We start from the raw sequence: 69,697 nt of genomic DNA on the forward strand, positions 1-69,697 counted from the left end.
CAAGGGGTGACTCTGCACCCCCCATGGGGCAGCGGCAGTGGGATTTTGGGTTGCGCGTGGCCCTGAGCTCCTTGGCATCGCTGGGAGCACTGGGATTCGTGCTCTGCATGTGCAGCCAGGGCGGGCAGGTTGCGACGTCCTGGGCTGTGCTGCCTCTCTGTGCATCGTCCCAGGCCGACCGCCCCATCCTGCCCGTCCAGTCGGCGAAGCGGCGACACGGGGCTCTGCCGGTAAAACCGCTCCAGGAGAAGATCTAGGAAAAGGCCAGCCTGGTTTCGCCACCATCTCCTCCTCCTCGCCTCGAAGTCACCATAGTTTCAGGTAAGTTTAACAGATGATTTATGTTCACAACCAAAGGCAGCGCTCGCTGCTCTGTCCCGCAGGCTGGCTGCCTCGCGAACCCGCGTGGATGACGGCACGCCGCAGGGAATTGCTTGTTGACCCCGACCTTTCCTCTACCAAATTATCCGGCTTAGCTTGCATGGAGGGGCTCGTCCTCCGCTCCCGCCTCCCCTCGCGCCGGGGCAGGGTCAGCTCCTGGCTGGCATCGGCTCGCGGCAGCCCCAAAGCCGGTAAGGAAGAAAAAGGCTCCCATCTCCTACCGCCCCTCCAGCACCGGGTTTGGTGTGCGGTAAGCACCGATTGGGTCAGGCGCTGGCCCACAGCACCCGGTGCGGAGCATCACCAGTGCGGTGTCCTCACGCCGACAGATGACTAGAAAGCTGGAACGAGCGCCTTGTGGTACGCGTGCCGACCAGCCGGCCGGAGCAAGCGGCTGGCCCTCGGGGTTTCCTTGGGAGGTGGCACCTCTTGGGTCTTTCCCCTCAAACCGTTTTCCCCAAACCTGCAGGAGCCTGACACCTTCAAGACCTCACCCACCTCCACCAAACCTGGAAACGGGCTAAAATTGCCCCATCACTCTGTGTTTCCCCTCCGGACGCCCCGAGATGGATGTGGGGATGAAACCTGGGAGAGCCACGAGCCGGCGGCGGGGCAGGGTGCTGCCACCGCGCAGCCCGCGAGCACGCGTGCCCTTGGCGGGAGCAGGGGAGGCAACATGGGAACGGCAGCGTTGCCCAATCCACGCGCATGGAAATGAACTGCTTTGTGCGCAAAAAAAGTTGTCGTTTTGCAGAGGCGCTGGGTGTGTGCGCGTGTGGGTGTTCAGACTCTGCAGAAGCAACCTTGGATGCCTGGAAAAATCTTCTTTGTGCATTTAATTAGTGGTAAATCCGATTTACATGCGAGATGCCTCTTGGTCTGAATCTGCTCGTTGATTAGCAATTGCAGCCAACTTATATTGTGTACTTTGTTTGCCTTAGACCACAACAGCACTACCTGAACGTAACAGATCTTTCTGCCTTTGCATTTCAAAGCCGGGCTGGTACCGGGGTGTTATTGCACAACGCGCTGGCACTGCCCCGGGACGGGAGCTTGGCCCCTGCTCCCCCGCCGGCTGCGGCTCTCGCCTCCCACTGTCCCGGCGAGATGGGGACGGTGCAGCCGCTCGGTGGCTCAGGTCAGGTCCCTGGTCTGGCGGGCGCTGGGTCCGGCCAAGGAAAGCCAGACCGCAGGGCCGAGCCGGGCTGCACAGCCAACGGCAGCGAGGGGGGGCGGACGGGGAACGGCTGGGGAGCACCCCGCTCCCCGGCCACCGGCTGACGCGTCAAGCAGACATGGTGCTGCGCCATGGCTCTCAAACCACGCTGGCTTTGCTGTGAAACAGCGGCGCTGGGAGGGGGTAGGGGCTTCTCCGAGTAGAAGGAAGCCCTGCTGCGTTTTGGTGCGTGCAGAGGGGATGCCAGAGCATCTCGGCAGCTCTGGTGCTGCGCTTTCGGAGCGAGGAGGGGAAGGGGGATGCTCCACAGCCAGGTGTACGCGGGCACCGCCACAGCGGTGGTGCTGGGGTCGCCGCATCCCTCCCGTCTTCCCGCTGCGCCTCTCCTCAACAGCGCCAATGGCGCCGCATCCTCGGCCGCGGGCTGGGCTGTGACCCCGGCGGCTCCTGCCCGTCTCGCCTGCCCGAGCGCTGCCTGCGCGGTGGTAACGGCCCTGCAGAGGCTGGCAGGGGAGGGCTGCCTGGACGTGTGTGTTATTTCCTGTGGTCAATGCAAACCATTCCCATAAACCAGCAGCGTGTGGTTGTTGGTTCAGGTTCCCTTTTGCTTTCTCTCTCCCCTCCAGTGCCGGTGCTAATAAGCCGGGTCCCCTGCCCAGGCTGTGGCGGGGCTCAGGGCGAGATGGCCTGCACTCTCCTCTCGTCCTGGCAAATCCCCGCAAGGTGTTGGGAAGAGCTGGATCCAGCCTGGCCACTCTCCACCTGGCCCATCCGTGTCTGGGTGGTGGGATGGGTCCCTGCGCTGTGAGATGGGGATGGGCAAAGCACGGGTGGTGCGGAGCGGGGTGCAAGTATCAGCCCCCAGGTGCGAGCCCCTGGGGTTTAGGGCCCAAAGGGAACCGCTCCTGCCCTCGGTTCCTTGTCCTGCTCCCTGACGCGACTGCAGGGGCTCTGCAACTGCTTCTCCATCCCTTGGAGATGGAGCGAGGAGGGGCTGATGATTGGCAAAGGAGAAAAGGAGCTCCCCTCTGATGCCCAGATTTCCTCCCCCCCCCCGCTGAAAAGCCAGGGTGAGAATCACTTCTGTATTCCTGCCTTCTCTTAGAGGAAATAGGGGTTTTTAGGATGTTCCCAGAGCTGTGCAGTGAGTGGATGTGGTGCATTGGGATGCCCGAGCCCAGTGGCTACTGGGTCAAATGGGACCTGGAGCGGCTCAGCCTTGGCACCGGCCCTACGAGGACCTGGGCAACAGCCCGTGCTCCAGCCTGCTCCCCGTCTAAACAAACAAGGAGGAAAGAGGGGAGCGTTTAACCCAGTTTTGCAGAGACGGAGCGAGATGAAAGCAGTTGCCCCAGGTCATTCCACGAATCTGGGGCAGAGCTCGGATCCGAGCGCGCGCCTTCCCCGTCCTCACCCCAGCCCCAGCGCAGCCGATCTGGGGCAGGTTTGTGTTTGCTCATCCTCTCCCTTTGTCTTGTCCATCGCTCCGAAACGCTCGCGGGCGCTTTCATCTGCCCCGTGCCGGCTCTCGTCGCTTGGGGCCAGCAGCTCCTCCGCTCCCAGGAGCCAGGCAGGCGGGTGCGAGCCCTGTGCATCCCAGGAAGGTCCCACCAGCTTCTTCCAGCTGCGGGACGGGTCAGCCCTCACCCGAGCCGAGTCCTGCCATGCTCTTTTGGAGCGGGTGGGAAAGCCGAGCCCTTGTCACCTCGGTTAAAGACGTGCCCGAGGTGGGTGGGATGCAGCCGTGGTCCTTTTGCTGAGCTGCGGAGCAATGGGGCTTTCTCTGGCCCCCTGCCTGAGCACTTCAGAGCCTTCTTGGGGAACCAGGGCTGAGTCAGGAGCCTCGTTTGGCTCCTGGAAACTGCCCCTGCCAGGCTGGAGCGGGGCAGGGGTTCACTGGCAGCGTGTGCCCCCTCCCTGCCCCGTGTCCTTGGCCCTTGCGGGGAGGGGATGGGCGTGCACCCATGGGGAGCCATCAGGCTCCCTGCAGCACCCCGAGGGTGGCGATGCTCAGGGTGGGCTCTGCGTCCCCAACTTCAGCGCAGCAACCCCAGCCGAGCAGCTTGTCCAGCCTCCCATCGCCGTCCTGCAGTGCGACGGCACGTCCCGCCGGCATCTTCACCCCGGTGCAGGGAGGGCAGCTGCTCCACACCTAAAACGTCTGGGCAGTTCCCTCTGTGACCCAGGGGATGCCTCTGAGGCCGGGGGCCATGGGTTCGCCCCTCCCTGCCTGCACGGGGGCGAGGAGGGATGTCAGGAGACGCTGCAGGACCCGATAAGAGGGTGAGGCGGTGCCATTGGGGGAGCAGTGCCTGGGTCATCTCCCATCCTTCATCTTGACTCAGGTGTTTGCTTTGATCAGGGGAGTGTTGCCACCATGTTGGGCCTTTGATGAGCTCTCGTCTTCCTTCCTGGGAGCCACTGAGGGTTGGGAGATTGTGCTGCAGCTGAGAGAGGCTCTGGGAGCAGATGCGTGGGTCATTGGCGCGCTGGGAACCGGAGCCTTTCGGATGCTCCGGTGCCATAGCAGAGCAGCAGGAACGCTTGCAAATTTTTTATGAGTGCTTCCATGGGTGTTATGGTTTTTCCATGCTAACCTTGGCTGCGCTGCTAGAAGAGGCTGCTGATACGGGGTATTTGCGTTGGTGGGCTTGGACTGAACCTATGCCTGTGAGTCAGTAACCATGCTCAAAGCACAGGGGGTCCAGGTGAATTGGGAAGGATGAACTGTGCGAAGGTGAACGCTTTCATTTTCTTTAATTCTCACTAGACGTGGATATTCCCATCGGTTTGGAGCTGCTGTCTCCCTTGCTCAGTGACGCTGGTGCTGCCGTGCAGGGAAAGACCCAGCCCAGGCTCGTGCACGTTGCAAACGCTGCTGCGCTGGCAGCGGGGTCCCCTTGGCCGCCCCAGTGAAGCTCTGCTCGACAGCCACACTCCGCCAGCTCCCTCCATGCCAAAGCCATGGGAACTGCCTGACTCAGTGAGGTCCCAGCTGGCCTCCGCAAGGCAAAAATCCGTCTCTGGTGGGAGGGGAGGCTGGGGCAGGGGAGGGAAACCAGCCTTCCTCCTCCAGGAGCCACAAACCCTGCGGAGATGAGTAATCTCCTCCCTCACCAGCTGTCCCGGGTCTCTGTGCGCCGGGAAATGGCTTCTCTGCGAGGCTGGTGGCCCTGGAGTCAAGGGGCAAAGCCATGGTGGTCCGGAGAGGGTCCCTGCTCCTGACTCTGCATCCCTGCCGGCTTTGCTCACACTCCCATGGGAGGTTTGGCTGCTCCTGCTCCTGCTGGAAGGTGGTTTGGACCTCCATGACATGCATCCATCCCCCAGCAACGTCCTGGCTGGCAGACGCAGTTGTCCAGGTCCTGCCGGTGTTTCTGTCCATGTGTCCAAGCGAGGCTGAGGCTGCTGTCTGGGCTTGCAGGGGAAAAAAAAGACAGAAAGGCCGGGGCCAGCCCCGCCAGCGTGCCGCAGATGCGCCCTTCCCAGTCAGCCGAGCCTCTGCACAGCACATTTCTTACCAGGGTCTTTCTGGGCACCTGCAGCATCGCCCTGCGGGGGTAAACAGCATGGAGGGGCTGAAGTTCCCTCCTCCTGCTCGGGCTGGACCCGAGGCCAGCTCCTGGCGCAGGGATGACACCGCCTTGGATTTGGCCCCCACCAAAGGAACAGTGCTGCGACTTTTATTTTTTTGTTTGTTTCCCCGCTTTTTCTTTTTTTAAACAGATGTTTGTTTTCCTTGTGGTTTTGGCAACCCGAGCATTATTGTACCGAGCTCACCAAAGCCCGGCCCCCACGGGAAGGAGAGGCAGAGCCAAGCGAGCCAGCATCTCATGGGCATCAGATGGTGGCTTGGTCCATCACCCGCACGCCGTGGACGTCCCCGAGCACGGCTTGCAGCTGAATACATCCCAATGTGGGACGTGGAAAGCAGACGCAGCTCTCCAGGAGAGACCTTGAATTGACTGAAAAGACTCTGATTTCAGCTAACGGCAGCAAGGTGGGAACAGGAGTTTTGACTCTTGCAAAGCCCCTTGTGCCCACGCGAGGTTAAAAAGGCCCGTCTTTACGTGCGCCCGAGCCGGGCTGTTGCACAGCAAAAAGCTCATCCTAAAAACCTGCAGCCTAAGCAGATAGGAAAGAGGGCTGCGCGCTGCCTTGGCACAGCCGGGGAGGGAGAGCCTTGTCCAAGCCCTCGGGGAGGTGGGTGCAGAGCCAGAGCTGGCTCCTGCCTTTGCTGAGGAGCCAAGGAGCACGTCCATCCCCTGCCTGCCCCTGCCCGCCCTGCCTGCACTGCAGGACGCGGGCAGCCACGCACCTAAATCGCAGGGATGTGGCGCAGAAGAAAACCGGGGACCCCACGTCTTTGCGGTTCCCTGGATCCCCTTTAAGCAAAAAGCTTGGCTGGCATTTTTAGGGGTTTTTTTTAGTTATTATTATTTTATTTGTGTTTATTTTACTTTCCAGACAAGCATTGGTCGGCAGGGTCGCTGGCGTTTGTAGGCTGCTCCGGTGGAAATGAAACTGGACTTGCAGTGCCCGGCTTTTCCCCGCCGAAGTGCCAGCCCCAGGCAGCACGGGTTCCCCCGCCGCCTCACCTGGGGCTTCGGGCTGTGTTTCCTTCCAGCCGCTCATTTTTCATCTGCAGAGCTGAACCTCTTAATACTTTCGTTGGCAAATGCAAAAAAAAAGAAAGAAAAAATTAATCCTCTCCTGTAAAAACAGCTGATTCAGATCCGTAGTATCTTGATGTGGCAGAAAGAAATTAGTTCTTGCATGTGGGCTGAGAAAGGCTGTTTGTCCAGGGGGACGGGGGCAGGGAACGGCTTCCTTGATTCCTTTCTTTTTTTTTTATTTAAATGATTGAAGTCTCCCTGCTCGCTGGGCGGGCAGGGGTTGTTTCCTTTAGCAGCGAGACGGTGCTGGGGAAACGTGCCGGCACAACCACGCCGGCAGCGCCCGCTTCCCCAGAGCATCGCCCGCCCTGGCCCCCGCTCCATCCCCGGGCACCCTTGGGTGGGCTGGGGACCCCCAGCCCCTTCGGTCCGAGCGCGGAGAGGAGCCAACGCCAACAGCCCCAGTGGTTTTGGAAGAGCCCCGGCAGCGTCCGAGCAGTGGAGGGAGAGGAAATAACCGGGCAATAATAGGATTAGGTCCAAGCCTTGCTCTCCGCCAAGGATGCCGACGCCGGCAGAAGGCGGGAGGTTCCCCGGGGCTGGCACCTCGCTGGGCACGGCCCCGCCAGGCCGCTTGTGTCTGCCAAAGGGGGGGACAAGCACCTTGAACGCCAGCATCTCACCGAGAGCAAAGCTCTGCCCCAAGGAGAAGGGGTTGGGATGGCTCCCGGGGGAGTTAATCCTGGTCCAGAAGCTGGGCCTGCTTTGGTGCAGCTCCGTGGGCAGGTTGGTCCTGTGGCCCCTCCTGTGCCGTGGCGCTCGGTGGGGACGGGACAGGCTGGAGCTCTGCCCATGGAGGACCACTGGCACTGGCGGATGCCTCCCCATCCCTGGGCTTGGGTGAGGTTCAAGCCCAGCATCCTATAAATCAGTATTATTATTACCCTTTTTTAAAAAAAAAAGAAAAAGATAATAAAAATTCCTTTATAATTGTGAAGCGAGCGCCTCGCAGGGCTTCTGCAAATGTGCGTTACGCTGACTCTGGCTGCCACCGGCGGTGAGAGGCCATTTCATGGACAGGCAAACCACGTCCCCGAGAGAGGCGAGGCGTCTCTGTCCCGCTGGTCCTCAGGTTTTCTGCAGCGCAGGCAGCGGGAGGCTGGGGTTGAGCCTCATTTCCAGCCCTTTCCTTTAGGCCCAATTCCCATTTTCCTCTAAGCCTGTCCTGAGCATCTCCCCGTGCCGCCGGAGTGGAGATTCGGTCCCCAGCCGGGAATGTTGGTCCTTTCTGGAGCAGCCCTGAGCTCTGCATTAGACCGGCAGCTTTCCAACTCGGAGGGTGAGGTTGGGGAGCAAAGAGTTAAAATTTATTCCATCCACCTGTATATTTTCACAAGCCTTCAGATAGCAATCAAGAATGCAGGAAACGGTGTATTTAAGGGGTCTGAATTTGCCAAAACTGTGTCACAAGTCAAACTTTTAAAGCAAAGTTTATTTGTAAAGTTACAGAAGGCCGAAGTATCTCCTGTGAAGGGGTAAGTCTCTTTAAAGCTATCCTAATTTTTTTTTCCACCTCTGCCTTTTAAAGTGATTGGGCTCGGGAAGAGGGAGAGGATTCATGAAGAGGGGCTTGGTTTTAATCTAATAAGCATTTTTTTCCCTGTAGGCAAGTGCTAGAGCTCATCAAGGCACAGATCGGCCCTGCGCCGGGTTATAGAGGGGCCTTTGACGTTTGCCTTGAATAATTTCAGCTTGTTTGGAGCCCTGTGAGGGACCCGATGGGGCTCCGCGATGCCCCAGCCGCGGCTCCCCAGCGCCGGGGGGCTCAGTGCTGCCCAAGCCAGCCCCCGCCCCCGCCGGCTGGTGGGACGCTGTGGCGGTGCACGGCCAGCACGCGTGCGAGGGCTTGGGCGATTAACCCTGCCCACCCCTGCGTGCTAATTAACGGGGATCCTTGAATCCGTAAAGGCTCCGTGAGGGTGTTTTATAACCCCTTTACACGCGGTGTTGAAGTGACAACCGCAGAGGCGGTAACTGTACTCCTAGCGCAAGGGTAACGTTTATTAAAAGTTCCTTATATATAAAAATATTAATTACGTTTGTATTTCTTGCAGTAGGTAGGAGCTGGGTAGCTTTTATTTGGCCACTTGTTGCTCATGGGCTCTCAGGGGGCAGGGAGGGGGCTGTTGGCATTCACCGCTCGAAACGAGGACCAGCCACGTCTCCTTTCGACGATGCCTTTGGCTCCCGGTCGCTGCCCGTCGTGCGAGGGGAACGGGACGGAGAGGAGGCAGCCGAGGTCGGCGGCACCTCCTGCCTACGTGAGCTCCGGCAGGCAGGCGCGCCCGCACCCGGCGCTCCCCCACCTCCTGCGGCCTCGGCACCCGGGGCAGGGCGCTGGGATGGGCAGGGGCCATCGGCCCCTGGGCAGGGGCTGGGGGAGCCCAGGGACACCCCGGGGGGGCGAAGGTGAAGCCTTAGCTCCATGACGCTTCCCACCCCTTTGATACGCTGCAGCCCGGCAGCTGCCTGCAGGCAGAGCGGGCTTGTCCCTGCCTGCAGAAGAGCAGGCAGGCGAAGCCCCGTGGCCAGGCGTGGAGCCCACGTCGCCAGTCTGCCCGGCTGCTGCTGCTCGGCCGGACCCCGCCGTGGTGCAGGGATGCCGGCGCAGGGAGCAGCTACCAAACCATCCGGCGGCTGCTTTTCCAAGGGCGTCGGGTCAGCATGGAGCGACGGCATCCTCGGGGTTTGGCACCCATCGCCTCCGCGGCGGTGTGTGCGCGGCTGTCTTGGGTTTATTCAAATCCCTCGGCTCCCTCTAATCCCTCTGGAAAGAGTCACTGATAAACACGGGCCGGGAGCGCTGCAGGTGATCCCGCGGCACGGGGCAGCGGGGCTGGGCACCCGCGGTGGCACCCTGCCACCACAGACTGGGTGGCCCTTTCTTGGGTGGTGACTAATGACTCTTGTAATTGAGATGAGGCTTTAACACACACCGGCAGGTGAGCTGACATAAGGGGGGGGGGGGGAAGAAGCAGAGATAGGGGTGAACGCGGCGTGTCTGGGTGAAACGGGTGCTGCTCAGCCAGCCCGACCGGTTGAACCAGCCCGTGCCGGGGTGCCGCATTTCGGCACAAGCCACCCAGGGCTGGGCTCGCACCTCCTCCCCGCTGCCGCGTGCCCTAACGCGACACCGAGATGCCAAAGTGCGTGAAGGGTTTGGGTTTTTATCCCGCGAGAGAAAGCACGAAGTCACCCAAAATGCCAGCTCGGTTGGGGTTTGCATGGGGAAGGCGAGGTCTGGAGGGCGACGCCGGGGTTGCGACATGGCCTGGTGTGGCCGCAGCCAGCGCCGTGGCACGGCCCCGAGGAGCCGGCCGGCTGCGCAGCTGGAAAACAGCCCTTTGCAGAGAACAGTGCGGGCGGCTGGGCCCTGGGGACGCCCGGCACAATGGGGCCGTGCTCGGCGGGGACGGGCCCCGGGACACGCGGCCGTGCCAGCCCCGCGCGGGGGCACAGCGTCTCGGCCAGAGGTGCAGCATGGCGGGGCTCCCCAGGCGTCGCTGGTGTCGGCTGGGAGCGGGGTGGGTGCGATGGAAGGGGCGTTTTCCCCCAGCTCCCTCCACCCGAGTCCGTTTAAAATTCACCTTCAAAAATGCTGAAGACCAGAAACCTACTTTACAATCACTAAAAAAATTAAAATAAAATAAGAGGCTGATGCCATGCAAAGGGGCACTTTATAAAAGCCCCCAGCTGGTGCGGCCAAGGAGCAGTGATGTAACACAGCAATAAAATAACCTCTTAGGCCAAGACAGTGATCTCCACGAAGCCAGCGATGACTTAGAGGGTTGGAAATGCCTCTCTGCTCCCTGACGATGGTGCTCAGGGAGGTACGTGGGTGCCCGCAAGCGCTGAGTGCCCCTGCTTTCTCTCAATGAAAAAAAAATCCCCCTTTAAGAAAATTCCTGCAGCGTTTTCCGCACATTTCTTTCCCCCCCAGATTATCTCCTCGGGTTCCAAAGCCACAAGAAAATAGCATCGTATTTTTAAAATGAAACCTCAAGGTAAATAAAGGCAAGGGTTTGCATCTGCACGCAACGCTCGCCACTTCTGTCGCCCGGGCGGGGGGAAACGCCAGCGCAGCTCTCTGCCGATATAAGATAGAAAGGTAGAGAACATTTTTTAAATGTTCTGAAAACATTCCATCACCTATAGGAATCAAAGCCCCATTGAAAGCTACAGAACCCCTCACATTCGAGGTTTTTAATGAAAACCAAATTTTTTTCATGCCCTGTGTTTTTCTTTGCGAGGATTTCCAGGGGAATACAACTGAAGCGGGGGGCGGACTTGGGGAACTTGGCTGGAGTTGCTTCTGGCCCAATAGGGCTTTCACTGTGGTTTTTTTTTTTTTTTAATGGTTTAAAGATAATATGGCCCTCGTATTTTTGGACTTGTCAAAGTGCTCGCTCTTGCCCTGGATCAGCGCTGGGTTATTTTTCAATGGAAAATAAATGATGGAGCTGGGGCAGGAGGGGAGATGGGGGTCTCGGTCGCTTGCTGGGAGAGGAGGGCTGCCACGCTCGGGCTGCCAGGCTGTGGGCAGGAAAGCAAAGACCAAATTTTGGGCTTAAAGGTGTGGAGCCAGGTGAATCCTGCTCCGGCGAGAGGGGCCGGGCGCCAGCGCCTGCCTCCCGTGCCTGGGGAGAACTGCCCACGTGCTGCAAGCTGCCCAGCCCCGGGAGCGGAAACCCCTGCGCACCCTCCCTGCGCACAGGGCTTTTATGTCCCCCCCCCCAAAATTCTGGGTAGAAAACCAGTTGCTTTGGGTCAGCTGAAAGGCTATTGTTAAGAAACATTGTTTGTTTGGTTTTTTTCCCCCACTTTTAGTCTAACTCCAGGTGGAAGCGAGCCATTGTCGTGATGAGGATGCTGGTGAAGAGGGGCCGGCAGAGCCGCTGCAATGGCCCCGGCCCGCAGCAAGCACCTTCCCTTGGGTCTCTCCCTTGGCCGCCAGCTCCCCGAAAACCCTCCGGAGCCACTCTCTGCCCGGCGGGGTCCCCGGCAGGACGTGGGGAAGGTGAGTGGGTGAAGTGCGGCTGCCCACCCAGGCGGGGACAGCGGTGGCTTGGCCGGGGGCACTGGACCACACAGCTCCGAGGCGGCGCAAGGGAGGGGTGTGGGGAGCCCTAAAAGCACCCGGCGGGCAGGCAGGGGCGGCCGGGGACCCCCAGGTTTTGCAGGAACATTTAATCCCCTCGTTAACATCCCCCATTAGAACAATTCATTCTTTCACTCTGGCTTAAACACCCAACTTTACTTTACAGCTCATTTCATTTATGACTGAGAAATGAAATTACTGTATCGATTCCATGGCAGACAGCGAAAAAACCTGGGTGTTCCCCGTCGTAATAAACCCGCCGGCTGCAAAGACAAACAGCAAAACCTGCCACGGGGGGGGACCGGGCTGCAGCCACCCCGGGGACGGCACCGGGGACGGAACCTCCAGGTCCCCTCTCTGCAGCCAAACCCAGCTCTGCTATGGTTATTTTCCTCCCCATCTTAAAAAATGAGCTGTATATGTTTGCAGGGACCCAGGGGGCTTTGCAAGTTGCTAGAATGGAAAGGAAATACGCTGCCTGGTAGCACCGGTGTGAAATATCCCTCCTGGAGCTGAGCCAGAGCCCAGGCGGGGGCTGGAGAAGGGGTTCACCGCATCACCGGAGGGGGATCACCGGAGCTCTGCGCGGTGATGCAGAGCCCGGCCTGGTCCTTGGCCACTCAGCTCTTGCCATCGCAGTGCGGACAGAGCCAGGCTTTGGGCAATCTGGCCCAAAAAGGTCGCTGGTGTTTTCCTGTCCCTGCTGCTTTGCTGCGTGGTGGGGCTGCAGGCAGCACTGTGCCGTGGGCAGGAGTTTCGGGCAGCACCCTGGTGCTTTCAGCGCTCTCCGCCTGACCGCTTTGCTCTCCCCGCTGCCATCTCAGGGTCGGTTTGGTTGCTCACCCAAGAGACCGGTGGGATTTCCAGCCCCGTGCTCCCTGGAGCGCAGTGTCGGGCTGGAGGCGAGCAGCACGCTGGCTGCCAGGAGCCCGGGGTACATTAAAAATGTTTAAAAGCAGCACCTGTTTAAGCGCCCTGCCTGAACCGCAGCGGGACGCGGGGCTGGGGCAGCAGTGGGGTGATGCTCCTGACCCGCTCCCAAGGCCGGATCCTGCCCCCAGGGGCAGAGCATCCCCGGGGCAGCGGCACATCCCCGTGGGGATCCGGCCGGCTGGAGGTGCCCGAGCGGGGCTGGCGGGAGGTGGCGGGTGCCGCTGGGTGCTGCTGGGTGCCGCCGGGCGCCGCCGGGCACGCGTCCCCCCGCCACGCGGACATGCCCCGTCACGCGTGTGCGCTCTGCCCACGCAGGCAGGTGCACGCCCGGGGGTGCTCACCTGGGGGGTGCGCCGAAACGGCACCGCGCGCGCGCACACACACACACACGCTCCCGCCGGGACACAGCCTTGTCTCCCCTGCCCGCCTCGGCTGCCCTAATTAAAGCCCGCTATCGCTCCATCTAACGCGATTCCAAGGTTAATGAGTCCTCACTCTCCATCCTCCCCTGCCCCGGCCCTTTCAAGTCGAGCTGCTTTCATTGCCCGGTGTCTGACGGCAGCAGGAGGTGCTCGGTGGAGCGAGCCGGGATCCCAGCACCATGTCCCTAACATCATTTTTAGCCTCTGTGGGTTAAGCCAAGAATAAAAGCTCACAGGGCATGAGCCTATTTTAATTTAAACTCTTCTGATCTCCTGGCCCAGCCCAGCCTCTGCACAAGAAAACACCTTCCCTCATCTCAGCCTGCCGCTGTCAGGGAATTAACAGTTATACAGGTGACAGTTTGCATGGCTTAGATGAAAAATAGTATATGTTATTAACTTACAGCCCTCGTGCAGAATGGCACATAAGGTGCTTCGGGGGCATTTCGAGGTGTGGCTGCTGTTCTTGGTGCAGCCAGCACCGGTGGGTGGGTTCGGGTGCCATCAGGATGCGTGCCCTGGTGACATGGCCCCGCGGGGCGGGAGGGATTCGAGGAGGCTGATGGGGATCCAGGGAACTGGGTTTAAATCTGGCACTGGGAAAGACTCCTGAGCTGGGCAAAAGTATTTGGGTGCTTAATTCCCACTGGCTTTTTTGCTTTTGGCTTTGCTTTTTTGCCTCAAGTGCAGCCTCAATCCTGAACTGGCTTTAGGGAGAGATTTCCATGGTGGAAATTTAGGGAGAGCTTTCCAAGGGATGGTGTTGTAGAAGTGCCCCAGACCCGCTAAAAATGAACCCAGACTGTTCCAGCTGGCCCATTCCCTACCCGGGAGAGCCACGGTGCACCCCGGGGGGGCAGATTAGCCCTCGGAGCCCCGGCTGCCCCGCGACCCGGTGTCCAAAGCCCCGCCGTGCCGCGGGGACGGCGCTTGCACGCAGCCGTGCCTCAGCCTGATTCCCTGCAGGTGGCTGGGCTGCTCCGGCCGGGAGCAAGCAGGCGCCGGGGCAAACGGGCGTCCTGGCACGGGCTGAGCAGTGAGGATCTGTTGTTGGAGTCCTATTTGTGGGCAAACAAAGACTGCCTTTTTTTTTTTTGGAATCGGAGAGTCTCCTCTGCAATACATGGAAAGATTTGGGGGTGATTTGGGGGTGGTTCAGGGCTGGACGGTGGCGTTGGGACTGGCTGAAGCTGGGGAGAAAGAGCTCAGCAGAGGAGCTATAGCAGACCTGAAAAATGAAACATCCTGACTGCAGCTGAACAAAACGGCTCTTGGGACCCCAGAACAATGTTTTTATTGGGTGGTTTTTGTATTGCACCAAACTTGAGAAATCGGAGTGATCAGGAATGAAGGATTGGGTTTTTTGGGTTTTACAGTTTGGGCACTGACCCAGCCCTCCAGCCCCCTCGCTCTTCTCCCAGCTCCCGTCCTCACCAAGCCTCTTGCCAGCCAGCACCGAAGAAAGAGCCAGCCGGGGCTCCTTGCCAGCGGGTCCTGGCGTGGCTGCGGATTTGCCCTTTACGGGCCCTGGTTTAACAGCTCCTGCCTTCTCCAAGCGGGTGGGAACGGCACCGGCCGCCTCCCAGGGATGCTGAGCACTGGGGCTGGCCCGGCGCGGTGGGAAGGGGCAGAGCCCCGGCAAGGCCGGGCGAAGGGGGTGAGTTTGGAAGGGCCTGTGAGAAGCGAAAGGGCTCATTTTTGTGCCTGTCTGGGAACTGAATGGAGAGGAAAAAAAATCCCACCAACCCATATATAAAAATATATATATATAAATATATATCTCCCCCAAGGCACGAGGTCCCGCTGAGTAAGTAGATGTGAATGACGTGTAACCTAACACTTTCCCAGACACCCTAATGAATTTTCCATGTTTTCCACCATTTAGCTTCTAAATAGGCAGTATTCAAAAAAAAAAACAACCCCCAACCTCAACGAACCACCCATCCTTTCCAGCAGGACGGCCCTGCAGCAGGATTAACCCCCCGTGGATGGCCACGGAGGTGACGCCGAAGCGGGAGGCGGTGGCTCCGTCTGACGCTGGTCCGGGCGACGGGCATCGGCAGGGGTTGTTGTTTGCAGGTTCGGGGGTCCCGGGGGGTGCGGGAAGGGTGCTGGGCACCTCACGGGGCCATTTGGCCCCCCTGTTTCAGAGGAACAGGATTGTGCCTTAATGCTGCCGATTGCTCATTTGGGCAGGGTTCGTTCAGGGCTTGCCGAGGGAAAGGGATGGCGTGGGCAAGGCGGGACCCCGCGGCAGCAAGGCAGGCTCCTTCCCCATGTCCTGCGAAGCCTCGAAACTTTTTTGCAAGTTAAAAGTTTATTTACTAAAAGACAGGCAGTTTGGAGACAACATAGTCATTAAAACAGAGGCTGGGGTTGAGAGTTTGGTCTGGAAAGAGAATATAATAGGATTTTTGCTGAGACTTTTGTTAGCTTTGTTCTCAAAGGAAATATTCTTCATTTTTCCTAGGAGATTTTTTAGCCCAAACTCCGCTCAATTTAATATCTGAATGATCAAAAAAAGTCATCCAAGCTCCAGTGATTTTTTTTTTTTTTTTCCCCTTTCAGTTTTCTTTTGCAAAAGAAAAAGCAACCGTTTCTGCTCTGGCTGCCCCACCGTATTGCTTGCTGCCCTGTTTTTCAGAGTCCCCCAGAGCAGCCGGAGCCCTCGGGTGCCCGGCTCTGCTCTCCGGCAGCCTGGGCCGGCATCTGCAGCCGCTCTCGGCTCTCAAAGGGCCCTTGGGAGAGGCCGATGCACCCCACGGCCCACGCTGCCGTACTGGGCTCCAGCTTTCCCATTTAATTCATTAAATTAGTGCAAAACCTGTGCATAAGCAAGATGCAGCCCCAGCAGCCGCAGCACGCTGCGCCCTGTGCTTGGTAGGTGGCCTGTATAAAAATAACGCCCATATAAAAATAACGCCCGTATAAAAACAACTCCCATACAAAAATAATGCCCATCTGGCCCCGAGGTGTCGGGGACATTTACCACCATCGGCTCGCTGAGCCGCCTGGGCCTCCCAGCTCTATTTAGCTGCTGCCGTGTCCTCCCCGCACCGGCCTGGTCCAGCATCGCCTCGAACGGCAGCGCCTGAGTCAGCCACAGCCTCACCCCCAACGGCATCGCCCCGTCGGCACCAGCACCAAAACCACTTTGCAGAGGGGCTGCACCCCTCGAAAGCTCCTTTCTGCGGGTGACCCAGTGCACATCGGTACAACAAAGCCCTTTTTATTTGTCCTCTTTTTCTTTTCCCTTTCCTCCTTCTCTCTTTTCATTGCAGCTTTAAACGAGGCTGCGAGTAAAGTGTGGATCAGTTTGGGATGGGAAGATCCTGGAAATAATAGCTACACCTCGGGGTGTTTCCTCTCCCAGTGGCTGTGAAGAAAAGGCGGGTATGTCTAGGGTTTGACTTGAAACATGTTTCCGCTGGCCAGGGCTGCGGAGCCGGGTTCTCACCCATATTAGCATTTATTGTGGTTTTGTTCGGGCTTTTCCTTTTTTTTTTTTCTCTTTCTTTTTTTCTCTTTCTGTGCAAATGCCACTATGGGTTACGCTTACAGAGATGCTGCAAAGGAGAGGCAGAACATCGGCTCCAGCACGTCCACCCCGAGCCCCGCTCGATGGGGAAGGCGCTGGCATTGCCCCGGCACGCCGCGGCCGTTGCCTTTGCCGGGCTCATGAATAACGCTTGCGTTGAGTGGCTTGGCTCCTTGGGAGCCCCCAGCCTACAGCGCATTGGCATCAGATGCTATTGTAGGCTGGGATTTTTTTTATTTTTGCTTTTCAGCTGTCATTTGGGTTCTGGAGGCGAGTGGTGAGTGCTAAGGGGTTTGGGCTCGGACCGCCTGGGAATTCGGGTCCTGTTTAGGATTTGTGCCGGAGCTTTTGTGTCTCGGGAAGCGGTGTGGCGATGACAGGCGGCGGTCGGGGCGCGGGATGCCTGGCCGGGGACGCAGGCATCACCTGCCAGGTCCAGCTTGGTTCAGCGTGAGTGGCCCAGCCCCACCTCGGGGAAACCCAGAGGGGTTTTCTCAGGGCTCGCAGCCCGGGGTCATCCCCCCGCCATCGCCTCCACGCACCCCCGGGAAGGCACCTGCCCGCCCTCCTCCCCGGACACCCTCGCTGCGCCTGCTCAGGCCAAAGTGCGGTCAAGGGCAGCCGCGACCCCCCCCGACACCGGATCCAGGCACCGGGGTGCTTGGGGAGGTGCCAAAATTGGACCCCGGAGAAGGAGCAGCACGAAGAACCTTCCTCCGTGCCGGGGCACCGATCTGCTCCCCCGGCGAGAAGTGAGCAGGCAGAAGGCACCGGGGAGACTTGTAACCGTACATTTATTATTCCACATGGGAAGTCATCACAATGCTTACAGGGAGGCCTGACGATATAATCACGTACATTGGACAAGAACATCGGCGCCGATAACAGAAAAGCAGAGCTGACCGCTTTGCTACGGCTTCGTACCAAGGTGGTTTCCACCCGCTCACGAAGGATTTCCACCCGACTCCGTTCTCAGCGAAGCCAGCGCAGCAGCGACGTCTCCAGCGAGAGCTTCTTCCAATGACTTCGACAGGAGCAGACCCTCCTCTTCCTCTCCCTCCCTCCCCGCCTCCCCCCTCCCCGGTGCCAAGTGCTACAGGTTAAAAAGACGGGCTACATATTAAATATAGGGCATTACCTTCAAGTAGGGCCGGTATATTACACAAACCACCACATCATTTGGTATCGCTAGCATTTTTTTTAATGTCCATCGTAAGACACCATTAAAAAAACCAACAACTTTCGCCTTCTTTATCTGCAAAGATCTTCGTTCTCATCTCCTTAGTTGTTTTTTGTTATTTTACCCTGCACATACAAGTATTAGAAGCATTATTAAGAATTGGATCCTTCAACACATTTAAGAATTATATTATTATAACAAATAAGACCAAAAATTAGATTTTATAGTTAAATATTCTGTGAGCCAGACAAAGGGGTTTTACTGTACAAGCGATTGTGCATTTTTTTAAAAAAGCAAATTATAGTGCAAAGCAAAAAACATTGGCCTGTCTTGTGACCATTTGCATACAATAGAGGTGCATATATTTACACCTTCACATGACAATATGTCATAAAAATTACATTGTTGCCATTCTTTTTATTATTTTCTTTTTTAAATTCACTACGAACAGTCTTAAATTAACCTATTACTACGAATGCCTTGTCATCTTTGTGCTTTCAATCAGTGGCGCGATTGGATGATTAACATAAATGCATCAAAACACAGGCTGCCGTGGTCCAGTTTCTACAGCTGGCAAGCACCGGAGAGGTGCTCGCCGTCGCTGAGGCAAGTAAAGGTTGCAGTTTTGCTGGGGTAGAGCTTTTTTTAACCATTGTTTAAAAGAGTTGTTCTTTTCGTTGCTTATTTAACTCGTGAGTGGTCATCGCAGCTTTCCAAGGAAGCCAGGATGGCTTGCTCCAGTCTTGACGTGGTAGTGCAATTACAGCGCTCCGTACCTCAACCGAGTGCTGACAAGCTGCCAACTGAGATTTGGGGATAGGCGCGCGGCCGTCACGGTGTCACTCAGATGGGGGGCTGGGAGGGCAGCTGTGGGGTTTCAATTTTCTTATGCTCATGCAAAAAAAAAAGTTTGGTTACTGGTGGCACTGGGGGCTGGAGACGGTCCCCGTCCCCTTGCCAGAGGGCAGGCTCCGAAGGGCAGCGGGTACCGCAGTTACGTGCTCCCCGGAGCCTGCCCTCGCACCCTCAGCCCTGTCAGCGTGAGGAATCCCAAATCCAGCCCAAACGCCCACGCCAGCAGAAAGCACGGCCGGCTTGCAGGAGGCGGCGTAACCCTGCAGCGTGCGTCCGAGCCAGCCCACTAACCCGGCCCTGGGGGAGCCCCTGCCACCTCTCTGGCTGCCTGCCACCTCCCGTCGCTGTCCCGTTCGGGTTTCAAATCCTTTGGTATCAGCTACGAGGGTGTGTGGTGCCCAGGAGAGCTGGTGCCTCCAAATGCCACGTGATGCCACCAGCTACCGACAGGCCGGCGGCACCTTTAGTGCCCCTTCTTCACCTTATTCATCTACAGCAAGACACCCGTGCTCTGGGTCACTGGGGGGAAGGGACGGAGGGTGAGGGGATGGAAAATGCTAATAACATTGCTTCGCAATTTTCCCACCACCAAGGGACTGGGTAGAAATTGCTCCTTTCTCCAAATCTCAGTTAGAGCTTTCAGTATGAACTGACAAGTGTAAGTCATTTCCTAATAAAAAAAGTCATCATGTGTCGATCCGCTCTGGGTGAAAACATGGGAAAGAATCATAAGAGAAATATGATGCTTTGCCACCAGCTGCATGTCTTGCCACTCAGAGAGGAGGAAAGGAAGACCCAGAGCCCGGTGGCAGGGTCACGCCAAAGGCTCCCGAGTCCCTTTTGCAGCTAAGGCGCTTGGAAGTGCATCTCATACATCTTGGATTGTCCTGAACGCCGCCTTCGCTTCAGCCACCATCACTGAGATTTGCTAAGAGGAGCAAAGAATTGAATGGTGAGGTCAGGACAAAAGAGCTAACAAAACAAAACACGTCTTGTAAAAAGTACATCTCATATGTAAACATACAGGAAAGAGGGGTCTGTCAGGCGCGGGATCAACCACGTTACTGTTTTAAAAATGACGACAATGATAAAAATGAACAATACAGCCTCTGCCGTCACCAACAAATAATAATAATCACATCACAGCTCTCGTTCACATGGCTGATGCCGGCCAGTCCGCGAGGAGCGCGCAGCCCCCACGCGTGCCCAAGTCCCCGCGGTGGTGCTGTAAACCAGACTCTCACGTGCCGCGTGTGGCTCCGGCGTCGTCCCGGAGCTCTTTGGTCGTCAGGGGCCCTACACTGGCGGGGAGGGAAGGAGAGGAGACAACGGGGGGTTTTCCTTTTTTTTTTCCTTTTTTTTTTTTTCAGTTCAGTCTTCCTGCACTGGCAGGGAGATGGCTTGGACGGCTCCCTGGTCTTTTCTCTTCTCTGAAACATTTTGCAGAAGAAGGGTGAGCTTTTTGTAACTTTTGAATGCTTTGTGTGGGGAAGAGGGTGCGAGTGAGATGACTGAGAAGTGTTCTGCAAGAAACAAACATCTGATGCCACACGTCCTGTTTTTTTTTTTCCTATGTACAATCCACATACTTAAAACATACGAAAGGAACCACTTCGAGTGACAAATTCAAGCCTCATGGACGTTCATCTTGAAATGTAACGTAGGTCGTGGTCCATCTTCGCTTGATGTTTGCCCATGCTTGCATGCAGAGGATCCTGGTTTGCTTTTGGTTTGGGAGACTTTGGTTTGCCTTTTCCCTAGGCATCATTTTGCTCTATTCACTACCAAAAGGAGTAACGTACCGGTGGCTGATTAAGTCAAAGCTATCGGTGCCCAGTTGAGTTCCTCCTAGTAGGGTCTCCAGACCGACTCATCCATCCTGCCAGTAGTTGTCATGGTCGTCGGCGAGTTACTGTGGCTCCCGTCTGCATCCACCCCGTCGTTCTGATTGCCCAGGTTGGGATTCATTAAGTTGTTCCCCGCTGAGGCACTTGTACAAGAAGAGAGCATCCGGGTGGGGGAGCGCTCGCCACCCGCCACCATGGAGAACTGGTAGGAGCCCGAGGACGTGCCGTAGTACAAATGGTAGGGAGAGGGGTTGGCCTGGAAGGGTCCACTTTGGTTTTGCGTGGAGCCGGGGTAGGGGGGCGGCAGGTAAGTGTGGTGGAAACGCGTCGTGGTGGGCATGCTGGTCATGCTGATGCCCCCGATGCCCGTGGCGGAGGGCGTCGCGGTGTAAGGGAAGGCAGCGGACATGGCGCCGGGGTAATGCATCCGCGGGTCGGAGAACCTGGTCTCGGTGAGAGCTGGCAGCGTTGGGAAGGAGCGATCGAACTGCCGGGGGTCAGAAAAGGGGCTCAGATCGGACGTGCCTGTTGGGGCGCAGGAAGAAAGTGGGCGGTTAGAGCACTATCCTTGAGGCTTGGAGAGTCTGTCCTATAGCCCGGGCCATCCCCTGCCCAAGGAATTAAAGTCAGAGGGAAAAGCATCGCTTGGATCTGCCAGGGAAGAGAGCTGGGGAACCTAAATACAAAAATCCTAAACCCATTTGTTTAAGTTGTTCTCATTTCCTGTCCTAAAATTTGTTGTTTCCTATCCAAGAAGGGACACAACCAAGCTGACTTCTCTAGGGGTCTATTCATCTCTGGCAGATTAAAAAAACCCACCCCATAAACACAGAAAAAAAATGTTTAGCCATTACATCAGCCCTGTAGTAAATAAATGGATGCAGGCCCCAGACGGCCGGTCCCTGAGATAGTTGGTGGTGTATACACAGACCCAGGGAGACAGAGAGGAAAAGCTGGAGCCCAGAGCAGCCTGCTAAGCCTTCTTGTGGGTGGCCTGTTTGTGCTGATACCATCAGGGGATGGAGCTGATAAACACACAGCTGAAAACTCCCAAGCTAGGAGCCACAATATCCCTCTGCTTGATTTCTCTGTGTATTTTTCTCCTTCCAAGAGGATAAAGAGAGTGAGAAATTTAGGCTTTCTGCTGCTGGGGGAAGGGAGACTTGAGTCAGCATGGTGGGGACATTACCCAGCTCCCTCGGGTGCCGGAGCCCCCCACGCCTTTTCTTGGGGGGTATAAACCCAAAGGGGGTCGTAGCCAGCCAGCCGGGAGAGGGACCTCTGCCCGGTGCTGCCAGGTCCCGTCCTCCTGAGGGAAGCCCATGTTGGAGAGGGGAATCCAGGCCAGCAGATCCTTTGAGGACCTCAAGGCTTTTCTGTGGCTATCTATCTCAGCTGTCCGGAGGCTGGTGGCATTTCCTTACGGAGCCCAGCACACCTCTGGCCTTGGCGCACCTGCGACAGGGAGAAATGAGGTTTGCTCGCCAAGGAGAGATGCGAAACCCCTGTCCTCGAGACCACAGCGGCTCACGCTGAGCTGCGACACTGGTTATGCAGGAGGACATGGCTAGAAACGCTGCAATTGTGCCTTTCTCAGCCTTTTGACACCCCTCATGAGATGACAATCTCTAGAAAGAGCAGTTCTAGCCCAAAGTGCTTGGCTGGTGCACCGAGCTCAAAGCCTTGGCCAGCTGGAGGTGGCTCTTCATCCCTGCCGTTTGCTCCCAAGGCCCCTATTCCTCCCTTGTTAAAAGCCGGGGCACCGCGCCTTTCTGCTTTGGTACTGGGTGTCACCTGGCCTCAGTGACTTTTTTGTCACATCGGCTGGATTTTGGATCGACTCAGAGCAAGCAAATGCGCGAAATGAGCGTGATAAACATGCTTGTTGGTTTTAGATAGGCACATGTATACAGACACACACAGTCATATGATTGTATATTTGCTATGCATGCATAGGGATGCGTGCCTTGTACATATTTATTACGATGAAGCATTTTTAACTTCTCAGGGCTGGTGTTCCAGGCCCGGCAGCATTTCCCCAGGAAAAAAACACTCGAGCTAATCCCTTCCAGCTAACGAGTGGCAAGGGCATGCTCTGGAGGAGCACATAGGGAGGGGGTTTGAGCTGAACCCTCGTTCTCATCCCAGGTGAGTCCTTCAGCCATCGGCTGGAAGGAGAAGGGGAGCAGAGGTTCCTCCCTCCCCTCCAGCCATTTTGCGGGCGATCGGCAGTGCCTGCCTTCCCACGCAGGCTCCACGAAGGAGAAAGGCGGGGGAGCACCTGGTTTGTGAACGTGGCTGCGGCTTTGGTGTGAGATAAGAGAGGAGCAGCTCAAAGCTGTCACGAACCGCACCGCTCTGCACACACCCGGGGCTGGATGCAGCCGAGCCGAGCATGGCAGCGGCTGCCCGGCCGCAGGGCCGACCCTCTCGCATGCTATGTGGAGGGGTAGCGTGCTTGGGCTGGCTGGAAAAGCACAATGCTGCGAAAAATGCTCACAACTGGCCAAACCAACCTGATTTCACATCTCAGCCTGCCAGCAGGATGCTCTGTCCCATCCCAAAGCCGTGCTACTGCAAAAGCAGCACCAAAACCGCTGCCAGGCGCTGTGAGCTGAGGTTTGGAGACCAGCTCTGCAAGAAGCAGCTTGACCAGAGCCCGTAGCTTTAGCAATCCAGCAGCATCACAGGATAAGGTAGGACCATGGGACAAAAATCCTGGCTGAACTTGGACTGGAGAGAAAAAGTGCTGTTTTCTGAATGCTTCCTCCTTACACGCACACGGCCCTGCCACTGCGGTCCAAGTAGCGGGGCTGCTTTGCCATACACCGAGAGAAAGGGGTCTCTAAATCCCCCCCCAGCCCCCCGAAAACCCAGACTGTTGCTCGCTACCTTCCCCAGAGCAGATGACAATCTCCAGCAATCAGACCACGCTCCTTCGTTAGCTTTCACATGCCCATAAATAATATTCCATAAAATGCAAATCGAAATAAAACCTAAGTGCTCAGGGCACATTTCCCTCTTCCTCTATAACACACTCAAAGGGTTTTTTTTTAAAAGGCTATGGTTTATTGGCCTGAACTTGCAACGTTTGGCAATGGGTCCTTGCTACTAATTTAGACGCAAGCATGTCAGCGTGTTAATTACAGGCTGTGCGTGCGACGAGCAAAGCACAGCGATACCGCCGGCTCGAGAGACACTCCAGCTACTGCCTGCAAAACACCGGGCGAGCTCTCCAGGCGCCAGGCTTTGAACCCCCGGGTCTCCGACAGCGCTCCGCAGGGCTGGGCGCCCGCAGTCTGAGCGTGTGGGGCTGCGAATCCCTTACAACGCGAACCCCAAACACCACGAACCCCTCGGCGGTGCCGGCCCTGGCCAGCGAAATCCGCAGCCCCGCGGAGCCAGTGGGGCATCCGAGCGACCATGACCGACGCGCTTTCATCTTCGCTGGGCCTTGGGCTTAAAGTCTAGCCTAGAATAAAGCCCCAGCTTTCCCCGACCAGTCTGAGGCTACAGAAGAAAAAAAAAAAAAAACCCCGACAGAACCCCAAAAAACAAAACCCACTTGTGTATTCTGTCTCTGTGTTATCGGGGGGTGGTTCGGCCTCCCCAGGCTGTGGCAACCAGACACCGGGCTGCTCCGCTGTATAATGTCGGCCTCTGTTTTCCCGTGGCCCCCAGCAGCCCCCGGGGAGACGAAGCCCGTCCATCCCCGCTCCCCGCCGCCCCGGCCGCACGGGGCTGAGGCGGCCGCCGCCGGGCCGAGGCGCGGCGCTGCCTGCCGGAGAGCGGTTCCCCCCGGGGCCTCCTCCTTAACCACCGCCGCGTTGTCCACGGCCCGGCCCGGCCCGGCCCGGCCCGGCCCGCCGCGGGGCTCGGCGGCGACCTCGGCTCCCCGCAGGGCCCAGGGCGCGGGGAAGCGGCCCCGGACGCGCCTCCGCGGCCGCCGGCTGAGGGGAAGCCCGGGCCGGGGCCCGTCCCGCCCCCGGCAGCGGGCAAGGGCCGGCGGGCCCGCGGCGGGAGGAGGCCGCTAGAGGGAGCCGCGGCCTCGCTGCCGCCCGCGCTCGGCGGGGGGAGCCGCCAGGCGGGGACCGGCTCCCGGCGCGGCGGGAGGGGGCCCGGGCCGCCGACGCGGCGGGGAGCCCTGCGCCGTCCCAGCGCCCTCACGGCGGGGTCCCTCCTCAGCGCCATCACCGCAGGGCTGCCCCTCCATCTCGGTCCTCGCCTCAGGGCTGCCCTTCCATCTCGGTCCTCGCCTCAGGGCTGCCCCTCCATCTCACCTTCACCTCAGGGTTGCCCCTCCATCTCGTCTCCCTCATCTCACGACTTCCCCTCCATCTCAGCTTCACCTCAGGGCTGCCCCTCCACCTCAGGGATCCATGCGAGTTGGAGCCACACAGCCCCATGGCTGCCACCCCGTCCGGGGGCATCGCCCTCCTGCCCTGCGTCTGAGGAGATCCCCGCTGAAATAGCCCCAGCAAGGTCCAAATAAAACATTGCCGTTAATACCCTCCATAACCACCTAACTCAGCAGCAAAGCAGCCCTCCGTCACGCTCAGCCAGCCATCAAACGGCAACCCGGAGCAAGCAACGTGCTAAGCAAATGCCAGGGAAATCGGAGCAGGTGAAGCTGCACCCTCAGGCCCCGTGCTGCCTTCGCAATCACAGCCGACAGCGGGCTTTAAAAATCCCATCATCTCGTGTCCCCCAGCACAGAGCCCAGCGCATCTCACACACATCTGCCTGGGAGGATTTACTACGGTTTGCCTCGCTTACTCGCCGTCCAGCCCCCATTCGCTTTTTTGGACCCTGGCAATCTGAGCTTGAGTATTTCAGTTGTCCAGTTGCCAATCAAAATATTTGAAGGAAATGTTTATTTTCTTCTCGAAATCACACCAGCTGCTGCACTAACTGAATAAGCCCATTTAGCTGTAAGAATTTAACCATTGTAAGAGTGAATTGAGTCCCCCAACTACTCCAAAATCTGACCCAATCTATCAGCGGAAATGTCAATGTTTTGGATGGGAGTTTGGGGAAGTGTGGAATGTGTATTAAATAAAAGCCATGTAAAGGTCAAAGCCCTGATTAGTAATGCCACTGTCTCCTCATTAGGGCTGTGCTGCCCAGGGGACCGCGGAGGCCGGGACACACCCTGTTATTTAATTGTGCAGCTGCAATTTGCACCTTTTGAGGACCCCCAAGTCCCCCCGCACGCGGAGCCGGATAGAAACAGGCTTTCAAAGCCGCTCAGCCCCTTTCCAGATAAAACAACCGCGCTCAAGTGACACAGCAGCTTTCTTTTCGCCTCAGAGACAACATGGGTCTTTTCTTGAGTGGATGGCAAGGAGATAAATGCAAAGAGCTGCCTTTGAGCGCCTGCGCGGCGGTGGGTGCTAAACCTCGGCTGGTTCGCGGCAGAGCCGGGCAGGGCGGCGAGGGCTGGTCGCAAGCATGGAGGTGGGGAGGCTGGTTTGTGAGGCTGCCGGCCACAGAGGTTTCTCTGGGTGTGTTCAGCCGCCTCCCTTGAGACCATGCTGGGTTTGGGAGCTGCCTTGGATGGAGTGAAACTGGTCCCTGCGCCCTTGCTGGGTCAGGACTGGTGGATCTGCTCCGAGTTCCCTGGAAGCCTTCGTGGAGCCGAAGCAATGGATCCTGCAAGAGGTTTTCAAGGACTAACGGCACTGACGTGCAGCCATCCCAGTGAAGCAGTGGGGGCTTCCACTGCCTCCTAACCCAGGAAAATATCTGTTCCGCCTGGAGAGAGGAAAGGGCAGCAAAAGCAACGTCAGGCCCTCTGCAGTGCTGCAGCATGGAAAGAGCTCCGAGGGCCAGCTAAACAACAAGCTCACCCAGGGCATGTGCGCAGAGCACTGGGGCTCGATGTACAGCAGCAGGAGGAGATTATCAGATCATCCGGGGCCGCGCAGTGACGTACGGAACCGGAGCGATTCCACAGCACCCAGGGTATCCCTCTCTGGTCCCCCTTTTAGAGATGTGGGGAACATGCAGAGGCTTACTGAATAAAGTCAGCAATAAACCTGAGCCTGCGTGTACATTGCACAACACACACAAATACACCAAGTGTGTGGTACACACGGCGACAATAAGGGAAATTTAAAGGGAACTTGATAGCGTGGAACTCTCCAAGTGTATAGAGTGTATAAATATCTTCAGCTTGGCCATATATCACCGTTTTATTTATATGCATATACGTGCCTTGCAAAATTGTCATGAAAAATCTAGCCCGGGGAAAAAAAAAAAACTCCTTTCCTGTCTTATGCTATGACGATTGACGACAACGTAAACACTAATGATACTTTATGCTTATGTATATAATACGCATGCATGTGCGAGCTGGAGCGTGGACAGAAATTCTCTCTCTGTATGTACCTTTGGCTAGTTTTTCTCCACTGGTTTCTGCGATGCTTGGACCTCCAAGTTGTCTTTCAGCATTTTCCTGACCTCTCTTCCTCTCTGCTTCCTTCCCCTGATCATGACGGCTCCATCTGGGAGCACGGAGAGGCAGGTGGCCAAAGATGGAGAGAATCTGCTCGGTACGGGAAGGTGCACGAGATGCATGTGATCTCTGAAGACCCAGCTCATCTCTAGAGAAGGCGCCGTTCTCCTCCCCACCCACGCCTGCAGGCACGCTCTCACACCTCTGTCACATATGTGAACAAGTTCACTTGTTTCCAAGTCAGAGCCAACTAAAAAAGAAAACGGCCCTTTCCTCCCACCCCACGAAAAATAGAGCAAAATTTATTTTGGGGGAGGAGGGGAGGTGTTGAAAAAAAATGAGGGTGTGAACAGCATCCGTTGTTACACGCCCATGGAGCAATTGTTCTGTATCTGATATAACCAGCTCACGAACTGGGTGCAAGTACTTCCTCTGCAGAGTTTGAAAAAAAAAACCCAAACCCCAAACCAAAACACAACAACACACACATCGCTTATCACAGTATCACCAGGCACCACCTCAAGGCTGCCGAGCACGTCTGCTGCTCACTTTTCTAATTCTCTCCAAATACCGTGTGCTGCCGCGCAGGCACGCACTCAGCCCCCAAACCTACCCCGGTGAGCATCGCAAACCTTAACTCCGCTCTCCTGGGTCCTCTCCCAGCGCTTTCAGCCCCCAAACATGCCGGGCGATGGCCTCCCGGTCTATGCAGGCGGGCAGGGCAGGCAGGCAGGGAAATTCCCAGGTATTCCCACCTCAGTGAACCACGCACCACATCTTACCCTCCTCTGCAAACCCTTCAAGGTCCATCGGGATGCTCCCAGCCATTCGTTGCACCCGTCCTGCCCTTCTGGGGAAGACCCTGCTTCTAACCTCCAGCCCGGATGTATTCAGGGCCGGTTCAGCCCCATCGCCTGTGCCAGCACTGTCCTTCATAGCTTACATTAGCTCCTCTCCCTCCCTATGTTTACCCCCTGGATGTATTTATACAGCGCAATCAGCTCGCTCCCAGCCTGCCTTTTGCTAGACTAAACACGCCGGGCTCTCCCAGCTTCTCCTCCCGCACAGCCTCCCTCTTCCCTCGCCATCCCCAGCGCCCTCCGCTGCCCGCAGCCCCTGCCCGGCACCGCATCAGGCTCAATCCCCGCCGCTCCATCCCGCAGCGCTAACGACCGAGCTAACGGTGCTAACTGGAGCGGGTGGGTGGGCTGGAAGGGAAATGCTGCCTTGATTGCAGGCACTCCCTCTGGCCTGCCTGCGCTTTGCTCTTTACCTGTATTCAAAGGGTATTAAAAAAAATTAACAAGCCCTGACTACATAAAAGGAAGTTGCTGAATTTACAACCCAGCCTGCAGCTAGACCACCTTGCCTGCCGAGCAGGTTTGGACCAGGCCAAGTCTGCCATGGGAAACCCACTGCGGAGCGGCAGGCTGATCGGGGAGGCTGATGGGGCGACAGGAGATGGGGCTCCAGCCCTGCTCTGCCGCTCCTGGGCTGCGCCGCGGCCACGCAGCCCGGCAATGTGGGCAGTGCCCTCCTGCAGTGGGACCCCGGGCTGGAGCCTCCCCGTCGGCGCTCTGAATCTGGCATTGAGAATCCCAGCATAGTGAGAATCCCGCGTCAAAGGCAGGCTGGCATCCCTGGAGCCTGAGGGAAATTCAGCCAGGCTCATTGCAAGCTCGTCTGCTATTTCGCTCATTTGCTCTCTGGTAGGAACTGCAGCGCTTCGGCACCCTGAGCTGTGGCTGGGAGACGGAGGCGGCTGCACGTCAGCGGCAAAAGCAGCGGTCGCGGGTGCTTGGACTCTCTCTCGGGGGATGCTCCCGGCCAGCACTGGCCTGCGGTTCAGCTTTGACTGTCACACGCCAAATTCATTTAAGGGACATCCACCGCGCAGCGGGCAGATGTAATTGAGGGGAGCAGCAAAGCAGTTTAAAGATAGGCACAGAAGCCTGCGGAGCCTGAAAGCAGGCAGGAAACCCATCTTAAGCGTGTTCCTTCCTTTGAGGCTGAAGCTGAATCCCACAATATGTTTTCTTCCCACTAATGCTTGCCTAGCTTCCTTTGGAAACAATTTCGTCTCTGCCCATGGTAGAATGTTTTTATCCATTAAGAAACGGATATTTTAAAGAAACCATAAGTCGATCTGGACAGGGATTAGGAAGCAGCAATTCAGTGTATTTGCTGGGCCCATAATTCAGGACTTAACCTCAGAGCAGCCACGTTGCATTTCGGAAACAATAGGGCACTCGCTGCCTATGCCAAGAGGCTTCTTAAAAGTAATGTAATACTTTAAAAATGTATATTTAAAAAGAAAAAGAGAGAGAGATTTTACTTTAAATGCATATGGTGAAGCATTCTGCTGATGGCTGGCCTGTGTTAAAAACATTGCACTGGCTTTAAGTAATGAATTGGAAATCGAGCTGGTTAAAGCTGAGCAGTTTCCCCATCAGGAGATCTGAAAGCTCTTCACCAGCAAAGACAACGTCTCCCAGACCGTTGAGCAGACACTGAGGCTGGGAGAGGCCAGGATGGAGTTTGCAAAAGGATCCAGTGTTTACTGCTCTCCCTGTGAAGTCAAGGGGATTTGATTTCGCTGGAGCAATATGAAGAGTGTGCAAGGGGATGTTAAGTGCATTCATCAGAACAGCTTGCTCTGTTGCTGAGTAGATCAAATTTAAAATCACTTTGCAATTGTCCTCGTGTACACAAGGCCCCTACATGTTGCCGGACAATGCACACAATTGCTTTTGAGTGGTTGAAGATGTTTCCACCACAAAGCTAGAACACAGGAGCCGGCTGCGTGGGCGGTCCTCCTCTGTTGCAATGGGAATAAAATGGTTCAGCATGAACCACTGCTGAAACACGGGCAAGGGCAAAGCGTCACGCGGAGAACTGGGGGCTGCTAGGACCATCCCCGTTCTCCCCAGGAGGACGTGTGTCTGTCACCATCCCACCTCCCCAGAGCAAGGGGGCCCCGAGAAGCAGCCGAAGGCGGGCAGAGGCAAGCTCCTTTAACATCTTGCTTCACTTTTGAGAGCTACTTCATTTTTTTTAAGCTAGAAGACAAAACTCGAAATGAAGCAAGCACGCAAGGCTCTGGCTTCGCGTGCCCCGTAATAAGGAACCATTTCAAGCCATCCTAATGACAGCTTGGTGTCTCGCTGTGGAGACGGGAGAGCCGGGATTTCAAAACCTCAGATTTTCCAGACCTCACTGGAGAAGTATTGGGCCAAATCCTCAACGGAGGCAAATGGCTCTGCTCTGCTGAGGCCAGGAAAGCAGCACTGGCTGACGCTAGATGAAGGTCTGCCTGTCCTACCTGCCTGGCTACCGGGTCAGATTCTCATCACAGCTACACTGGGGTGAACCCAGAATTACTCTATTTTCCCCCCAAAGTAGTGGAAATGGGAATGAAATCTGGTGTGTGAAGGGCTGCAAAAGTCTGTCCCGTTGGCAGACAGGCATGGGAAGGGATTGATTCTCTGCCCATCTGCACGGGGTAAGGCAAGACTGAAGCCACTGAAATACGCTGACACCGGGCAGTGGGAAACCAGCACGAGAGCAGGATCTGACCCGCTCGGCCACGGTGCTGAGCACGCTCTCCTCCCATGTTTCCTGGCATGCCCTTCAGAAACGATCGGTTTTCTCTTACCGGGAGGTTTTTGGTTTGAGACCATTTAACCTCAGGATGATCGTTTTACGTGGGGGCTATTTATAACCTCCAGGGGCTGCTTTACTGAAAGTCTTCTGCAAATGGCTGGGGGCCAGATTCCTCCCCCGTTTACACCAGCGTCCTTGCTGTGATCTCCACCGCGGCCGCAGCCTTCGCTCCCAAGGAGGAAAGACTGGAGTGGGCCAGAGCAAACACACCTCCAAAGGACCTCCATTCCTCTCAAAGATAACCGCTGTCTCCTACGTGCCCGCCTGCGTCAAAGCCCAAACTCCACGTGCTGCGTTCGGGGATTTGAGGTGCCTGAATCCCCCCTCGGTGGCCGAGGCTGTTTCTGAGCATCTCGGCTCCCCAGCCTGGTTTTGCCAGAAGCGGATTAGGAAGCGCTTGTGCAAACTGCTTGGTCAGCAGAACCGGGAGGCCAACCACCTCCGGCACACGAGCGGAGGGCTGCCGGGCGTAGGTGCTCGCAGAGGGAAAACCTGCCTCCCCCTGGCCCCCTTTTAATCCCTGCACAGAGACGCAAAGATGCTAAAAACATGAAGGCTGGGCAGCACCCAGGTAAAGGCCAGCAGGGGCCGGATGAACTCCAGCCTGCCCCCTTCGTCCCGCCTAACCAGTATCTCGTTATGCTTTTTGCTAATCGGCTTCTCGTGTGTGTTACCTAAGAACGTGCCAAGTCGCGAGAATTACAGGCCTGTTAACTCCTGTATTATTCTTGGCACAGGCCAGGCTCCACTTGCTTGGGTAAAAATTATGATCTTTGTGAATAAGCTGTGTGTGTGAGAGAGAAAGAGGGTTTTTTTTTTACTATTATTATTATTATGATTGGTTATACTCAGCGTTGTGTCAAAAGGACAGGGCTGAGATTAAAATTACTGAGCTGATTCTGCTCCCAGTTACGCGGGTAAGAACCCACAGTAATTTCAAGACAGTTCCTCCAACTTGGGAACAAGGGAGCCAAGAGCAGAGCGTGCACGAACTGCCTTTTGCAGCATTCCTGGTACTTTGGATTCACTCCGCAGGAATGATTTTAGATGGCTAATTTTGTGTGTCTCCACTCCTGCTGTCACTTGACATTTGGGAATTTGGCACGGACGGTAGCTTGTGGCCAGTTTCATTTTTCTCTTGTTGAATTTATGTCATCACCTGATTCTTTGCTCCAAACGACGCTCTTTGGGTTTCTGGCACTACAGGGGACTGTGCTAATTTAAAATACGCATCTTTTTTTCTTCCCCCAAGAATCTCTTTCTTTATTAAGCAGCCAATGGGACGAGCCTATAAAACTCTTTCTCTCTCTCCCTCTTGCTTTTTTTAACAAAAATCAAATGATAATCCTACACAAAATGCCCGGGTTCTTCTCATAAACCGTGCTAATATCAATGAAAATTCCAAGCATAAAGATTTGCATTTCAATGAGAAATAAATTAAATTTTCACTGTAATTTTGGGTTGGGAGGAGCGGGGCAGCTTTTACAGTTCGGGTAACGTTTTCAAACATGTTTTTGCGCCCGAGACACCCGCTTTGCCAATGACACTGAGGTTTTCAAACGCCTGCGTCACTTCTGAAAATGCAACACAAAGGCTTTTGGAACTTTTCATATGAAACCTTCCAAGAAGGGCCACTTTTCACCAAAACTCAAAATGCAAACAGCTTAAGTACTATCCCTTAAATGCTCATTAGCATTTCTGCTGATTTTCAAAGGAAAATACCACCGAGATTAAAAATGCATGGAAAAGGAGCACGTCTCCGGTGTGGACAGGAGAACGGTCCCTCTCCATACGTCCTGGTGGCATCTGGCTGCGCTGAGAAGCGCAGAAAGCCGGGAGCAGCAAAGCGGCTGGGTATTTTCCAATGCAATGCTTAGTCTGGGGCTGAAATTCAGGTGCACGGGAATGAGCAGACTGACCTCTCTTGGGTAACTCCGGTGGCAATCCCTACCTCTTTCCTGGCAAGAAGCTACGATGCAGATTCACAGGGAACGCCCCAGGGCTCAGCTACGCCGATGGCAAATATGGGAAGAGCAAAGCCTCTGTGTGTGTGTGTGTGTGTGTGCGCACGCGTGCGCCCATGCAGGTGTGCATACGTGTGGGGAATTATGCTGGAGCTGGGTGATGGATCACCAGACTTGGCATAAACACAACGCAACAAGATAAGAAACCATTTGGATTAGCATGTAAAGTATAATACACCCTTTCTAGTTGATGCTTAACCGTCTACGCGGGTGCCTTCATGTCAAAGAAGCTACTGGAATGAAAGTATGTTGCTCTGATCTCTCTCGCATTCCTGCTGAAACTCAGTTTTTCCTAACACCCCGTATCTAATGGTGCACAGAGTGAAATCGCCTGGGTTTATGACTCAGCAGCCGTCTGCTGATTTAATGGGCACAAAAAGGCTTCCAGGGTCAAGAACCCAACCAAACCCCTCCCTGGCTTGTCCCCCCGGCAGGGCTCCGTACACAGGGGAGAGCTGGACTCCAGCCCTAAGACCCCATCCAGAGGGAGGCTCGCTCAGCCGGGACGGCTCCGCTCCCTGCCCAGCCGTGTCAGGAGCACGAGGGTTGGGGGTGCGACGCCAGGCTGGGGCACCCAGCCAGTTACCTTGTATTGGAGTCTGAGCCTGGGACCCAAAGTGGCTTGGGGTGCTGAGGGATCCGCGGGGGTTGGGTGTTGTTGGGGTGACTCTCATGGACTGGCGCAGCCGTTCCAGCTCCCCGTAGCGGTCGGTGAAGGGTTTGGCTTGGTCTTCTAGCTTTTGTCTGTGCCCTGGAACATGATAAGAGAGTCTGATATCTAATCAGTTACCCTTTGGCTAGAGCGCCCTGGTTAAACACAAAGTCAGCGCAGCCTCCATCTTCGCGGTTTGCTATTATTCGCACGGGGAGTGCGTGGCGGCCCCGGCGGAGATCGGCTCCCCGGGGGCTTTGCATGGCACACGCACGCGGGAAGAGCTCGCGGTTCAGACAGACGAAGCCTGCTGAAGAGGGGACACAGACTGACCCATGCGGGAGGCCCCAGATCGCCCGGCAAGTCAGCGTTCATCAAGAAGCGGGACGTGGGCGCCAGGGTCAGGATGCCCTGTGCCGTGCCCGAGCGACCAGCCCTCACTCGCTCCGAACAAGGAGGGGAGACGCGTGCAAGGCAGGAGAAACCCCATCTCCTGGCAGGGTGGTGATTGAGGAACCAGCAAAGGAAACATTGAATTTTAGGTATTTTCTACAGAGTTTGCTCGGTGCACAAAGAATAAACTCTGGTCTTACTCCAGCCGCCTCCCCAGCTCTGCCCACCCAGCGGGGCCAGAGCCAAGCAGGGCTGGAGAGGGTGCAGGAGGAGAGAAGGGAGCAGCCTGCCCACGGCACCGCACCTTGGCCATCTCACTTTGCTGCTTTCTGTTCCTCTTTTCCTACCCGTAAAATGGGGAGACTATTCACCTACCTCCCCCAGGCAGGGCAGCAACTAATGAGCGTTTGTAAAGCACTCCCAGCTCCTTAGGTAGCAGCTGCTGGAACAGGGCAATAATTATTAAATTTATGCTAATTGTCCCGAGGCAAGAGGCGCATGAAATACACTTGATACATAACTTTCGCATTTTACTATATTAATCATCGCCGAACAGCTTCACTCTCTCTGGGCCGGATTCCAGTCTCAGTTACACCCGCACAAAGCTGGAGGGACTCCAGAGAAGCTGAAGCTACTTCAGTTTTACATCAGTGCCGGGTTCAGACCTCGGATTCTCCTCGCTCTTTACCTGCCGCAGCAGACGGCCATGCAGCACCCCCAGCTCTCTGCACCTGTCAGGCAAGGACCTTCCCAAGGTGGCAAACGCCTTACCCCAGCGTAATCGGGAGCAGAGCTCGGGGGCACTGGAGGTGTGCAGGCACGCCGGGGAGCTAGGAGAGGAGCTGGGAAGAAACCCTTCTGCAGCTCTTCTGAGAGCTGAGCCTTATCAGATCCAGCCCTATGGCCAACATCCACCAAGCCAAGCTCAGTTCTCGGTGGCTTGTAAGAAAAGCGATGCACTTGCAACGTGAAAAACGCAGCCACCTCTTGTTCGCACCCCCCTTCCCTCCCCCCTTCACATCTGCGTGGCGTGAGCTCGGTGTCAATTTATAGCCAAGTCACAGAAAGTCCCCAGACTTCCCCCTCTTTAAATCTGATGTCTGATATCTTCTGATCTTGCATTTGCTTGGCTCGCCGCGCTCAGGCTGCGCTTGCCAGGCTGTCTGCAGAGACGCCGGACAGCTTGGACGGGAGGGGAGAGCACCGACTCCGGAGGGGACCTCGTGCTCCCAGCTGAGCTCCCTGCCACGGCAGCGCTCCACAGGGGTCCCGACAGCAAACCGCCCCAGCCGCAGTTTTTGAGGGGCTTTCACCCTCCTCTGGGAGCTCCGCATCCAGGCCAGCCCCACCATCCCACCCCCCGCTATAATCCCAGGCTCCCGCGTGTGTAAAAGTCCGAACTGCACAAAAACGTGCTGATGCCAGAGAGCGAAACTCAGTAAGGACGAACTCCCAGCAGAAAGCAAAACCCAGCGGTATTTTGAAAATGTATTTTCCCTGCTGCGTGAAGTAAACCAAGGAAACCTCAAATCAACACCATAAACGATCTCTTCTAATCTCTGTGCGTCCCTAGACCTCGGGCATCTCTGCGTTATCTGAGGGCCTTCGGAGACGTGAGCAGCATCCGTCACACGGTATTGGTGCTTTCCCCAAGGGGCAAAGTGTGCGCAGTGAGGTGTCTTGTTTTGGTCCACATTTTATTATTTCAGTATACATTTGAGCACAGAAGAAGAAAAATAGGTTTACGTTTTTCCTTTCAGCAGTTTTCTCAGGCAGAGCCTAGCAGAGAAGCCAAAAGAACTTCAAAGATCAAAAGTTCCACAGAAATTTAATGGAAATTAAATTCTCTGCCTCTATCTCAGCTGAAACCCTATCCTGCGGTAGTATCTGGCATGTGACGGAGAAAATCCTGAAAAATAAATCAAGTGACCTCTATGCTGATATTGTGTTTGAAGATTATTCAGCCGTACAACTTAACTGAGGGCTTCATGTGGCTGCATCATGCTGCGCTGTGGTCGCCCCGGTCCCCATGCTGTCTGAGCGCGGGCACAGCCCCGTGGGGTTTTTAAGCCTCAAGTAAATAGCAGTGCTGTACTTACACCCTCTAAAAGGGGCTGGTTTGTGGGGAGACCCAGCAATTACCAGCACAACCCCCAAAAGCCTAAAACTGTCCCGATAAAAAGAAAGTAGAAAACTTGAGGCAAATATAAGGCAAGGCAAACACAGGGGCTCATTTAGGAGTGAAATCCCAGAGCTGCGGTGGGATCAGGACCCTTCCCGGCTCTCCTAGACCCTCTCCGGTTCGTATGCCACCCCATCGATACGGGTGGGACCGGGCAGCACTAAACTGTAGGAAACAAGGCAGTGCATGAGTTAAACCCCGCAGCGCGGGCCGCCAGCCCTGCTGGGTGCAGGCTGTCTCCCCAGGACTTCCTGCCACTTGTCACTTAGAGCTGGGGACGTCAGACTTTGTCACGCAAGAGAGAATCGCTATTAATGGGTTTCTTTCATCAGAACAACCTGAGCTTTTTAATTTCTGCAGCGGTTGGCTTCATTAAAAGCCCTTCCCCATCTGCCCACAGCTGTCATGGAGAGGAAACCAATGCCGTCAAGCGAACAATAGCTCATACCTTAGAGAAGAGGAAGGTGGTTTCTAGCTTAACCCAAGGACTGACTCAAAGCCTCCTGAAGCCAGTGGGCGGATTTTCAATTGACTTCAAACAGCTCCAGACCTCATCCCAAGAAATCTGTCTGAGAAGTCTTCATCACCCCGACCTGTGAATTTTTGGGGCATGAAACCTGCTGTTGGGTTGGAGGTTTTGCACAGCGTTTCCAGCTGTGCTAGCACTGGCTTGCAGGTCAATATTTATGGAAACAACAGTCCTTAGCACTAGAAAATGATGGCAGCTACTGACCTTAGGCACTTCTTGTCAACAGCGCGAGGGTTTTAACGCTGGATCGGGTTTCCGAATCAGTTAACTCCAATATTGAACATGACATGATGTAAACATTGACAGATCACCTACGATCCTGATGTAATAACAAGATCTGTATCAGCATATCAAACAAACGATCCCATTGAACACCTCCCAGCTGGAAGAGCCGACGTGAATTTGACACTTTAGGCCAGTAATAAGAAGCATACTGGAAGTTTTGGGTGTTTTCTTGGAATGCAGACAGCGAAACAGTGTGTGCCGCACTGGAGCTCAGGCCCTCAAAGCTATGATTTAACGACATGCTTTCTGCATTAAAACATTTCAAAGACCAAACAGACCCTGCTCTTCCTTCTAGGAGTGTGCAACCTGACGTGGCTTCCAAGCTGGGACCTGGATGGGGTTTCCAGGCTGGGGGGGTGGCCATGGTGTTCACCAAAAGCAGCTTATTTCCACAGATTACTGAGATGCAGAATATAAAGTTGATCAAAGGTAGAAAGGGGCTCCAGGAATTTCATGGCTTGAGTGATACCAAAATCTCAGAGCTGGCAGATTTGATTTGAAAAAACACCCTCCGGGGTGCCTGGGGGTCGCGGTCCCCTGATTTAGCTGTGTTTAGATGCATATGGGGTTGCTGTCGGGAGAGGCAAGGAGCTGCACAGCCTGCTCTCTGCCCTCGGCGGGCTGGAGTGTGGGTGTCACGTCCATCCCCGTCCCCTGCCGTAGCCTCATGCTACCAACGGACGGGAGAGCAGATGGTGGGAAGTGGCTTGGCCCTCCCCAGGCGCCTTGCTGCGAAACACTGGCGGCAAGCTGGAGCGAAGGAAACGCGGAGCGTTTCAGCTCGGAGCGGGGATGTTCATTAACACACACATTTGCAGATCATTTCCTTAGCTCCACTGAGGAGGAGACAAGAACCAGGAGACGGTAGTGTGGGCTGGGGCAGCAGCTCGAGCCGAGCCATCAGTGGCCGCAGAGGCCCCCGCTCGTCCACCACAAAAGCAAGGCTCCAAGCACCCCACCGGCAAGCTCCCCCCCTCCTTCACCCAAGGCTCTGCTCAAATACGACCAGCCAAACTCCACGGCTTAGCCGAGAAGGAGCTCACCAGGAGCAGCCTGTGCAGCCATGCCGCACACAGCCCAGTGGCTTAGTCTCTACACGTCTGTGAGAATGGACCACAAGAAAGCGATCAGCAGTGGATAAAACTCCGGCTCAATGCGCAAAACACCTTTCAAATCCCTCTTGTAGCCCTCAAAATAGGTACTTCAGAGAGACACGCCAATCCTCTACAGAGGGTTGAATTTTTTCCCAGTCTGAGTCTCGGCTAGACTATCAAGTCCCAGCATGTGCTCCAGAAACAAGCCACATGTGAAACGCCTGTGTTATGGGAACAGCAGGCCTGTCCCTTACAGCAGATGTTGGGGTGGTTTCATCTTTGCACACCTATAACAGAAGACATGAACATCCCTCAGGTCTTCCCTGGAAACCCACCTCCGGCTCGAGATCCGCCATGGGAAATTCCTGGCCAAGAAGAATTTGGTGGAGCCCCATGGCCAGCGAAAGAGGGAGGGGAGGACAGCGTGGAGACGGGAACCAGGCTGCCCGCGGTGCCGGCAGCTGGACGGGACTCAAACATGACGTCTCCACGGAGGAGGATGGAGATCTCCGCTGAGCTCCGGTGAGCAGCAGCAGCCGGCAAGTGCCAGCGCTACTTCAGCCCACTTCTAAAGCTGAAGCCCAGAAGTTCACAGGAGGGAGCGGGAGGAAAATGTTAGAAGGAACTGTCTCTTCTGCTGCCGAACAAAGTCAAGCACAGATAACTCATTATTCACATGTTTGAAGTTGGCCTGCTTACGCCATTTGGAAAGAGAATCAGTCACGGCGAGGCTTTGCTTTGGTTTCCTCTGGCTTTCGTGAGACACTACCGCTACTGTCTTTCTCCAGCTTGGAGAGAAAGGGGAGTGTGTCGCAATGCGCCTCGGCTCGCATGTCCTGGCAGAGGATTTACACCGACTTGAACAACGAAAGGAAAATAATATTTAAGGGGGTGGGGGAGAGAATTAAAAAAAAAAAAAAAAAAAAAAAAAAAAAGGCTGCTAATTTATAAAGCTTTTTTAGCTGGTGGTGGTCTGAGATGAATTGGCTGCCTCTAAAAGGATGAAAATAAATATCCCTCTTTTTGAAGGAAATAGGCTGGCTCCCGGCCAGCTGGCAGGAGGCACAGAGATATGTTGCATTTACAGTAGGTTTTTTACTGTCTGAAGCTCCAGCAGCGGGAGAGATGCTCGTTTTAGGCAGCCTGGTATTGATTAGCTGGCTTCGCAAGCCCCTCATCTCCTCTCACTTACGGGTTAGTCCCTCGGCTTTGCCTCTGCCTCCCTCCCTGCCCACCCTGCGACGGGAGGCCTTCCAAGCAGGGCAGCTTCTGATAAATCCCGTCGTGGCCTTTTATTACACTGGGAGACCCCAAAACTGGAAGGAAAACAAAGCAGGGCATTAATTCAGATATTCAAAGAGAAATCTAGGGTAGCACTTCCAAAAGCTCCCGAGATGCAAGAGCCGTGGCCCACGTTCAAATCAAAAGGAACATCACACCCAAATTTCCAGGCAACTTCAGCACAAATCCCTGAAGGACACGGGCTCCCCGTTCCCAGGGTTTCAGCAGGGAGACTGAGCCTTTCTGGATTTGCGAAAGTATTTAAAGCACTTTACAGCGCAGGTAAAGCTGGGGGCATTCTCAGCAGCAGACTGGGTAAAATCCCTCGGGTTTAAGCATTTAGCCCACTCGTGCCTTGCTGAAAATGCCTGCAAGTGCTTGCCTGCATCCTCCATTCTTAAAGACCTCTGAAAATCTGGCTCTGAGACTGCAGAGTGAATTAGGTGGTTTTTAAAAGTTTTGATTTGCAGATCTGAAATTTTCACCCTGTGTGTCACAAACTATCAGATCGGTGCACATCCGCGGGAAATACAGCACCTTTCGTAACAGGGTGCAAACCCACCGGCCTCGCTGACTTCTCTGCAGTTGCTCCCACTTCCAGGAAGGCAAAATTCATTTATGGGCTGCGATCCAGTTCTCAGGGAATTAGGCAAAACCCCCGATTCAAAACTTTCAAAGCTGGGCACTTGGGAGGAAGCAGACAGATCTCAAGTACATCCAGCTGGTATTGCCTCAGCCACGTCTGAGATCAGATTTTCAACTGCATATATTAGCTGTCACTACGTAGATCAGTGGAATGATGCCAGTTTACAGTGAGTTAATGCCTGCTATCTAGCAACTTGAAATGGGACCTGCGTGGTACCAGTATAGCTGGTTTTTCCCAGTTAATAACCTGTTCCATTAGGGCAAGCACATCAAATTCCTTTGGGTGACACTGGTTAAGGATTCTCTGCCCAGGATGGGGAGGACCATCTGCTGGGTTCAGACCTGTGCAAGGAATGTGCCGTGGTACAGCTAATGGATACGAGATGCATCTGGCGCTGCGGGGCCGCGCGGCAGCCGACTGCACGCAGCAGCTTTTTGCCAGCCGGTCCCGTGCTCCCGGTAACACGGCGCAACCCAGATCAGACCCAAACTTTCCCAAGGTTTGAGGATGCTGAGTGCTGGGTTTCCCCTTTGCCCTAGGACAGAGCTGGAGCCGAGCCCTGACATTTGAATGTTAATATCCCCCGATCCCAGCACTGAGCTCCAAGCTCCGTCTCCAGAGACCGGCTGGTATGTCGGGTAATTACAGCTCGCGCCGCGCTTTGCCAGCACGCACAGCGCAACGCTGTAAAGCAAGAGCCCCAGAGCAACGCTACCTGCATGGCACCCTTAATCCTCTCTGCAACGCTGCTCCTCCGAAGCCGAGAAAGCCGAGCTGCGCATGGGCTGTGTGCAGGCAGGGGAGCTGCACCGGGCCCGTGGCTGCCTGCTCCCGCGTGTGGTTTTGGGATGTGCTCGGCTGGGAAGCCCCACGCGGGGAGGCACGGCAGCACGGGGCTTGGCCGCTCAGCGTTTCCCGCTGCCGTCATCCTCGGTGCAGGGGCTCGGAGGCTGAGACGGGCACCAGGGCCGCTCTCCACTTGCTGGGTCCCTCTTCTTCCCTCCCCTCTCTCCCCCTCTCCCACTACAGTGCGTAAATTCACTGGAAAGAGTAAGATAAAATAATGCAAAATCATGTCTAAGCACCTTCCGCTGCAGGATATGATTTATCTCTGGCTGATTGCAGAACAGGTGACTGGTCGCCAGCAGCGGAAGAGAAGGGTCTTAGGAACTAAATTTCATCTCGCTCTGAGTCAAATCCCCTTCCTCCCTCCGCCACATCATTAAAGCGATTGGTTGCGCTGATAAGCCCTTTCGAGAGGGAGAAACGAGACGTGTCCTGCCCTGACATCTGATGTGATCTTGCGGTTTTGTTTGATAGTTCTGGTCCTTTAGCTGTTGTCTTCCCTGAAACAAAACTTGCCTTTTAGCATTGACTTTTTTTTTTTTCCTCTTTTCCAGTCCCTGACCCTTCGCACTGTCCTCCTGAGCTCGCAATCCCGCCCGAGGGAAGCGGGGCTGCGTTGCATTAATAACCCTGCAACACGCAGTCCCAGCTACAGCTCAATAAATCCTCACCGACGACAACCTCCACAGACGTGCAGTGCTCCCGCGTCACCTGCTGCCCAGCGGGGCATTAGATCCACTTTACAAATGGGTAAACTGAGGCACGGGGCAAAGCACTGCCCCTTTGCGAAGGAGCGAAGCTCACCAACAGCCTCGCTGCAATGCTCCCGAATACTCCGTTTTAGTGCCGACGTGGCCGTCACCTGCACCCTGCCCCAGCCCGCTCGTCCCTTTGCACAGCTCCCTCCGGGCCGTGCCGCTGGACCCCGCAGGAATTTCTTTGGCTCTGTACAGCACCTGGCACAACTCGCCCCCGCGCACGGCCTCGGAACACCGCCGACATCCTTCTGCGAGAGGCCGTCAATGAAACGTAATTCTCCAAACATCCCCATCCACCAGAGGATCCTTCTGCTCCGGTTTAATCTCCTCCAAACGCGCTATCAATGCCCACTTCTCCAAATGCCCGCTTCTCCAGTTACGATTTATTTTCCAAGCAAGAGCAGGTATGCCTCTTCTACCCCAGCTGAGAATCGTGCCCTGGGGTTTTCAAAAGCAGGAGGCGTTGCAACCAATTTCAACAAAGATTTCTTTGTACAATGTGCATAAAAATAATTTCCCTGTTCCGACTCCCAATACTGCTTTGCTTAGAAAACATTGGTCATTTTTAAGTGAAATGATTTTGAAGTTATTATGCGCCAGGTGATTATAAAAGGAGAAGTGGAATTTACTGTATGTGGCAAATAAAATAATTAGAGGAGTGAATTTACTGGAGCCCACGTAATTTTGGTTGCTCGATTAATACTTCTTTTGAGGCCGGGATTACAGCCTCGAGCTGTAGCACCAAAGGCCCAGGCGATGCAAACCCATTGCTTTGAGTGCGGCTGGGCAACCCTTGTCCCCGCTCGGCTCTGCCGGGGGAAGGCTCTGCAAGCCCCCGGGCGTCCCTCGGGATGTCCCCGTGCCCTGCCGAGGGCTGAGCGGGTCCCACGTGGGGCTGGGGGTCTCGCACAGCCTGACCCACAGAAACCCAGTGCCGGGCTGCTCCTCTCCCCCAGGGATTTTTATCCAGCCCGCCCAGAGCTGAGCCCTGACTCCCCCTCGCCTCGTCTCTATAGGATCAGACCCCGAAGGGGTTAACTGGATAGCAATGCCTATAAGAAATTAAAGGAGGAGGTAGTTTAACATAATTGCTTGCGATGCATGTATCAACAGCGGTCCCGAACTGCCTCTGCAAGAAAACAATGCCCTGGACGGTCTCGGCAGATACCAAAGGGTGCAAATCTCCCCTCTGGGATCAAAACACATTAGTGATGGGAATACAAACAGAGAAACCCTCCTGCGCAGCAAGTACCGATCTGCAAGGGCTCCTGCGTGAACTCGGGAGCCCGGAGCCGGCGTCTCCTCATCCCTCCCCAAGCTGGGGGCCGGCTGCTGCCCCACTGCCTGCGGGCCTCCTCCGTGCTCCCAGAGATGCGGGTTCAACCGCATCCTTTGCCTCCCGCCCGGCTGCTCGCTGCCAAGGCCCCAGGTAACGGGGCCTTAGGGAGATCTTTAAGGGCTCTGGCAGCGGGAGGGTGAGAGCCGGCGGCACATAGTGCCCCACGCGAGCTGCTGGTGGGGTGAGCAGTGATGGCACCCGTGCCACGCCGTCCTCCCAGCCCCTCGCCCCAGCTGGCGTTTGCTTTTCATTTGCGTCCATCCAAAGAGCAAACGGGACAGGGAAGGGTGGGATGGAGCTGGATGGTCTCCATGCAGGAGGCATGGGGTGGTCTGGGCTCTCGGGCACCCTCCACGGAAGCGTCCCATCCGAGGCAGCAGCCCCAACAGCAGCCAGGGGACAGCAGAGAAAACACCAATAAAACTAGCAGATTGAAATACGTTTCATTCCCACCGAGGATTTCTCATGCCTGCCTTGTTTCAGGACACCCCAAAAAGCCTACACCCCATCCAAAGCCCTTTCGCTCCTCCGGGTAGGACCCTCTGCGGGGCTGGAGAGGTGCGGGGAGAAGCAGAGACCAGAGACCCGCCAGCTCTGCACAGGCTCCGTCCTCCAAAACCAGAGGCGGGAGCCCGGCCGGGATTAGCCTGATGCCCCCGGGCAGCATCACCCGCTCCGTGCCCAAGGGCCACCGCAGGGAGCACCGTGGCGGGTCCCCTGCCAGCGACAGCAATGCTGGAGCTCCCGGGCGGCCGTACGGAGCCCGCAGCGTTGCTTCAAATGTCCTTCTCAGACAGCTGCAGCATGTCCAGAGCTGCGAGTTCATAGGGAAGCGGGAAAGTGTCACTCAGGATTTCCTCCTCTTCCTCCCCAGGGAAGGGGACAGGTCTCAAGAAGTGGGAAATCCGCATATTTTAAGCGCCGCATTTTAAATTAGAACAGATTATAGGAGCTTTACATTGACAAATAACTGTCCAGGAAGTGGTGAGGTCATTTATTTATTTAAATGATCTTGTTGGTTTGATTGATTTAGTAGTCTTTTTTTTTTTTTTTTTTCTTATTTTTCCTTTTTCTTCACCGTTTTTCTCCCCCCCCCCCCCCATTCCCGGACGAACTGGGAAATGTCTGTGTATTTATATCTAGCTAAGGACAAGTAGGGGAATAAAACAAAAGACCCTAATAATACCCAAAACTATCACCCCACGGGAGCACATCAGCAATGAGCCTGCTTTTAATTATGGAAACATCTCAAGTTCAAGTTCTGCGCATCCCCACAAGGAAGCCTTTTTGCCAAGATAAAGATCTGAAATCGTACAATACTGGCACGACGCAGCCCCCGTCCTGGGTCTCCATTCGAGCTTCTGAGAAGCACAAGACCCTGTAATAGTTTATTATCTCTTCTCCAAGCACTTGCCAAGCCCGTATCGAATCTCCGAGGGTAAAAGGCGCGGCAAACACGGGGCGTCACCGCCCTGGGCACACTGCAGACCGTGGGGTCCCAAAATTGCCCGTAGCAATACGGGATCATTTTGCCCTCGCTCCTCTTTGGCTCCCATCCCGTAACCCCGTCCAACTGCCCCTCTTCCTCATCGGCAGCTATTTCAGGCTGTCCCTCGCTGACCCTCCTCCGTGTCTGCCGCTCGGTAGATCCCAGTTTCCCTGGGTCCCAGGAATGGGAAAGCTACAGATTTTATTTCACCATCCAGAGTCATGAAGCTGGCATCCCGGCGGGCCACGCTGCATCACCCCAAGCCTCCCCGCAGCGCGCCCGACCCTGCCAGGTCCCTGTCTCTTCTCAAAGTTGCTTTGAATCATAACAAAACCTTTTTTTCCCCGTGTGGAGGAAGGACGGTGTGGATTTACACAAATCCCCCCACTCCAAGTGACAAAGCATCCCGAGACTGGCTGGCCAAAATCCCCACGGGGCTGGGGGGCAAGCGACAGCTTTGCCGTGGGGTTCCCGGCATCGGCCCCGCTCCCTGAGAGCGGCTCTGCCTTCCCCAACGTGCCGGCAATGTCTCCTCCACGAAGCACGGTGTTCGGCGGGGCCGGGATGGGATGGGTGAATTTATGGACCATTGAAGTTAATTATGCAAGCCCCGTGCAGCCACTTTTCTCGAAGGTAATGGGAACATTTCTGCTTTGTCTCTCTCTCCTGTTTTCCCCCAAAATGGTGTGAATGAGGGAAGCCCTAAAGAGATGCTCGTTGTTACAAGCAATTACCAAGGAGCCCAAAATCCTGCCAGAAACCATCAATGCTTTTAAAGACATTACAACCCAAAAGTTAGCAAGGAAATAACCAACTCTGCAATACATTAAACACATCATTTTGTACTTTTGATGGCATTTAAGCCATTAAGGCATGAAAATACGATACTGCTAAAGGAATCAAGTTTGCACAGGGCTGCTGTACCCCAGGAAAAACAAACAGGAGCCTGGAAGCGCCACGGGGAAGCTCCCACCGCCGAAACCCCCCAAATCCGAGCCCTGCTGCCAGCGAGCGCGGAGGGGCTGACTCAGCTCTTTGGCCTCACCCAGCCACGGCACAGCCCCGGCTCTGGGCAGGCTGCCTTCGCCTCCGAACAACACATCCCCGCCGCGCTCGGGGGCTGCGGGGCAGCGGCGCTGGTCTGGGGGTCGAGCCCAGCGCCGAGCAGAGAGGGCGGCGGGGAGGGACCGGCTCCATGCATGCAACCGTCCGAATTAAAGCACTGAAGCTCCCTAACGCAGCCCAAGGCGAATGTAAATCCCAAGGTGAATGCAAATCCTGGGTACTTGGCCTCCCACCCCCCTGCCCAAAATCTGCGGGTCAAACTGGGCAGGATGGGAGGCTCGAATGAGAGCAGCACCATCTCATAGGGGATGCCTAGCGATTTCTAGTTGTTAGCATCACGTTGGGGCCTCTACAGAGGTTATTCTGATTAACGGGGGGAATATTGCACCTCTTTTCCCTTCCCTGAGTAAAACAGGTTTCAGTTTTGCTATTTCTGGCCGCAAATCTCAGACTCATCTGCAGCCACGAGGGATGGGAAAAGTGGCAGGGGGATCGCTTGCCTTGCTAGCACGGTCCTGCGCATCCTTTGTCTCCCTAGCCTCAAACTGGAGCATCCCCTAGGAATAAAAGGAAAAAAAAAAAAACCCACAGCACAGACTCCTCTGAACTCAAGAAAAATGGATTCAGATGCACCTTAAATTAAAAAAAAAAAAAAAAAGTGAGAAAGGCTTTTTCAGGGTGGTTTGCGGACACGCCGGGGCTGGGGGAGCCGGGCCGGCGAGGTGCTGGGCGTGGGATGAGAACCTAGATGGAGGCGGCGAGATAGGGGGTGCGGGCAGCGGTGCCGAGGTGTGTCCAGGCTGGCGGGTCCGACCAGCACGGGGTGGTTCAGGGCGCTGCTTTTATCAGCGCGGCTTCGAGATGGAGAGAGAAGCCACGGCGAGGTGTGTGTCATCCCGGTAAGTGCTGATACAACCCTTTCTCCTCCCCGGCTGCCACCTGGGCAGCACAAGTGCTTGCTGGAAGAAATGCCCTTCCAGCGGGGCTGGGGGCACCCGGGGCACGGGCCCCCTCCTCCCGCAGCCCCCCCAGCACCCCGCTGTTAACAGTGGCAAAGCCCTCTTCAGGCTAGATTTACAGACAGGATTTTTCCCCCTTTACAGTCAATCTTTCTCCCAGTTTTTTTGCTTTTCTGCCCCATATTGAAGCCAAGGGCCCCCAATGCACGGGGTGCTCAAGGGCAAGCAGCACCCAAGCCGCAGCCTTGCACCCACTGGCCGCCAGCACCCCAGGGACACAGATGCCACTAACACCTTGCACAGGCACGGGCAAGGGGGTTTCCACTCTCTGCAGATCCCAAACTCTTCATTTCCCATCTGAGAGCGTGGGGCTGGGCTGCGGCTGTGGCTGATGTCGTGCACGGGGGGCAGGTGGGGAGGGAAACCCTCACCCAGCTGAGGCTCTCGAAAATATGAAAGCAAAAAGCAGCGGTTCTTGGAAACGACTCAGAGCCGTGGGAGGTGAGAAGCCTTTCCACCCACCGGCTACGTGCCGCGCGAGGGGGGAGCGAGTGCTCGCAGCGAGCTGGGCTGGCGGCTGCCAGGCTGTCCCCTCCGGGGTGGCACCGCTCCCGGCATGGCCCCGTAGCTCCCTCCCCAGGGACATGGCGGGGAAGAAGCCTTTTGGGGAGGAAAAATGGCCACAGAGGGGATTTGTGCCTGTGCAGGATGGGGCCCAGTTAGAAAAACCCTGCAGGGACAAGATGGTAGGAGAGGGGATATGAAATGGTCTTGCCTGGCTGGGGGGAGCCCAGCCACAAGCCCCCTCCTCCTCCCGGTCCGAGCCAGCGGACGCTGCAGGATGGGGAACGCGCTCCTGGCACTTACTGTGGTCACACCAAGCAGGGACACGACCAAAAGCACCACATCTCTGACGTGCACACCCCAAACAAGCAGGGCGGGGGACACCAACAACCAGCACCAGCCCCTCTGCCAGCATTCGCACTGCCGTGTGCCCGAGGGGGCAGCGACGGGGGACACGGGGACCCTCCCGCCCTCGCTCTTCAGGTGTGGAAACCCAAGCTACAGCCCTCCCTTCCTCACCCTCCATTTCATCATTCATCGAATTGTTTAGGTTGGAAAAGACCTTTAAGATCATCAAGTCCAACTGTAATTCAGCCCAGGACAGGAGAAAATTAAACTGCAAGAGCAGGGAGGTCTGCGCTGCCGGGGGAGGGCTGCAGCCCCCAGCACCCCGCTCCAGCACCCCGCTCCCTCCCCTCCTCGCCTTCTTTGTTGAGGGGGGCAAGAAAAACAGCTCCATTCACCCAAAACTACGCAGCATTAAACCTCAGAAAGCAACTTTACCCTCAAAGCGGTCCAAGCCCTCGCCATGCAAGCGGAGAGGGCCCCGCGCATCCCGGCGCGGCTGCCTTGCACCCCTTCCCACCTCCCCGGCACATGGGGCTGCGGTACGCTCACAGCCGGGGGGTGGTTTGTACCCCAGGCGAGCACGGCTGGGTGTGGACGTGCTTCTCCACAAGGGTTACGGTGGGCGATGAAGCCCTCTTGGTCTCCCTTTCCTCCTCAACACAGTGACCGGGACAGCAGGGATGGGGTGGAAATCAGAAACAAGGGGTTAAGGGCAAAAGGGATTTAGAAAGCGGGGAGAGAGGTTAAAGACGACTGAATGGCAGCAAGAAAAAAGTCAAAGGGGGGGGGGGGAAGGCATTTAAAGGCAAAAAAAGGCTTTGCACAAGAGTTCCCAGGAGATGGGCAGAAAGGGGCTGGCGCTGCAAGGGGGAGCTGGGAGGAGGAGAGCAGAAGTGCCAGCAGCGCCGGTGCGAGCGGTGGGAAGGGAAGGGCGAGGGAAGGCGGCCAGCAGGTGGGTGTGATGGGGGAGGCCCTGGAGATGCTCCCATTTACCCAGGAACAGACTAAACAGCCCTGTATAGCTTCCAGCTATTCATTTTTCCACGTTCTGCCTCTTGTGGATTATTTTGCAAGCAGCTGTGGATGCGAGAGGGCTTTGCAGCAGGGCTGCAGCTCGGCCGCGTCGGGCTCTTGCTAAAGAGCTGCAGAGAAGGGGGGAAAAAAGAAGGAAATTCCACAGGAAGTTAAAATATTTTATTACTTCCTGTTTGTACAAAGTATGTCAACACTTGGCACCCGCTGCGCCATTTGTTTAGAGCTAAGGTGTCAACTTGAAAAAATGCCCTTTTTCGCTCCAGATCTAACCCAGAAAGAGCCTGAGCACAAGAAAAAAAATATCTCAGAGCGAGCGGGGCACTCGGCCGGAGCCTGCGGGATGCTCGGGGACCGCAGCAGAGCAGCCGGGACGGTGGTCCGACCAAAGCCACCGCCATCAGCAGCCCCACGCCGGCCCCGGCGCTTGGCTGTGGGTCCTTCAAGCGAGCAGGAGCCTCCGGCACTGCGGGCCAGCTCTCCCGGTCCCCCCGGCCAGGCTCCGGCCCCGCGAGGGGCTCTGGCCGTCACCCGCTTCCCTGCGATTTCTCGCCCAACTCGACTCAATTTCAGCCTCCTCAGAAGTTTTTCTGGGCGCAGCTCTAGTTAAAAGGCTCGCTCAAGGGCTGAGATGAAGCGATGGGGCAGGGGTGGAAGATGAATGGGATGCTCAGAGGTGGGGCGTGGAGCCCAGCCGCGTTTCTGACCCCAAAACCCCACGAGAACGTTCGCTGGAGGAATTTCGCCGCATCTGAGAAGACGATGCCCAGGGCTTTCCCAGGATACCAAGACAAATGGGCAATTCTTTCCACATTAAGGGTGCTTTTCTGCCCGCTCACACCAGCCCCTCCCCAGCCCCACATCCCGCCTCCAGCCCCGGCCACCGCGGATCCTGCGCAACAGCGTCCCTCACGTTTGCACCACTGCAGCCAAGAAGGGGAAAAAACCCACATTTTTTGTGGACACACATATATATATGCACATATATACACACGTAGATGTATTTACATATATATATATATGTTAAAAAGTATATATAATAAATATACACACACAAAAACTGCAATTCCTGCTGGCAGCTCTCACCTCCCGAAGCCAAGCAGGGAAGGCAGCGCGAGGCAGCGCGTTGGGCCGAAGGCGGTTACTACCGGGGCCGTACCGGCTCGGACGGACAGACGGCCAGCCCGGCGGGTGCCGGCGCACCGAAGGGTGCTATGCCGGAGAGCCACCCAGTGGCAGGCTAACCGGGAAAACCACGCCGGCTTTCCACGAGCAAGCTGGGATGGTTTTGCAGCCGGTATTTCCACACCGAGGGTTTCTGCAGAGGACTGCAGGGAGGGAAGGGCAAAGGGCATTATTTAATTATTCTTTTTAATTTCAGGTTCATTAGAAAATGCAAACCAAAGTATGGCAAAGAAAAGGGTTTTTTTTAAAATTTTTTTCTTCCAGTGCAAGACTGGATTTTCATCAATCCTGAATTTAAGCCCCAGGGTCAAACTGGGAAGCAAAATACGACCTTTGCTGCCAACAAATCTACGATCATCTCAAAAAAATCCCCCCAAAATCACAACTTGGGTCTAAACTCCTTAGATCAGCAATTTATGGGCTGTGGGGGTGCAGGGATGGGGGAGAGATCGGCCTTTGGGGTCCACACAAGGCAAAGGCACGAGCAGCAAATAAACACCACACAGACCTCCCTAAGGAGCCTACACCTCCGGCACAAACGTTTCGGGGTCTGCAAATCAGGGGAAAAAAAAAAAAGAGGCAGAAAACTGCTGACCTTGCAGCCCGGGCGGGCGTCCCAGGGAGGGCATCCCTCGGGCACGCCAAGCCAGGGCCAGGGCAAGCCGCTCCAGCCTCCGCTTTTGCCTAATTATGCCAAACGGAGGCACGGCCCCAACCCAAACAGCGCGGGGCCAACGTGCCCACGGCTCAGCCCCCCACCTCCCCGCCTGGCTACGAAGCCATATCAGAAAATTTAAATTAAAGATCGGGAGCGATCGGCCGAGATGTTGAAATTCAGGAGGAGCGGGTATGATTCAGCGGGGGTTTGGCGAGCGCTGGCTATCGGTGAAGTCAGAGCAAACCAAACGCTAAGAGTAGTAACTATCTCACCTTGTATTATTATTTATGTATTCCTGATTATTATTATTATTACTAGAAAGGCGATCTGATGCAGAAGATAAGGGGCTGAGCCAGGAGTCAGGAGACCCGGTTTCTATTCCTGACCTGGAAGAGTTGTGAAATTCCTTGCCCGAGCCCTGCCTGCCTTCCCCTCCCAGCCGCGGGCTCAGCCCGTTCCCGGTGTCTGCAGCACCCACCACGACCCACGTTTGCTCGCTGCCGCAGCCCCACAACAGGGACCTGCCTTGTGTTTCTGGCTTAAAAGAAAAAAAAAAAAAGAACCAAACCAACAGCATTGCATCGTCTGGACGCCGGCTTTGCAAATCCAGCCCGCCAGCTTGACAGGCTCCGTAAAGCCTCTCGTGCTCCAAAATAAAAATCAAGGGGGAAGAAAATCCAGCAAACCCCAATGCAAACAAAACCCCCTCGCCGAGGTAACAGCCTCCACCTGGCCTGACATCAAAGGGCACCGATGGCCCAACGACAGCATCAACAGAAAATATTTTCTAAAGCATATTTAGAAGGATCAAACCGCTTCCCTTCAATCTGGGCACTGACAGCTTTACACGCAAAGGGAACAAACTCTGCCTTATGGTCCCTGTGGCGGTGCTGAGCGAGCAGGAAGGCGAAGCCGGGGCAAAAAGCCGGAGACGGAGGCCCCGGGGACGAGGTCCCGCCGCAGAGGGGGTCCCACAGAGCAAATAATACTCATGGCAGAAGGAAACTCCTCCAGCCGACGGCTCCGGAGCATTTCCCCGCGCTCCTCGCATCACGGGAGATGCCAAGGTGAGCTGAAAGCAGCCCGACGCCGAAAACCAGCCCAGCGAGGACGATTTGCAGCCGCCTTTGCAAAGAGTCACCCTCAACCAAGAGGCACCGTCCTGCATCCAGGAGAGCCTAGTCGATCAAAACAGAAAGACATTTCTGCGGTTGAATCGTCTCTTTGGTTTTCTCAAGCAACGCAGCCCCCGGCCGTGGGCGCTGCCAGCCGGAGCCTTTGACAACCCGAAAGCGAAACCACCGCTAACCAAAAGGGGAAGGTGCTCTCCGAGCTCTCCTGGGCCCGTGCGGACAGACAGGCAAATACAAGCACGGCGCGGAGGAAACCTGCAAACATTTTTAGTTTAAAAATCAGCAAGTCAGCCTCCGAAGCGGGCACAGCGTCTCTGGCTTTGTAACCCCTCAGAAATGCCCTGCGCGCCGCCAGATTCGAGTCCTGTGGATTTTTGCCGACGAAGCCCAAAGCATTTTCCCTACATCCCAACCACCACGAGGACGGGGGCTGTAAAACCACCCCTCCACGATGGGATGCAAGCAGCAGGCAGGGCCACACGCCTGCGTGCGGAGAGAATAAAAGCAGCCAAGCCGTGCCCGCCGCAGCGCGCGCTCTCGGGCTCGCTCGGCCACGCCAGCGCCGTCTCATTACCTCTGCGCGCTGCGAACGCCGCCCGCCCCGCCGGGCTTTGCCCAGCCGCAGAGGCATCCTGCATCCTTCGGCCCCGGGGAGCTCGGCCCCCTGCGCCCCCCGCGCTCCTCGGTGCATGCCAAATAAAACCCATCACTTACTGCGTGGCTCCCGGGGTCCGTCTACGGTGACTTTAATGGCTCGGTGATAGGTAGCGACTTGGGTGGGGTTGGTGAAGACGGTGATCGTCAGGGTAAAGCTTTTTCCTAAGGAGGGTGGGCGGAAAAAAAAAAAAGCCATGAAAAATGAGGATATTCACATGGGTTCAGCTCTTATGGGAGCGAAAGGCTCCTGCTGGAGCAAGCTCAGACACAAATATCCACATCCACCGAACTCCAACACACACATCATTTAATTTTATGAGACATTATTGCCGAGACACAAAGCTCGGCCGGCTCCCGCTGGGGTTCAGCTGGCTGCAGCAGAGAGAGGCCTGGACCCGGTTCAGAGCGGGAGCCAGGACCTTCCTGGATGGAAAAGTCACTTGTCCCCCCCTCCCCTGCCCTGTCCTGTCCCCCCATCGACCCCTCCACCCACAGCCACTTCCTGGTGCCTTCCCACTCGGATGCTTCCCCTTTTCCCATGGGAATCCAGCCCCGAAATGTGGCGCTGGATGCAGGACCCCCTCCGCGAGGGATGGATTTGGGTCCTGGCGCCCATGGGATGCTCCTGCGGGAGCAAGCTGGTGAGATGGCATCAGCCTGCAGGCGATGGGTGCTGGTGGTTGCGGGGGAAGCCTGCCGGCTTTGGCCCCGTGGATGCTCCCACACCAGGGCGTCTGGAGGGGAGCTGCCCAGGGCTCCCGGCCGTATGGGCACCCGCAGCCCGCGCACGGGGGCCAGAGCCAGAAACTGGAAACTGCAAAATGGGAACTGAATCCCTCCAGCTCTGGCCACCAGAAGTGGCCATCAGAGAGCTGGCCCTGCCGGCTGCGGGGACGGTCCCCCTCTCCCAGCCCTGGCCAGGGAGCGGGAACCCGCTGCTGGGAAAGCGTTCGGGTACCATCACAGGGGCTGTCAGGGATGCTTTTGTAGCACTGAGCTTGGCACCTTTCTTAAAAAAAACAGAGAAAAGGGGTAAAGCAGCGAAAAGCTCTTGGGAGCCCAATTTTGCAAGAAGACAACAGTCACGCCTCGCCCCAGCAGAACAGGTTTCCATCTGCAGCCCGGAAACACCTTTGGCTTCATGGAGGGTGTTATCACACCTGCACCCTAGTACCACCCTGCTCTCCCCTCCCAGCACCCACCCCGACCCCAGACCCATTCACCTCCTGCAGCCCTGGCATCTTCATCCCAGCCCCTCTGCCCTCTCCTTGCCCGATCCCGGCTGCCATCGCCATCACCCCCAGCCGATGGGGAGGCGGCGGGAGAGCGGAGGCCTTTCCCGCGGACGGGGGACACCCGCCGTGCACCGGCCTCCACGGGGAAGGGCCTCCGCTCTCCCGCCGCCTCCCCAGATTCGGGAGTCCCTTGGGTAAAGGAGGGATTTTGCACATGCAAGGGAACAAACCGCTCTAACCAACCCCCCGAGAGCAATCACCGTCCGATTTCAAAGGTATTGAGTATTTCGGAGGTATAAACCCCAGCAGGAATCAGGCTGGAAATGCCCGTGTAATAGCCCTTAGCTCCTCCAGCCTTCATTTCACAAAGAAATGCAGTAAGAAACCACCTTCTTTCCCTTTTCCCCTAAAGGGCTTAGGGGTTCTCAGATCCCGACCATCATCTATCTGCAGGGTTGGACCTGAGAATATCTATAGCAAAACAAAACAGTATTTATACAGCTAGAAGGAAAAAAGAATAAACGGAAAAATGAAATTATCTCCTCCGGAGAACATCCTGCAATTATCCCAGGTGGGAGAGTTTCGCTCCGGGAACGGCAGGGAGGGGGGAAACGCTGGCTTTAAAGCAGACAGCAAACATCAATCCATGCCCTACCTCAGCTTTCAGAACAGGACTAAACACTGCGCGAGCCTTCAGCTCATGTTCTGCACAAAAAGGAATTTTTTTTTTTTTTTTTTTTTTAGCCTCCCAAATACAATTTGAATCCTCGGTGAAACGGTGGCGCTGAGAACCTGCCGGGCAGAGCCGCTGCCGCAGCCTGCGAAGCGTGGAGGCTGCCGGCCGCCTGCGCGGCCACGGGAAGCACGGCCAGCGCTGAGCATTCCTTGGCAAAACGGTTACAGAACCGGGGTGCGGGGACGGGGGCTACTGTGAGCAATTATTTAGGAAATGTCACGGGAGGGGAGCAGGCAGCGTGCAGGCGAGCTGGGCTTGCGAGCCACAAAACCCTCCCGCACGCCCAGGGAGCTGAGCCCAGCAGCTCCATGCCCGGCTCCCCCACTTACTGCTGCATCTGGGTTGTTTTTTTTTTTTTGTATTTTAGTTTTATTTTTTTATTGTCCATGTGCAATAACTTCCCTGCATTTCGGTTCCCCCCTCGGCCCGCTGCAGACACGAACACCTCTCCGGGGAGGACGGCCGCAGCGCGGAGCCGTCCGGGCCATTTTTACTTCTCTTAACAGCTCTCAAAAATCCTCCCATGAATCGAAAATGACAATTATTACTCAGCATCATTTTTACTCATTTCCCGCCTTCTCGGGAAGCCGGGCTGAGGTTACTCATTCCCACCGTGCCCCAGCCCCGGTTTGCCGGCTGCGGGGGGCTGGATCCCAGCTGCCGGGTGGGTTTGGGAGCACCCACGGCTCTGGGGGGTGCTCCGGGGATATTCCAGCCGGGAGAGCGGGCGGGGGGCGCAGCGGGCACCGCAGCACCCCGTTGGCCTTGGCTTTCATTTTATACGGTGCCATCTGAGCAGAAAAGGGTGGTTTTTTTTTTTTTTAGACTGAAGCAGAGAGGGGAGCTGGTCCTTCCCCCCTGCCTTTGTCCTGCACACGGGGGGGGAGCGGGGGGGTAAGGACCGGCTCTTCCCAGCTCACAGTGCCGGGGAGCGACCCCAGACACGTTAATACTAAAAATACCCACTTCTGAGCCATTTCAAGTCGTTTTGAAAACGAGAGCCTCGCTGCTTCTGATTTTAGAGGGCCCCCGCAGGCCGGCACAGGCAGGGGCCGTCGGCGGAGGCCGATGGGGCGCGTTCACGGGCGGCCGCGTCCCCGCGTCCCATCGCCACGAACACCGGCGCACGCAGAGCTCCGCTCCACCGAGCGGTTCCGCAGCAAACGCGGATTCCTGCCGGAATAAACAAAACCGGCCCCGGGCTCCCAGAGGTTACGCCGAAGACGGGAAAGCAACTGCGGCACCCAGAATAAAAATTCAATAGCAACGATTTTTCACGCTAAAGAGGTCCGAAAGAGCCCCTTGCCGGGAAAGCCCGGCCGTACCCGGGGAACGAAGCACAGGCTCCACGCTGCGAGAAACCCCCCTGTGCCGCCCTCACGCCGGCCCCGGGGGGGGTTATTCCTCTGCAAACGTTACAAAGCCTCATCCCACAAGATTATATTAAAAAAAAAATAAATAAATCAGCACTTGAGTTACGCTCCTCGTGCCGAAGCCTGTTAGAGGCAGCGGAGGTGTTTCCACTGCTGCAATGAGTATTTGCCAGGACTCTGCCCGAGGAAGGAGACCATGAACTACTGTTAATTCTGGGCTCGGGACTGCAGAGGAGGAAAGTTAATAATGAATTCAAGAGTCAAGCTGAGATTGGGTTGCATTCAGTTTGGAAATTTGTGTAAGGAGGATAAAAAAAAACAAAAAAACAGAAAGAGCCTAAGAGAATAATTGATTACAGAAATGAAAGCTTAATTCATAAAAGAAAAACATTTTCCATCCATCAACCTGCAACCAGTTAAGTGGAGTTTTAAAGAAACTGCAACATGGAGAAGGAGCCAACAGGAAAAAGGAAATGTATGAAAGAATGTAAACTATTCAAGTTTCATAAAGAGGAACAAGTAAACAGTTATTACATGCAAATAATTCCTAACATCACTGCTTTTAATTAATGCAGAGAAGTCAAAATGTATCCGACACCGCGTGGATACATTCGAAGCCTTTGAGAAAATGCTGCCGTATGGCCATTAAAATATAGTATTCTTATTTTTGTTTAAGTGAACAATTAAGGCTTCGGTCCGCAGTGTTACTGGTGATGAAAAGCTGAATTTCTGTTCGCCCGGAGCTCAGGTGCCGGGGGCGGGGGGGGGGGGCAGCCCCGTTCCCGTCCCGATTCGTTTTGAAAAAGCCAGCAGCGGGATCCCTTTGGAGCTAAAGGACAGAGCCAGCCTCTACGGGCAGAAAATAACATTTCTGCCCCGCTCTTCCATGCAACAAACGTGGAGAAAACGAGGCAACCTCCCCCCGAAAGCAGCCGCGGCTCCGCGCCCGCCTCCCGCACCTCCCGGCCGCAACGAGCGCTCGGCGCCGCGCCGGGCCCCGCGGGGGAGTTTTACCCTCAACGCCCCGTTTGCCCCGTTTCCAAAGGAGCCGCCGGTGGGGTCACCGCCCTGAGCGCCCCCCGCCGAGGGGCCGCCCCCAGCCCCGGGCACCGGTGCGGGCTGGGGCTGCGGGGCCGAGCGGGGCCGCGGCGGGGTCGGGTCCTGCGCCGCCCTGTCCCGACATATCGGCGCCCCGGGACGAGCGGGGCCCAGCCGCTCCCGCACCCCTCCCCGGCCCCGCTTCGGGGCCGGGGGGCTCCCCCCTGCCCGCAAGCCCGCGGCGACGAAACCACCGGCCCACGAGAAATGCGCCGTTAAAAATAAAATAAAACTAAACCTTTTCTTTTTTCCCCTCTTAAAAAAAAAAGCGAAATAAAAAGGCCAACCATTTCCTAGCCGGTACCTACCCCTGCCGCTTCTCCCAACAAATCTGAGGTCGTTAAACCTTGCTACTTGGTTTTTCATCACGGCGGAGGCGTTGCGGAGCTCCGCCGAGTAGTTTTCGTCGTTCCCCGCCATCACCGTGACCACCGTCCCATCGGGGACATCGCCGAGGGCTACGACCTAGGGCAGGACGAGAGGGTTTTTAGGCTAAAATTTTCTGCGATGGGAGCTAACCTGCCCTGCGGTTTCCCCCCTAAACCCCCCAAACCCAAAGCAAAACCAAAAGCAACCCGTGCCCCCGAGGAAAGCTGGAAAACCCGGGGGGGAAGGGGAAAATGGGCTCAAAAAGGGGGCTCAAAGGGGTTCCGCGGGGCGGGGAGGGGGGGTCGGGCCGCCCCGGCCCCGCCGGGGGGAATCGCGCTTTTATTTTGTTTGATTCGGGGGGAAAAAAAACCCAAAAAGCGCTGCCGAGCGCGGGGCGGCCGCTGCCCGGGCCCCGGAGCTCCGCGCCCGGCCCGGGGGAGGCGGCGAGCTCCCGGTGCCGGGCCAAGCGGGGCAACCCGGTCTGCAGCCCCCCGGGCTCCGCCGCGTCCCGCCCGGCTCCCCCGCCTCTCCTCCCGCCGGGCTTTGGCTTCGCTCGCTGCCCCAAGCCCCGGGCCCCGGCCCGGGGGGCCCCGTCGGAGCGGAGCCGGGCGGCCGCGGGGAGCCGGGGCAGCGCAGCCCGGTGCCGGTGCTTCAGCTCTGCGCCGCCTTTTTGCAGATTAGATCTCCCCTGCCTGCCTCCCTCTCTCCCTCTCCCAGGAAGGTAATTAACCTCCACTCTCATTAAACTTCAAAGTTGCCTGAGAGCTCCTAACTGTACGGAATATCTACGATGCTGTGACCGCGGGGCAATGCGGAGACTTGATTAAAAATAATAAACCGCGCTCCCGTGGAGGTGATGTCAGGAGCGAGTTACAGCGAAAGGGGCGGAGGGAAAGAGGCGAGCGGGTCGGGGCGGAGGGCGAGCCCGGGGCCGAGCCGGTCCCCCCGAGCCGCCGGGGCTACCTGCCCGGCCGCAGCGCGCCCCGCAGCCCCCGGCTTACCTTGAAGGCGACGGGCAGCGTCTTGTTGCACCTCCAGTGGGACGGCAGCACCGAGCACAAGAAGTTGGGGCTGTCGGTGCGCACCAGCTCGCCGGCGTGGTCGGCCAGTACATCCACGACGGAGCGGACCTCGGGGCGAGCCCGGGCGCCCGGTGCGGGGGCCCCCAGCGCCCCGCTGTTCTCGCCCATCTTACCGCAGGGGAAGGCCGTGGAGGGGGGTGTGAAGCGCCTGCTGGTGCTCGGGTCTACGGGAATACGCATCACAACGGCGGGCGTCAGGGAGCCGCCGCGGCCGGGGGGGACGAGGAGGGGCCCGGCGGGGCCCGGCGCCCACCGCTCGGCTGCGGCGGGGCTCGGCGGCGGCAGGCGGCGGGGGCAGCAGCGGCGGCCGGGCCCCGCGCTGCCTCGCTCCGTCCCGGCAGACCGCCGTCCTCGGCGGGGCGGCGCGGGGAACGCAGTACGGGTCGGTCGCTCCCGCCCGGTTCCGGGGCTCGTTCCCGGCGGTTTCGCTGCGGTCCCCTCCGCCCCGCCCGGGGAAAGGCGGCGCGGAGCCCCGGCAGAGCCACGTCGCGGCCGGGCGCCCTGGGCTGCAGGCGGGTCCCCTCCGCCGGGCGGCCCCGAATCCGGCTCCAAGTGTCAGCCGCGCCGCCCGGTACCGTATTTACTGCCGGCCCCGGGGGGGCGGGCCGCGCCCTGACGGACGGGGCGCCGCGCCAATGGGGAACCCGCAGGTGCCCTTGTCCCCGCCCACCCCCCGGTTCCCGCGGGGCGAGGGGGCGTGGCCGCCAACAAGAGGGCGTGGCGTTCGCGGAGGAGGCGTGGCCTCTGGTGAATGGGCGTGGCCTCGGGAGCCCGGCGGGGCGGGCGCACGTCGGGGCCGCGGTGGCTTCTCGCCGCCGCCGCCGCCGCAGGGTTTTGGGGTGAGATGGGGCCGGTTTGGGGCCGGAGCCACGGCCGTGCAGCGCGGCTGGGAGCACAGCGCGGCCCCCGCCGCCTCCCCGCCGCCCGCGGAGGCTCGGCCGCGGGGCAGCCGCTGGGGCCGGCCGGCACACGCGTCCCCGGCGGGGCGGCTCGCCCCACGGCCCGCGCTGAGAACCGCCGCTCCCCGTCCTCCACCTTCTGCCTCCCCCCCCAAAAAACTGAAAACCGCCTCGATCTCCGGCGGTCCCGGCAGCTCCCCCGGGGCTGCGGCTGCGGGCAGGGCCGGCGGCTCCGGCCGGAATCGTTGGAGAGAAAATTCGTGGCGAAGCCACCGGTTCTGCGGGGACACAACGAAGGCGGCGGCTCGTTCCGCTCCGCTCCGCGGCTGCCCGCGGGGCCCCGGCCGCGGAACCGCCGCACCGCGGGGCGGGCGGGGGCCGGGGCCGAGCCGCGGCCGAGGCGGAGGCTGCTTCGCCCGCGCTGCCCGCTGGTGCCCGGCGCTGCCCCGGGAGCGGGCCGGGCCGTCGGAGCGGGGCCGGCCGGGCCGCAGCGTTCCCGGCTCGGCGCTGGGCGGTGGGAAACGCGATTTTCCTTAAAACAAACACAAATAAACCCCAACACACACACAAAAAATCTCTTTTTCCTGAGCTCCTTCCACAAACTAATGAAACGTTTTCCTCCGCAAGCCGCAGCGCCCGGAGGGGCGAGCCCGGGCCGGGCTCCGCATCCCGCTGCTCGCAAGACCCAGAAAAACCCCGCGTTTGCCCAAAAGAAAAAAAAAAAAAAGATTTTTGTTTTTAACGGGAAGGAGCGGGGGGGTCCCTCGCCGGCCGAGGCAGCGCGGGTGGCCGCGCCGAGCCCCGGGGGAGCCGCGCCGGGCGACCGCGGCCGTCGAGCCGGTGCCGGGGGCAGCTCCGAGCCCGACCGGCCCCGGGGGGCGGCGGTGCAGGGGGGAGCGGCCGCCAGCCCCGCGTGTCGCCCCGTCTCCCGCAGCCACCGGCGCTGAAATCCTGCCCTTTTTAGGTGAAAGCGGCCGCCGGGTTCAGTTCCATGTTCCGTCCCCCGTTCGGCAGCGGGGGGGACCCACACAAAGCCCGGAGCAGGGCGGGGAGGGCCCGCCGGGCCGGGCTGCCGCGGCCCCGGGCCGGGCTTTGCCGGGGGCTGGGCACGTCCCCATCCCGGTACACCCCCCCCCCCCCCAGTCCCGGTACCTCCCGGGGGGGCACGGGGGGGTCGGGGGGGGGCTCACACCACGCATGCGCTGCAGTGCGGCGGCGCGGCCGCCAGTTGGCGCCGAGGCTCCGCCGTGGCGGCTCCGCGACGGGGCGGGCGCGACGGGGCGGCCCCGGCCCCCTGACCCCCCCATCCCCGGCCGGGGCGGCCCCGGCACCCCCACCCCCCATCCCCGGCCGTGCCTCTCCTGCCTCTGCCCGCTGCCGAGCCGCCCCCCCCGGGCCGCCCCGCCTCTGGCCCAGCCGCCCCGCGCAGCGCTGGAGGTGCCGCCGGTGCCCCCCGGCCCGGAGCCCTGCAGGGCGGGTGGCCCCGCACCGGCGGGCAGAGCCCCGCACCGGCGGGCAGGGCCCCGCCGTGCTGCCCGCCCCGTCCCGGAGACCCCCACGGGGTGACTGCGGGCCCGGCAGGGCAGAGCTGCCTCCCGGTGGCACCGCGCCTGTTTCCAGCTCCTGCCGTTGCTGGTTGTTTGCTTCATCCACGCAGGGCCGCTCACAGCCCTGCGTCCGTGCAGCTCTCGAATCCCCTTTTATACTGGGAGCAACCTGTTAGAAAGGGCCCCTAATTACCTGCCCCCGCTGCCCTCGAGGTAACACAGCGGCTCCCCAGAAACACCCCGAGTCGGTCCCTGGGCGTTCCTGGTGTGCAGGGTACCGCGTCCTGCTCCTGCCCCAGAAGCCGCCCTCTCCGTCACCCTCTGCCCTCCCACCCGGGCTTATTCTTGACTCCAGGGCAGGGGGACGCAGGCTCACCCCCACAACCCCTGCGCGGCCCTGCTCTTTGCTGCGCGGGGGCAAAGCCGGTCGCCGACTGGCGGCAATATAAGACGAGACCCAAAACGCAGAGCGGTGGCACCCCAGGCTGCCCCCAGCCCCAAACTGGCCGGTGACCCCGGAGGTGCAGAGCCCACAGAGCAACCCAGCGGCTGCTTTGCAAAGAGGTGTTCAAGCGAGCAAAGCCACCCCGGGGCTGTGCGACCTGCGGCACCGTGCCCTCGCGGGAATTATCCTTCATTTGAATTATCCTTTCCAGCCCAGCAGGATTCCGAGTCTCAAACAGGGGGCAAACCTCACGCTGCTCCGTCCTCCGCAAACCAGGAGGCATCAACACGTGGCGATTACTCCTCCGCCACCCTCCCTGCGCTCCCGAGGAGGTTAGTAGAGTATAAGACCCAGGATTTGCATGGGCCTCTTTTCAAATACTTAAAAGCTACTGTTCACATTGCAGGGAGGTCAGCGGCTCTTTAAATCATTACTCACTGGGATTGCTTCCCTCACAGGCTCCTCTGTAGTTTTTAATTCATTTGAGCTGCTATTTAGTGGCAGAGCCACTCATTTCGACGGCAAGGAAGCGAGTGCCGAGGCTTATAGGAAGTTTTCTATTAAAAATTCATCGCAAAAGCTGCCTCAGACCTCTCAGGAGCACGGCGCTCAGTAGGGCCATGCGGGTGTCTGGATCTGTTTTGTAGTTAAGGGAAGGGGATCTGAGAGCAGCATGCAGGGAGGGAGCGTGCTATTCATTCATAAATCAAACAACAGATGCTGGGTCCAATGGGGTGCACGATGGTGACAATTTTTAACCCCTGAGTGTCACCGCTAAAAGGGGCTCCCACGGGGCAATTCCGGGCGTCGCGGGCAGAGGCTCCTGTGGGAGGAAGCTGCGGGGCTCAGGGGAAGAAACAGGGGGAAAGCGGGGTGGAGCGAGGCAGCAGCTGCCCCAGACAGCGACCGGGGGAAGCCTGCGCTCGGGCCAGGGACCCGCTGCGAGAGCGGCCTGCTGACGGCTGCAGCGGGGCTCTGCTCGGCGGCCGCTGCGGCCCGGGGCTGGGCGATGCCCGCAGTGGGGGAGACCCGGCTCAGCACCCGCTGCCAGGGCTGGGGCTGCAGCCCGACATCGGATCCTGAGCCAGGACACGCGTTAACCCCACGGGAGCCACGGCTGCCCAGATTCACCTCGCTGTCTGCAAACGCAGCCCTGGCACTGGGCGTCCAGGGTCCTTGCTGGGGGCAGCAAGAGGAGGAGGAGGAGGAGGAGGAGGAGGAGGAAGACTTGAGCAAGAGTTTCAGATCCTGGCATGAAATGCTGTTCCCTGGGAAGATCAACACGAGATTCCTGCCCGGTTGCCTGGGACCAGGTTTCATTCACCATCATTTGAAGGACTGGAAACGGCCACGACCAGAGAAGTGGTTGCTGACTCTCCCTACAGTTTTGGGGCTTGCCTGTCCTCCCAGTTCTCCCCATTTTACACCAGTGCATTTAATTACCAAAATCAGCATCCCCGGGGAGACGCTCCACGCGTGCTGGTGCCCACACGCGCGTCCCCGGCCACTTGGGGACCAGCGCGGTGAGCCCCACGTGCACGCATGGGGTGAGCCAGGAGCGATGCCGCTGCCGGCGGGGGATCCGTCGTCTCCCTAAGGAGCGCGAGGGGAGCCAGGACCCGCCGCTCCCCCGGCACCGGCCTCGGGCGGCCGCCCTGCGCTCCGGGCGTAGCAGAAATACTCGAGCGTGCGCAGCGCCGACGGGATGAGATGGGGTTTTCAAAAGCTGCGAAGTGACTTAGGAGCACGAGCGCGGCTGACGTGAATCCTGCGGTTCTGAAGTCACGAAAGCGCCGTTCTTCATTGCCCGGGACCGCGATTCTCCTGTCCCCACAACGCCCGACAATGAGGAGCATGTTCAGGGCTCACATCCTCTGTGCTATTGATAGCACGGCCGAGCTTTTTGGAGCGTGGGTCCCATCTGCCACTTCCACTCCTTTTTAAAAGATCCTAATGACTGTCAGATCCTTTTAGTTCTTAATTAATTTCAGAGTTCGACTGCAAATAGGAAACAAGGCAGCTTTTGCCCTTACGCATATGAATATTACTGTTCCATTTAATGTGGTTACTGGTGGAATGCTGTTATTCATTCCTGCCTGCAATAAAAGCCACATGTTTTTAAAACTTTGCACTTGAAAAAACTTTTAGGAAAGAAATCAAGTATGTTTTGTATGCATGGCATGAGATAAAAACTAGTCATAAATATTCAAAGAACAGTTAGAGCTTTATGCTTGATTTAAACAAGTGAACAGAGAAGTACAACAGCTGAAGTAAGTGGAGAACGAAAGCCCAACGCTCCTTTAAGAATGTGCTTATGCAGAGAAAAGGAACTATTCATGCAAAGGTTATGGAGCACCTAAGGACATCCCAGCCCCTCCAAGAATGCCCAAAGGTGGATAGCACAACTGGAAACATTGGGCTTTGTTCAGAGCCGTTGAAGTTCACGGGAGTTTCTCTCTCTTTGGGGCTTTTGGAGGAGTTTTAGCAGGGTGCGACGCCTCCTGCCAGACCCTATGGGGAATGAGGACTCTGCTTGCATGGAGACATCGCCAACGGGTCCGTTCCCCACATTGGAAGGCAGATGGCTGAGGTCGTGGCGAGTGTTTCACAGGGCACCTGGGAGCCCTGGACAGACCCTCCCCAGAGCCCCCGGCGCCCGGCACAGCCGAAACCACGAGGGAAGGGACTGAGCGCCGGGGCCCCGGGCAGCGCCCGTCCCGCGGCCGTGCCGCCGGAGCCTGGGGTGGTGCCAAGCCCTTCAAAACCCAAAACGCGACAGAGGGAGAAATAAAAAAAAATTCCAAAGGAAAGAAAAAGGGGAAACGTCTGGATGGTGGAAAGAGGAACCGAAAGGCACATGACGACGAGAAAAGTACAACGGGGTGGACGCAGAAAAGCACGATATGATTTCGAATTGCAAGGAGAGGCGCTCGGAGGAGTTGCTGTCACGGAAGGGCTCCCGGGCAGAGCGCCGAGGGCCGGGGCGCAGGGAAATCCTCCTGCACGTGCTGAGCAAAGCACTCTTGCAACACGAAAAGGCTGCAGAAAGCCGTTTCTTGCCTGGGAAAATAGCCGTGCATTGGCAAAACTGCCCCATCGCTTGTCCCCGTCCCCGCCAGGGTGGGAAGATCAACCTCCTGCCCCTCTACGGTGGCTGAATGTGCAATGCGGTTCCAAAAGAGCATTTTTCACCGCTGTTCCCTACAGCCTGGCCCAAAATGTTGGGGTGATGCTAGGTATCAAACGGGTGCTCAGTGCTCCCGTGCTACGCTGAGGTTTGCAGGGCAGCAGGGAGCCTGCAGGGACCCTTGGGGAAGGGTCTCCCACCCGCACACCCCAATGGCGGCCGGGGTACATGCTGGAGCCTGGCGGGGCGAAGCGAAGATGTGCTGGGCTCCGGCTGCCGGGCGATCCCCTCGGGGAAGTCAAATGTGAAGAGACAGAAAGTGAACCTTGGGAACCGCTCACATTCACCTACCTCCCTGCGAAGGGCACCCGGCTGGCAGCAAACCTCGCCAAAGCTTTAGCTGCTTCGGGGCTGTGATGTCCGCAAATACCCCTGGGATGTGGGGACAGAACTGGGTGCTCATCCCCCAGGAGGGCGCTGGCAGCTGCCTGTGATGGGCGCTGGCGTCAGACAGGGAACTCCAATTTCCCTCTTGGTTCAGGTCTGATAGAGCATCTGAGGGTCACGTCTCGGCAAAAGCAGCTTTACAGGCAAGTGCAAGGATACTATCCATTTACCCTCCCTGTGGGACATGGGCATCGCAAAGGGAACCCAGCCTGGTCACCCCAAGGGCACCCCACTGATTTGAGAGCCCCGGTCACCCCTTTAAGCAGACAGCCCACAGATGTGCTTCCCACAGCGGCCTCGTGCATTGCTTGCATCTTGCTCCGAAGGGGAGGACGAGGCTGTGCCACCTCATGCTGGCTGACCACAGGGCAGCGGAGACGCCTCGCGGCAGCTTTGCTAAATTTCCAAGGCCCTTCCTGGAATATCCTCTTGCTGGAGGCGCCGAGTTTCCCCCTGCAAACCTCAGCCTGCGACGCCTCACCGGGAGAGCCACTGGCCCGCTGCGGTGGCCGGCGGTGACACCAGCACGGGCATCTCCACCCCGCCTGCCTCAGCCCCAATGCTTGCCCCATCTTCCCCCTGAGGTGGCTACCCCATTTCTCTTGCCTGGGCTGAGCCCTGGCGGAGGCAGAGCCGGCGGGTTGGGAGGGAGGCAGATCACAGGAGGTGCTTTATACATGCGTGGTTTATAAATGTGCCTAATCCTCCAGCTTTCATCCACGCAAGGTTTTTTCCCCACCTGTCTGCAGGCAGATGAGCTTTGCAGAGCGGTGCCAGCACAGGGTGGCTGGTAGCTGTTCTCCAGCAAGAGAACGGGTTGGAAACCGCCCCCAAAACTGATATTTAAAGGCAGAGGTCAGGGACGGGAAGAACGGGACCGATTGCAGCAACGGAGCCCCACGAAGCTGCAAGGTCTGCACCAAGCAGCACGGCGTACAGCTGCAGAAATGCAAACAGGAGGCTGGCAGTGCGTTTCTCCAGCCCGTTGCGATGCTGCTTGGTGTGGAGCATGAGCAAACAGCTGGCAGTGCGCAGGTCGCCTGCGGGCAGCTGCTTGTGCAGCCCCGCGGGCAGATCCTGCATCTCTGCCTTCAGTCGTCACCCCAGGCCCACCCCGGGTTGCTCCTCAAGCAGCTTGCCCATGAAACCACCAGCACACACAGCTCATTAACTCGACCTTATAGCTCAAGGCAGAAGATACAGATGAGGTTCGGGCTGGAACCTGGTTCGAGCCCTTTTGCAATGCCAGTGCCATGATTGCACCCCAAACATTTCTGTCAATGCAACGTATTGGCCATTTTCCACAAAAAATACGGTCCTGGGCAAGGACCAGCTCTTCCCGTGCGAGGTGTTTATCATCCCTCTGTGATCAATCCCTGATTTCTGCCATCTCTGCCAGAATTTGTGGCAACCCGCAGGAGAAACGGTGAAGATCCTCCAGCAGCGACACGGAACAACCTCAAACTCTGCCATCAACGACTCGCCCACAGCAAAGTCATTCTGAGAAAACCGGCCTCTGGTTCCCGGTGCAAATTGTCCTGCAGGCCCGCACCATTTTTTCCAGGTTGATTTGCTTTTTGCAATTATTCACTACTTTCACTTCTATGAATAACTCCGGGTGATGCTATTTCGCAGCAGGGCTGCGGTCGGGCCACTTTGACTAGATGGGCTCCGGGTTGCGTTGCTTCTGCTCCTTCCTCGGATTATTTTTTCCGGTGCAAACATTTGCTTTCGTATTTGCCCTTCCGTAAAGACTCCCGTCGGTGTGAGTTTGCCCGACATCCCCCACCCATAAGTCTGGTGGTTGTAGAGTAGCTCCAGCAAACAAGCCCCCGCGCGGCTTCAGCCTGCGAAGTCACCCAGCCCTTATGCATCCCTTTGGGCACAGAACGAATCCCCGACTCGGAGGAATTAGTCAGAGGCTAAAAAGGACGCAGAAGGTGCTTTTCTGGTTTCTGGCTATGAATTCAGACAAATCAAACGCGATGTTATTTAGGGACCGCTGTTAAGTCACTGGTTGCTCCTCACCCATCTCCAGCAGCTCGGAGAGGGAACCGTGCCTGCTCGCCTCCATCAGCCCCTGGCCCCGCGCTCATCAGCATGAGCTCATTTGGTTTTTTTGCAGAAGTTTCTTATAAAAGTTGGTATGCAAGCAGGAGGTGCCTGTCCGCCTGGGTCAGCTGGCTGCCACCACGAGCGGGCTCCTCGCCCCAGCCCAGACAGCAGCCCGGGAAGTCGGGGGGGTTCAGCAGCAGGTTGGGGCTGGAGAGGACAGAAATGGAGAACTTGTCCAGACAAAACGGTAGCGGCTTTTGGTCTCGCACGAGCAGCCAGCTCTGTGGGGAGAGAGGGGATCTTATCTGCGAAACGCAAGCTCAGCTGTGTCCTGGGGTCTGAGCCGCTCCCTGCCTGACCCTCCAAAACTGGTGGTTTCTGAGAATGTTTTTACATTTTCTCCTCCAGCCGAGTGGCAGCCCCTCGCTGGCAGGAAGCACGGGCTCTGGGAGAAGGCGTTGGCAAGGGAAGCAAGGTGTCCGGGTCCAACCCGCAGCTTCGCCGCAGCCTTCCCCAAGGATCCCGGCCATGCTGCGCAGGGGCTCCCCGGCAAGTGCTTCGGATCCCCCGTCTCCCACCCCTTGGCCACGGCAAACCCCCTGCACCAGACCCCGCCACGCAACACGGTCCCGGCACCACGTGCGCATCCCACCTCCGGCAGTGAGGAGCCCCCGATTTCAGCCAGCCCCCGAGACGCGACGTTAACCCGAGCAAAGCCCCGCCAGCCCCGGCAGGCTCGCACTCGCATTCTTGGCATTTCAAGGCGCAATGGGGACGAGCCCATCCTGCCGCCAGCGAGCGCTCCCTGCTTCCATGGACGCCAGTGGGATTCAGGCGGGATGGATTTCGGCAGGATCGGTGTCTTTTCATCTCCCAGCGGCGAGGGTCGGCTTTGCTCACCCACTGAATGGTGGCAGTGGAACCCCAGAGGTGGCCGGGGATGGGAGGTGGGATGTCTCCAGTGAAAGTTTGGGGAGACAAACTATGAATTCCCCGTCTTGGGAGCATATCCCAATGCCCCAGCTCTCGTCAGATGTGGTGAGGGCACTTCATCTCCTCCGGCATGGGATGGGATGGTGAGAGCGACCGCCCGAGCAATGATTTCTGCAGGGCGTTGGGTTAAATGGTGTCTGCTGGCTCTTGAGGTAGAAAGGGGTTTGAAACTACTAAAAGATGGCACCTTAAGGGCTTGGCTAATCCACCGCCTGCACCAAAGCGTGTGTTGGCTTCCCAGGCTGCGCAGGAGGGATCCCAGCACTGCCCGTCCTGTTGAACCCCTCCTGCCAAGGGCGTCCGGCTCTGGGCGCAGCCGGGATGGAGGCGCTGGGAGCCGGCATCGTAGGCGACCCGCTTGTCCCGCCACGGACCCAAAGCTTTGACTCTGGGGGTCCCAATCCCTCCCACCATCACAGATTCAACTTTTTTTGTGGGCTCCTTTCATCGCTGTTAACCAACCCCATTTGTCTTCCATCCGGCCGGATCCCACCACAGCATGCAGAGCCACGTTTCTCAAGGATAACGTCCCCTCTGGCTGGGGCTACCTGGGCAAAACAAACCCTGGAGGATGGACAGGCACATGTTTCTAGTAAATATGAGCAATGGTTTTGCTTTTTAATAATATCCTATACTGCTGTCTCAGAGTAAATGAAGATGAACACTGGCATCACAGCAGGATCGAGCCCCTGCAAGCGACAGGAGAAAAATGTGTGTTGGTGGTGCCAGCTAGCGCAGCTTGGGCTCAAAGGAGTTAAGCAAGGCAGGGGCTGAGCAGGAGCTCTCTCATCTGCGCCTGTTCTCCCACTGACCTCCAGCTGCGGCAGGGAGGCGATGGGGAGAGTTGCAGGATGGAGGACTCAGGACTGAACTGCCCAGCTCTGGCTCCTGGCAGCACCCGGATGCGCACCGAGGTCCCACCAGCACCCGCTCCACCACGGAACATCTCCGGAATCCCAACCCAAACTCAGCCCTTCCTACAACACACCAAAAGTCCCCAAACTGACACGGGAAAGCAAGCGGGGATGGATTTCAGCAGCCCCCGGGCTTGCAAGAGCGGGTCAAGCCCCTGCTTACGATGGCAGGGCTGCCGCACTTGGTGAAACAGAGCTCACAGGGAGCAGAAACGTGATATTTTGGGAAACAACAAGTGAAGTGAAGCTCTGTGCCCAGCTCGGGATGCAAAAGCAAATGCACGACACTAACACAGAGTGAATTTAGGTCTGAAAGGCTTTGCCACTGCTAGCTGCAGAGCTAAGGGAGGTTTAGAGCCCATGCAAGGGAGGGAAGCCCCATGGGAACGGGGCCGAGATGCTGGTGGGTGTCCCCCCACCCCGCTCCGGGACGAGGCGTCGGGGTGGGGGCTGCTCCTCCCAGCCTGGCAGTTTTGCTGAGTTTTATGGAAAAAAAATGGTAGGCTCGCTCATTCGGCGAGATTTTCCAAACTGACCCAGGGCTAATAAAAAAAGGTGTTTAATTACAGGGTTCAAGGTAATTGGGCACAAAAGTGGCCAGTAAAATGCAGTGTGGTGCAAAGGAGCTGCAGAACAAGGGCTTAATTTTGGAACAGCACATCTGATTTAGTCTTTATGTTTTCTGGCCGGCACTTTCTCTCTCCTAATGAGGGAAAACGGCACGGCCTTTCACAAATCCCCACTAAGTAGTTTATTCCTGACTTCAAGTCACTGAAATCACGGCACTGTGCTCTGTCCTTAAATTATGTGCATGCATATGCTTCCAGTTTAAAGGGAAACAGCGCAGCCCATGTCTGGCATTTAATGTCTGCCAGGCTGGGAAGAAACAGCCTCCCCAGCTTTTCCGTGCACCCCATCGATGCGTGGCCCCGCTCCCAGCTCCAGCATCTTCTTGCCACTCGCTTGCACCCACCATCGCTGAGCGTGGGGTGCAGGGAGCAACACTCCTTTAAATATTTTGTAAGCAATATGAGCAGGAATAGAAATAGGCAATTTTTGTGGGAGTTTTTAGTATTTGTAATTGAGTGTAGCTTCCTCCCCGGCTTTTTGGCTTCTCCTTGGGAGAGAAATTGAGCTACAGCTGGGGATATTCCTGTAACAGCCCCGCTAGCGGCAGCGGCTGGCCGGGAGGCGCGCGCGGGCTGCGTTGCTGGTTAGGAAATGTGCCGCTCCTGGGAATAACCCACGTGCTCGCTCCAGCGATCAGAAACCAACCGCTCCAGCCACTTGCTGAGGTTTTCCTCCAAGAAAACTCCTCTTCCAGCTGCAAGAGCAGCACTATTTAACCAACTCCCATCTAACGGACACACGGACCCCGTGCTGTCGGCTCCGTCCTGGGATGCTGGTGCTGCACCCGGAGCCATGCGGGAAACCTCTTGCAAAGCCCCGACCAGGGCTCATTAACACAATAAATATCTTTTAACAACCAGCTCACCCTGTCCCGCAATCGCGGGCACTGGCGCGCTCCCCATCGGCACACAGAGAGTTTGCGACACCCTTTGTCTGTCTGTCTGTCCCCGTGCCAGACCGAGCCCTGGCTGGGACCCAGGAGGCGCAGAGGGTGCGAGAAGCCAGGGCAGACTTTGGTCCAGGGTTGTGCCGCTAACATCATTCCTACCATTTTGTTTTGATTTTTTTTAGAAGCTATTTTAACACAAACCATGCTGCCTTGTGAAATCACATCCCAATATAGCTGCCATAAACACACACACAGAGCAACTGGAAAAAAAAACAAAAAAAACAAAAAAAGCAGCCCCAGAGCTCTAAATCCCATCATTGCCAGGAGAAAAGACCCTTGGAAGGTGCCTCCTCCCGGCTGGGCTCCCCGCGGGCACGCGGCTTCCCCACGCCGACAGCTCGTGGTTACGAGGTCAAACCCCGCCACGGTGCCAAAGCACCGGTGAAACCTCAGTGAGGGCGGTCGGTGCCCCGGGCGCCGGCGGGGCGGGCTGGGGGACGCGTGGCCGGCGC

The 69,697-nt window shown here is 57.1% G+C and overlaps 1 protein-coding gene across 1 annotated transcript; it reads right to left on the bottom strand.

Annotated features, from left to right (window-relative positions):
* Window positions 1–16,677: 16,677 nt before the first annotated feature.
* RUNX3 (RUNX family transcription factor 3) lies at window positions 16,678–57,787 on the bottom strand. Its single transcript, XM_087761050.1, has 5 exons — window positions 57,159–57,787; window positions 56,097–56,253; window positions 51,404–51,508; window positions 32,838–33,002; window positions 16,678–20,632 (listed from the first exon to the last, which is right to left on the bottom strand). The coding sequence occupies exons 1-5, from the start codon at window positions 57,417–57,419 to the stop codon at window positions 20,109–20,111; spliced, it is 1,212 nt and encodes a 403-aa protein (XP_087617176.1). The 5' UTR covers window positions 57,420–57,787; the 3' UTR covers window positions 16,678–20,108.
* Between the last annotated feature and the right edge of the window lie 11,910 nt (window positions 57,788–69,697).

This window comes from Nipponia nippon, unplaced genomic scaffold, assembly GCF_047370975.1.
Source record: "Nipponia nippon isolate SJK-2023a ecotype South Korea unplaced genomic scaffold, ASM4737097v1 scaffold_23, whole genome shotgun sequence".
Lineage (NCBI taxonomy): Eukaryota > Metazoa > Chordata > Aves > Pelecaniformes > Threskiornithidae > Nipponia > Nipponia nippon.

Coding starts and splice junctions, on each gene's coding strand:
- RUNX3 (XM_087761050.1), bottom strand. CDS start 57,419: ATGCGTATTCCCGTAGACCCGAGCACCAGCAGGCGCTTCACACCCCCC. Junction 56,254..57,158: donor CGCTGCCCGTCGCCTTCAAG/GTAAGCCGGGGG, acceptor GTCCTGCCCTAG/GTCGTAGCCCTCGGCGATGT. Junction 51,509..56,096: donor TGTTGGGAGAAGCGGCAGGG/GTAGGTACCGGC, acceptor CACCCTCCTTAG/GAAAAAGCTTTACCCTGACG.